At 37.6% G+C, this 71,663-nt stretch overlaps 6 protein-coding genes across 8 annotated transcripts; 4 read left to right on the plus strand and 2 right to left on the minus strand.

Moving 5' to 3' along the window:
• Nucleotides 1-14,488: 14,488 nt before the first annotated feature.
• On the minus strand, nt 14,489-18,457 carry LOC122023542. Its single transcript, XM_042581685.1, has 5 exons — nt 18,285-18,457; nt 17,770-17,810; nt 16,475-16,615; nt 16,115-16,390; nt 14,489-16,027 (listed from the first exon to the last, which is right to left on the minus strand). The coding sequence occupies exons 3-5, from the start codon at nt 16,611-16,613 to the stop codon at nt 14,709-14,711; spliced, it is 1,734 nt and encodes a 577-aa protein (XP_042437619.1). The 5' UTR covers nt 16,614-16,615; nt 17,770-17,810; nt 18,285-18,457; the 3' UTR covers nt 14,489-14,708.
• Nucleotides 18,458-18,548: 91 nt separating this feature from the next.
• LOC122023543 (mRNA-decapping enzyme-like protein) lies at nt 18,549-22,931 on the plus strand. Of its 3 annotated transcripts, none has more exons than XM_042581686.1 (6): nt 18,549-18,915; nt 19,027-19,067; nt 20,267-20,411; nt 21,683-21,736; nt 22,406-22,526; nt 22,683-22,931. In XM_042581686.1, the coding sequence occupies exons 1-6, from the start codon at nt 18,761-18,763 to the stop codon at nt 22,758-22,760; spliced, it is 594 nt and encodes a 197-aa protein (XP_042437620.1). In that variant the 5' UTR covers nt 18,549-18,760; the 3' UTR covers nt 22,761-22,931. The 3 variants fall into 3 exon arrangements, with proteins under 3 accessions (XP_042437620.1, XP_042437623.1, XP_042437622.1); XM_042581689.1 differs by having other exon boundaries at nt 18,746-18,919; XM_042581688.1 differs by having other exon boundaries at nt 18,746-18,915; nt 19,002-19,067.
• A 13,281-nt stretch (nt 22,932-36,212) lies between these two features.
• On the plus strand, nt 36,213-37,393 carry LOC122024709 (protein GL2-INTERACTING REPRESSOR 1-like). Its single transcript, XM_042583381.1, has 2 exons — nt 36,213-36,607; nt 36,694-37,393. Exons 1-2 carry the CDS (start codon nt 36,549-36,551, stop codon nt 37,031-37,033), a joined length of 399 nt encoding a protein of 132 aa, XP_042439315.1. The 5' UTR covers nt 36,213-36,548; the 3' UTR covers nt 37,034-37,393.
• Nucleotides 37,394-38,545: 1,152 nt separating this feature from the next.
• On the minus strand, nt 38,546-44,260 carry LOC122024707 (50S ribosomal protein L15-like). The gene is made up of 5 exons (XM_042583379.1): nt 43,956-44,260; nt 43,179-43,742; nt 40,840-40,923; nt 40,643-40,732; nt 38,546-39,066 (listed from the first exon to the last, which is right to left on the minus strand). Exons 2-5 carry the CDS (start codon nt 43,614-43,616, stop codon nt 38,773-38,775), a joined length of 906 nt encoding a protein of 301 aa, XP_042439313.1. The 5' UTR covers nt 43,617-43,742; nt 43,956-44,260; the 3' UTR covers nt 38,546-38,772.
• LOC122022817 lies at nt 44,009-44,344 on the plus strand. The gene has a single exon (XM_042580932.1). It carries the CDS (start codon nt 44,009-44,011, stop codon nt 44,342-44,344), a length of 336 nt encoding a protein of 111 aa, XP_042436866.1.
• LOC122024708 (myb-related protein 308-like) lies at nt 44,342-47,589 on the plus strand. Its single transcript, XM_042583380.1, has 4 exons — nt 44,342-44,916; nt 46,382-46,706; nt 46,794-46,923; nt 47,011-47,589. Exons 2-4 carry the CDS (start codon nt 46,523-46,525, stop codon nt 47,366-47,368), a joined length of 672 nt encoding a protein of 223 aa, XP_042439314.1. The 5' UTR covers nt 44,342-44,916; nt 46,382-46,522; the 3' UTR covers nt 47,369-47,589.
• Nucleotides 47,590-71,663: the final 24,074 nt, after the last annotated feature.

Consider the following 71,663-nt stretch of genomic DNA (forward strand, 5'->3'; position numbering starts at 1 on the left):
CTCCAGCCAGGAAGAAAGGGAGCGTGTTCAGTCGACCGAACAGGACCGAACAGTAGGATCGATCGACCGAACGTCCAGTACACCTATAAAAGGAGGCTCGAAGTCTGAGGTTGGAAGATGACTGACTACATCTGATTGACTCAAGTGCTCTTCTACAAACTGCTCGTGCTATAAGCCTTCGTCAACTCTGCAAGCTACTTCGTCTGATAGTACCGACCGAGCTTCGACTTTCAACTACTATTGTCGGTATATCTTATTTTGTACTGCACTTAATTCCATGTAAGATAGTAGGAGTGTTACTATTTTACATCTTTGTATTTGTATGATCCACTTCTTTCCGAGGATTTCGGAAAGAAGGGTTATAGTTTTTTGCCCATCGAAGTGGTCAAGGACCGCGTACCTTCGAGTAGGAGTCAAGTTAGGCTCCGAACGAAGTAAACAACTTTGCCCCATTTCTTATTTTCCGCTGCACAATTCTGTTTTAAAAGAAAAAGATAAGTTTTAAAGCAAGCGTTATTCACACCCCCCCTCTATCGCTCGTATCCGATCTATCAATTGGTATCAAAGTCTCGTTAGCTCTGAAAGTTCTTAACTGATTTTCAAAGCACTCTTTAAAACTGTTTTCTTTTCTTGTAGAATAATTCTTTTCTCATCTCTATTTTTCAAGCACTACTAATCCCAAGACGAAAGTCTTGGAAATATTTTCTCTTTTAATTTTTTCTTGCAAGGATGTCGAACACGTATCGAGAAGGTTACAGTACGGTCCGACCTCCACTATTCAAAGGTGAGAATTTCAATTATTGGAAGAATAGAATGGAGTGTTACTTGAAGTACGACATCGAGCTCTGATTCACAATCTTGAAAGGCTACACTCTCCCAACGAAAGACGTAACAACATTAGAACCAGAAGAATAGACTCCCCAAATGATCAAGAAGGCACAACTGAACTATAAGGCGATCAACACCATTCAGTGCGAGCTCACAATGGAGGAATTGAACCGAGTCGGCCCCTACAACAACGCCAAAGAACTGTGGGACTCGCTAGTCAAACTACACGAAGGGACCAATGAGTCCAAGGTAAACAAACGAGATTTACTTTTAAACAATTTATTCAATATAAAAATGTTTCCTGGAGAGACGGCCTCGCAACTACACGCTCGACTGAAGGACATCCTAAACGGCCTCCACCTGATTGGGCATAATCTTGAAAACCGCGACACGATAAGGTACGCTTTGAATGCTTTTCCGAGGAATGCTTTGTGGGCATCAATTGTAGATGCGTACAAAGTTTCTAAGGACCTTTCAATACTTAAGTTAGATGAATTATTTTGCGAGTTGGAATTACATGAACAATCTAACATAAGCCATGTCGAGAAAGGAGTTGCTTTGTATGCAGATCCAAGCAAGGAAGCAAAGTCAAAAATGAAGATCGAGTCAGAAAGTGAGTCTGACTCTGACTCAACAAACGAAGAAGAGTTAGTCAATATGGTCCGGAGACTTTTGACGAAAAAGAAGTTAAGAAGAAATGGCAATAAGACACCGTTCAACCAGACCCAGAACAAGTCAGAAGTGATTTATTATGGGTGCAACAAAAAGGGACACTTCAAAATCGATTGCCCAAATCGAAAGGAAGAAAGACCCAAACCGACAAGACGAAAGAAGGCTCTTCAAGTGACGTGGGACAAGACCTCTTCCAATGAATCCGACACGGAGCAAACAAAGCATTCAAGCCATCTTGCATTTATGGCAAGAAACGAAGATTCCGAGTCCGACGAAGAGTACGAGTCCGAGATCGACCTCGATTCTCACAAAAGACGTGGATCGGAAGATCCAAATATGGTAACGATTTATTCTAAGTCTAATTTGCTTAAAGTAGTTAAGTGTTTATTTAAAAAATTAGTAAAATCAGGAAAACAAAATAACTTGTTACTTAAGGAAATAGAACATCTTAAGCAACAAGTTAACTTGAGTAACTCGACTAACCAAGTTCAAGTCGGAACTTCAACTCAAATTGAAAAACTTGAGGAAGAAAATTCCGATTTGAAAGGTCAAGTCGAGCGACTCAAGAAAATCTTGGAAAGGTTTGAATTGGGATCCAAGTGTCTAAATATGGAACTTGGGTTACAACGAGCCGTGTACAACAAATCATGTCTTGGTTACAATCCTAAACAAACAAACAAATCATATATGTAATTAATCAGTCAAAATGTTAGAAGTCAAGTTCAAGCATGGGTCCAAACAAAACATTTAATCAAACCAATTAAACCAAACCTTTACTTGGTCCCTAAGAGTCAAATTCATTACTTAGATAGGCCTTATCTAAGCTATAACTCAGGGGGAGCAAGTAGAAAAATAATACAACCAACTTGATTAACCAAACTCATACACTTAGGATTAAGTTTATTTTTTGCTTAGAATGGTTAGATGAAAAAGGTTTACCAAACCCTACAACATAGCATTGGAATGGATTGGGATGATAGTACGTCAAGGAAACTTTGTCGAAGGTATGTTTAGGCTGAATATGGAATTCTACCTGGTGCACTAGACTTAGTGGATCTGACCGAAGCTACCCAGTCAAACATGGGCTAGTTAGACCAAAATTTAGTATTAAGTTTTTTGGGCGGGAACAGTTTGGAAGTCTTCAGCAAGTGGTCCACTATTGATACACAAGAAGGTCATAAGCCTCGCCACTGAACTAAAAGCTTATCCTTATGAAACCTGCTTGATTAACCAAAAGCTAAGTTTGAATCTAACATGAATTCAATAACCTTTTTCAAACCTAATTAAATATCAAACTTAATTAAATATCAAACCTAATTAAATTCCAAACCTAATTAAATATCAAACCTAATTAAATTTCAAACTTAATTATTTCAAAACTTAATTAAATTATTTTAAAACTTAATTAAATTATTTTAAAACTTAATTAAATTATTTTAAAAATTAATTAAAAATTATTTTAAATTTAATTAAAAATTATTTTAAACTTAATTAAAAATTATTTTAAAACTTAAAATTTAATTAAAAATTATTTTAAAACTTAAAATTTACTTAAAAATTATTTTAAAACTTAATTTAAAATTATTTTAAAACTTAATTAAAAAATTATTTTTTGAAAAAAAACTTAATTTTAAAACTTAAAATTTACTTAAAAATTATTTTAAACTTATTTTTAACTTAATTAAAAATTATTTTAAACTTAATTAAAAATTATTTTAAACTTAATTAAAAATTATTTAAAAACTTAATTTTAAAACTTAAAATTTACTTAAAAATTATTTTAAAACTTAAAATTTACTTAAAAATTATTTTAAACTTAATTAAAAATTGTTTTAAAACTTAATTTTAAAACTGAAAATTTACTTAAAAATTATTTTAAAAATTATTAAAAAATTATTTTAAAACTTAAAATTTACTTAAAAATTATTTTAAACTTAATTAAAATTTATTTTAAAACTTAATTTTAAAACTGAAAATTTACTTAAAAATTATTTTAAACTTAATTAAAAATTGTTTTAAAACTTAATTTTAAAACTTAAAATTTACTTAAAAATTATTTTAAACTTAATTAAAAATTATTTTAAAAATTAATTTTAAAACTGAAAATTTACTTAAAAATTATTTTAAACTTAATTAAAAATTGTTTTAAAACTTAATTTTAAAACTTAAAATTTACTTAAAAATTATTTTAAAACTTAAAATTTACTTAAAAATTATTTTAAAACTTAAAATTTACTTAAAAATTATTTTAAACTTAATTAAAAATTGTTTTAAAACTTAATTTTAAAATTACTTTAAAAACTTAATTTTAAAACTTAAAATTTACTTAAAAATTATTTTAAACCTATTTTTGATGTGTGTCAAAGGGGAGAGATAGTGAATTCAGGGAGAGTTGTTTAACTCAGGGGGAGAGTTAAAAGTTAAAATTTCTTGTTTATTTAATTATTGCATATTTTAACCTAACTTTGAACTTTGATTGCCAAATATCAAAAAGGGGGAGATTGTTGGTGCAAGTTGCACCATAATCAAACCTAAGTTTTGATGTTGTTAAAGGTTCAAGTTAAGTCTTGTTATGATCTAACAAGTTGACTGAGTGTGCAGGATGTTTACTCAACCGGGAAAGACCTAGTTGGAGGCTAGGTAGGAGAAATCTTAGCAGATCGTGGAACCCAGGTGCAAGTCCAAGTATGTCGAGGGGACCCGAAGCTTGGCAATGTGATCAAGAGGTCTAAAAGACCGAAGATCAAGAGAAAAGTCCTGGGGAGCCGATCAAAGCTGAGTGAAAAGTCCAAACTAGATCTGGAGGATCAAAGTTTGGCAGGTAGGTTAAGGTAAACAAACTAGAGGAGCGACAGTGAGGTCGTGTTCTCGAAGGGAACAACCTAAGGTCGCTGATTCAACTGAAGAAACCGGGAAGATTTCAAAATTGAGATCAAGACAGTTCTACTGTCTTTCATATTACTCTTGCATTATAATATTATTGTTCTAACATCTGTTTTGCAGGAGATTTTTGCTTAACACTATTTTGTAGGTACAACCGGATCGGTCAACCGAACCACTTTATCGGTCGGCCAAACAAGGCAAAATCAGTGCAGTATTTAGACCATACCAGAACAGATCAGAGCCCAATCAAACATTGATCGATCGACCGAACAGTATGATCGGTCGACCGGACCATGATGACTCAGCACCAGTTCAAAAGCACCGATCAACAGCAAAGGAAAAGAAGCAGATCGGTCGACCGAACATAGGGATCGGTCGACCGAACCAATCAACATTAATGGTGCATTAACTGTTGATCTCGGCAAATCACGACGAACAGGGAAGGAAGTTGTTCGGTCGACCAAAAAAAGGGTTCGGTTGACCGAACCCTTAAAGAGCATTGATTGCCGGAGATCGAGCCAGCGTCAGACTCTAGCCAGGAAGGAAGGGAGCGTGTTCAGTCGACCGAACATGAGGATCGGTCGACCGAACATCCAGTACACCTATAAAAGGAGGCTCGAAGTCTGAGGTTGGAATATGACTGACTACTTCTGATTGACTCAAGTGCTCTTCTACAAACTGCTCGTGCTACAAGCCTTCGTCAACTCTGCAAGCTACTTCGTCTGATAGTACCAACCGAGCTTCGACTTTCAACTACTATTGTCGGTATATCTTATTTGTACTGCACTTAATTTCATGTAAGATAGCAGGAGTGTTACTATCTTACATCTTTGTATTTGTACGATCCACTTCTTTCCGAGGATTTCGGAAAGAAGGGTTATAGTGTTTTGCCCATCGAAGCGGTCAAGGACCGCGGGCCTTCGAGGAGGAGTCGAGCTAGGCTCCGAACGAAGTAGACAACTTTGTTCTTTTTCTTATTTTCAGCTGCACAATTCTGTTTTAAAAGAAAAAGATAAGTTTTAAAGCAAGCGATATTCACCCCCGCTCTCTATCGCTTGCATCCGATCTATCAGTTGCACATAGAAAAAACAGGACTTCCAGCCTTTATTAGAAGAAGGCATGCCCGTGAAGAACTTACACCCGGGACGAGACTGCATAATGAAAACACCGGGCTCCGATCGTTTGAGGGAATAAAAATGATGGAAAAGTTGAGGAGTTATCATATAGACGACATAAGATTACCATCTCGCACAAAGCACTAAAGGCATTGAGAGCAAATTGCGACAAAGGGATGCAAAAATATTAACTCAACTCTGAAAAGAAAAAAGGGATGGGGAAGCGCAGACCACCAAGAAGCTGGTCATTTAAGAAAGTTACAAAATCGGGAGGAGGATAACAGGGATGATCATCAGGCCTGGGAATGTGAAGATTGTAGGCTTCAGAAATAATCAGACTAAATTGCACCGACTTAAGATCACTCCTATCAAAATCGGAGCGGAAGAAGACATACCAAGGGACTAAAATCTCTCCATCTATAATCAAAAAATGCAGAAGAAGGGGAAAAGGGAAATGAATACTTACGAAGGAAACGCACGGAGGCTAAGGAAAAGAAGCAGAGAGGAAGAAGTCTAGAGAATAATAAGCATCAATGAACAGTCACTCGATGTCTTTAGGGTTTTTAAACTAAAACCACTAACTGGGATAGGGAAGTGAGTCGAGCAATCAAAATAGTGTTGTGAAGGATAGCTGTCGGATCAGAAGAAGAGGGGCACTATCAAGTCTCGTGCAAAAAGCGTAAGTCAGACGTCGTATCAAAGGAAGTTAGTCAGACATGTGTCAACTTCCTATGAAATGACATTTATGATGGAAAAGATAAGAAAATCATGAGGCTGATGTGGGGACACTGATACCATACCTTGAGGACCAACAATTCCATGCGGTTACCTTGGGAATAGGAGTAGAAGGCGGCGGGAAGCGTTGATCATAATTTGGCGCCTCGCCCCAGCCTCAGAACCAGAATAAGATTCAAATATGGCCAATGCCTAATTACAGAGTGGGAGTCATGACCATAGGTTGCTCCAAAGGCCGTAGAAGTTAAGTCCACGGGCGTGTTTCCTTTGATCACCAACGACCTCCCGGTCGGTATTCCAGACTCTCGCCCAGTGCAAGTTATAAGTGAGTATGCTCTTGTGACCAACAACCTCTCAGTCGACATTCCACACTCTCACTCGAGTGCGAGTTACTCTTGCGACCAACGACCTCTCAGTCGGCATTCCAAACTCTCACCTGAGTGTGAGTTATAAGTGAGCATGCTCTCGCGACCAACAACCTGATCGGTTGGCATTCCAGACTCTTGCCCTAGCGCAAGTTATAAGCAAGTATGCTCTCGTGACCAACGACCTCTCAGTCGGTATTCCAGACTTTAGCCCCAGTACGAGTTATAAGCGAGTATGCTCTCATGACTAACGACCTCTTGGTCAATATTCCAGACTCTCGTTCCAGTACGATTTATAAGCGAGCATGCTCTCATGACCAACGATCTCTCGGTCGACTTTCCAGACTCTCGCCCTAGTGCGAGTTATAAGAGAGCATACTCTCGCGACCAACAACCTCTCAGTCGGCATTGCATACTCTCGCCCCAACGCAAGTTATAAGTGAGCATGCTCTCGTGACCAACAACCTCTCGGTTGGCAATCCAGACTCTCGCCCCAGCGTGAGTTATAAGAGAGGATGCTCTCGCGACCAATGAACTCTCGATCGACATTCCAGACTCTTACCCCAGTGCGAGTTATAAGCGAGCATGCTCTTGCGATCAACGACCTCTCGGTCGAGCTGCAGACTCTTGCCCTAGTACGGGGTATAAGCAAGCACGACTCTAGCGACCACTTGTTGACAACATGGGCATTGGTTTTGACATTACGCCAACATCACCGGGCTAATAGCAGCACTCGGACCGTGATGCAAGTCGGATTCAACATTTGTAAAGATAGTCAGCCACATGCCTGTCCCTTATATGTCGGTTGAGTCACGAGCATGCCAGGGTCTAGTCAGTCAGACTTGAGCCTCTTTCGACTAGACTTGTAGGAGAGGCTTGTGATACGGTGCGTAAAGGAGGGGCCCAATAAGACCAGGATGTCAAAAGTCAAGAGGACGTGACAGACAATAGTCAAGAGAAAGTGACAGTCAATAGTCAAGAGAACGTGGCGGTTAATAGTCAAGGAAAGATGAGAGTTAGACCACCTCGCGACATCAGCTGCATAATTCTTGATCGGGTACAGTGAGGGCAGATCTCCAAATTTGAGACATAAGATGAGGTTTGGACTAGTCCCTGGCCTGCCCCCAACCGATCGGATTTTCCCAGCTCGGGCTTTATAGATGGTCTCAGCACTTTTACTAAGACAACTCCCGACCGGCTCTTTAGTGGTCAAATCATGAAAGATGAGTCTCTCACCACAGTCTCAGATAAAATCTGGTCAGTTCACCACTACTCATCCTCTTCATAAAGACTCAATCCTGGTAGTACATCTGAGTAGTCATCCCGAGCTGTCTGTAGCTGAACTTGGGCGGGACGAAAAGCACTAAGAGACAACAATGTCAGAGAATCGTAACCTCCTATCAGAGAATAACTGTCCTATGCCGAGGAATATTCTAGTGGTCTGCCACTCCCTGAGAGTGGAACCTTCCATCTACCAATAGGAGACTGTCGTATATCCTCTCTCACCCGACAGGTCCTGACACTTGACATTTCCTGACAACGTTCAGGCTCTAAAGGTATATAACGTCATATAAAAAGGGAGGTCCTTTTCCTTAGCCAGGTACACACACATCCGCACTCGTCTTCAACAATTCTTTTTTCCTTCCACCGTACACTACTTTTTCAGGGAAAAAGGACTTGACTTGAGCGTCGAATGGCCTGCGCTGGAGACTTTTTCCCTGATTTCTGATTTCTAATGTACCATGTTCTTGTCTGAGTGTGTGCAAAGTCTAAGTACCGCTAGTTCCCATACTACATACCCTTGAGGTTTCACATAGGGGTTCACTTTTTTGACGCGCATACATAGGGTGCGTCAAAGTTGTCTCTCCGTCAATACCAATGTCATCTCCGCCGGCCTTCATCTGACTCAGATTCTGGACAGGATCAATATACATTTAAGAGATACATTTAACCAAATACAAATATTTTAGTTTAATGGTTCACTAAGTTACTCAAAAGGCCTAGGGAAATCTAGGGGAATTAACAATCCTAGACGATGCAAAATAGAACATAAAAGAAAGAACAAGATGGAAGATTGCTGCTCGTTGGGAGATCAAACCCTGAATCCTCTGCTGTTTCTTCTTCCCCTTGCTTTCTCAAATTTCCTCCCCTTGGACCAGACATAAGGCTGTGTGGCACATCGAGAGGTTTGCCGAAGTGCTTAATAGCTTCCCTTGTGTTATTGGGACCCTTCAGGAGAATCTAAACATACAGAACAAGATTGGTTGGAATGCAAAAGATAAATGGAAAGAGAGCAAGTGACAATTAGTAGCAACATTCAGTAAGTTCTAAAATGATCTTTCATAGTCTTTCGGGACCATATGCAATGGTTAAACCCCCAACAGATAACTAAGATATTTAAGATTTGAATCTTAATTGTGGCTATAGGGTCGTGAGCACATGAGAGAGGGGGAGGGGTGAATCATGTGTATTTAAAAATGAATCTTTTTCGACTTTTCAAAATCAAGTGTGCAGTGGTATAAATCTAAATATAAAAGTGAAAATAGAACGCGGTCGATTTACTTGGTTCGGAGCCTTCGACGACTCCAAGACCCAGGTCCTTTTGATCTATCGACAGATAATCCACTAAATTTGAAATGAATATAAAATATAATGAACATGCAACACCCTACACTTCCTTTAAGCAATAATGTAAATGACTTAAAAAATTAAACTTTTACCCAACACAATGATGTCGAAGTGTGGAGCTCAGTTGTTAGCGTTGTTTTGCTGGCAGCGTTCAAATGTAGATGAGTAGTAGAACAACAGCGACATGAGGATGTAGCAGCAGAATAGTCAAGGAGTCATATAGAAGATATTTACCATGAATATTGTCATTGACCTTATTTTAAACAGTGTTGGAGGCGCCTCCAAAGCATTAGGTCACCTCCAATAGAGCTTATTCGATCCGCATAGTTTGATTTTTATCCAGACGAGGGCGTCTCCAATGGCTCCAAGGCGCCTCCAATGCACTCCGAGGCACTTCCAATGTGCTCTAGGGCATCTTCGCTCAGTGAACTTCTATCCCCGAAGTTTATCCGTGCGAGGGCGCCTCCATTAAGCTCCGAGGGTGCCTTCATGGAACAGTGCTTGAGTCAGAGCTACATGGAGGCGCCTCAAGCACTGTTCCTCTAAGGTTGAGATATGCATTTTAGCTTCTGCAAACCTGTTAGTCCAAATAACAAATGTACCATGCAAAATAGAGTTAGTAGAATAAAAATAAAATAATATTATTAAGTAGATTCTGTCTTACCAAGATTAGAATATGGTAAGACAGAATCTAATTATAATCTCATATTAGACTTCTAAATAGGATCTAGGCTAGACTAGCACCTACAGTCTCACTGTAATTTGTCCTCACTGGATCACTCTCCTCCAGTGCTTACCTTACTTACCATTGCAGGTTTACTTAACACTTGACCCATCATGACTTCAAGTCACATGCCCTATCTGAACTTTAGTCAATCGTCTAGTCCTCCGTGACCCGACTGGATTTCCTGCAACTATCTATTCCTCTCTGACTTAGCTGAACTTTCTGCTAATCGTCTAGTTCTCCTTGACTCGACTCGACTTCAACTTGGGGTGAATCACGTGTATTTAAAAATGAGTCATTTTCGACTTTTCAAAATCAAGTGCGCAGTGGAATAAATCTAAATATGAAAGTGAAAAATAGAATGCAGTTAATTTACTTGGTTCGAAGCCTTCGACTCCTCCTACTCCAAGACCTAGGTCCTTTGAACCTATCAACGAGTAATCTACTAAATTCGAAATGAATACAAAATATGATGAACGTGTAACACCCTACACTCCCTTTAAGCAATAAGTAAATGACTTAAAAATTAAACGTTTATCCAACACAATGATGTCAAAGTGTGGAGCTTAGCTGTTGGTGTTGGTTTGCTGGCAGTGTTCAGACGTAGATGAGTAGTAGAACAGTAGTGACGTGAGAACATAGCAGTAGAACAGTTAAGGAGTCGTATAGAAGATGTGTACCATGAGTGTTGTCGCTGACCTTCTTTTAAACAGTATTGGAGGCACCTCCAAAGCTTCAAGTCACCTCCAATAATGCTTATTCGATCTGCAGTGTTCAATTTTTATCCATATGAGGGTGCCTCCAATGGCTCCGAGGTGCCTCCAATGTACTCCGAGGTGCCTCCAATGTACTCCGAGGTACCTCCAATGCGCTTCAGGACGTCTTCGCAACTTCTATCTCCGAAGTTTATCTGTGCGAGGGCGCCTCCGCCATGTCCAGGGCGCCTCCATTGAGCTTCGAGGCGCATTCCAACAGCTCTGAGGTGCCTCAAGCACTGTTCATCCAAGGTTGAGTTATGCATTTTGGCTCTTACAATACTCGTTAGTCCAAATAACAAATGTACTATGCAAAATAGAGTTAGTAGAATAAAAATAAAATAATATTATTAATTAGATTCTATCTTACCAAGACCAGAATCTAATAATGATCTCAGCTTAAACTTCTAAAATGGATCTAAGTTGGATCAGCATCTATAGTCCCACTGGGATTCATCCTTACTAGATCACTCTCCTCCAGTGTTTTCCTTGCTTACCACTACAAACTTACTTAACACTTGACCCACCATGACTTCATGCTAGATGCTCCATCTATACTTCAACAATTGTCTGGTCCTCCCTAACTCGACTGGACTCCCTGGCAACTATCTTGTCATCTCTGACTTAGTTGGACTTTCTGCCAATCGTCTGGTCCTCCCTGGCCCGACTAGACTTCAACCTGATGTCTAGTCCCTATCAAGTGTTTCAGTCATGCACACTTGGTAAAAAGATTAGAATACACAACATTTAACTTTAAACCATTTTTCATTAATCAAAACCTGAGTTTGACCATTCGTGTTAACTGCACCAACAATATATCTTTTTTTGATATAATGACAACCTGAGTTAAAGTTAGAAAAATATGTAGCAAAAATAACATAATGAATATATTTAAGAGAAAAAAAAATAATTTAACATTTTAATCAATCTCTTAACTATTGTTGGGTTATGATTTTAATATTGTTCAGATTTTTCATTTTTTTTTTATCTTAAATCTTTATCCTCCCCTTTCATATTCATCAAAATATAAGTAGCAGAAAAGTAATAAGAGGAAGCCACCAACAAATATCCAAAAGAGTAAACATATATACAAAAAAGAGACAAATAAGTAAGTCAAACATATAGAAGGCACAAGTATATTAAACAAAAGGAACATAAACCAAAGTATTAAGAATATTTAAGGGTCATCAACAGATGAGGGTGGAGGGTGAATCATACAAATATTTTAAAAGAAGATATTTTCAGACAATAATTTTCAAAGTAATTTGAATAACTTTTTAAATATTTTTATTAATTTTCTTTGTTGAATACATGTATTTTTAAAATATTGTAAAAATTAATTTTCAAAAAAAATTGTACACTTTCAAATTGAAATATTTTAGAAGATATTTTTAAAAATATTTAAAATATAATTTTTCAAAGGAATTTTTAAAATATTTTTTAAGATATAATTTTTAAAAATATTTTCTAAAGTAAAATTTTGAAGAATATTTTTAAAAGAATTTTGGGAAGGAAAGAAGTTAAGTTGAAATTATGTTTTTTAACCGAGAATATAAACATTTGCAAACTCTTTTATATATATTTTTGTAAAGGTAATTTATTTTGAATCTCTTTTCAAACTACGTTTTGTAATAGAATCTTCCTCTGACACTCATTAGGATATCCTTATTACCCACAAGATAGACATCCATATAAAGAGTTATTGTTCTAGGGCAAATTCCCCTATAATTTATTTCTTTCTAGAGAATGTGGGATTGCTATGAAGGAGCCACTAAGATGATGATTTCATTTTTTTCTACCAATAAAACATTCAACAATATTAATAAATATTAAAAATAATAGATTAGCTAACCTGTAATAGTAGAGCTTGATGTCGAAATAATCCTACTTTTATGCCAATTGTTAACAAGCTTGTCTAATGTGTGTCGCTTAATTCAGAAATCATTTCCATCCATTAATTTTGCTAGCATGTCATTTGCAACTCAAACATGGGTATTCCGGCCAAATATCATGAAGGGTCAAATCATTAGTCAATAAACTCGCTAACATGCACATATTTTGAAGATCATCGATGAAGAAGATGAAAATACCTAAAACACTCAACGAATTCATGGGGGATAGATCTTTGGGTCACTCTGACAGTTAAGTTAGGGTTTACTTGAGGTGGTACTTTGAAGAACGTAGATATAGAAGAAAGGTACAACTTGGTGGAGTTGAAGTGAATTCAAAATCCTCAATCGTTACCTTCATGTGTGTCTATATCGTTGTCAAAAAGAGTATCTCCATGTAAATCAAAATATCATCATAGTAGGAGCAGATGAGGGAACCAGATTCGACAACCGTTGGTTGTCTCCCCAATCATCTAACGCCATGTATTAGCGGGGAGGGGATCATGTAAGCCAATCTTGAGAGTGAAAAAAGTTGGTGTCAATGTGAAATAGTCTTGAAAATGAACAAGTTAGGACCTGGGACAGAAAAAAGTCTGGGGTACAATGCTGTGAGAGGTGTTGATGACTGGAGTCGAAATAGAAATGATGTCAGCAATTGAGGCCAAGACTGAGAGATGGTACTAGGACCTGAGATTGAGACTGAGAGGATATCGGGGTTCAATGCTGAGAAAAAGTGTCAACGATTAGAGTTGAGACAAAGATGATGTCGACAATTGAAACCGAGACTGAAAGATGATGTCTGAATCCAATACTAAGATAGAGTGTCGATGACTGGAACTAAGACAGGGATGAAGTTGACAATTGAGCCCGAGACTAAGTGATGATGCTAAAACCTAAGGCTAAGTCAAAAATGATGTCAGGATCAGAAATCGAGACTATGAGATGATGTCAGTCGATACTAAGAGATAGTGTTGGGACATGGGACTAAGTCAGGGTAAATGTCGATGTCCGGATTAATTTGATCGGACTTAAGTCTCACCTAGGTTATATCTAATCATACCTAACTCACATTGATTTTGCCCGACAACTTTGCATATATTGACCCACAGGATACATGGGGGCGGAAGGAAACCGTCGTATCAATGGGAAAAGAATGGTTTCAAAGAGCAACTGGGAACCATAAAAAAGCGTCTGCATGCGCCCCACTGCACGTGGCCTGGTTGAGGGCAAATAGCTAGGCCATGCATGACCTCGCTGCAAGGCTGCAGCTGAGGTCGCACTTGGCCTCGTGACCTCACTATGATGTCGTAGCCGAGATTGCGCACAACAACAACTAGGTCAGCCATGACGAGGTCGCGACTAGACTGTCAACACACAAGGGGAAGAGGGGAGGAGAAGCAAACATAAAGAGAGATCGATGTGAGGAGATCACAAGAGTGAGGCGAGGAGATTGCAAGAGGAGCAAGGCGAGGAGATCAGCATGAGATCGCGAGAGGGCTACAGACGATTGGAAAGAAATTGGGAAAGTTTTTGGAAGGAATAAAGTAACTAATTAATTTAACGATGGATTTAAAAATTCTATTGCTAAGTTAACGACGAAAAATAATTCTATCACTAATTAGCTATGAAAAATTAATTTCATCACTAATTTCATACTAATCCATGATGTTCTTGCAGTGAATGGCGAAGAGACAATGTTGTCTACAATGATAATTAGTACAGACTCACATATTGATTACCAAACATTGAAACTTGACCTATATTAAGATAAATGAGTACTTAATTCCAACCATTTAAATTGAGTAAGCAATGTCAAGGAGATGTGCACTCGATTAATGTAAAACGTAAGTAGTTAGTAGTAGTAAACAGATTAGTGATCAAAAGAGGAAAAATATTGCCCTAAAAATTAATATAAATTCATCAACTTCAATCAAAGTGCAAGGAATGCCTTGAGTTCTGGATAAATGAGGCATTGAACTTTTACTTTACACCAATTTATCTACAAAGCACGACCCGACGCTACATCCACCAAAATGAACTATGTACCGAACAGAGAGCTTCGGAAGCTTTGACTCAGTTATGAATAAGGAAACAAAATACCTGACCAAAAGTTTTCATTTCTCAGAAGGCATTTCTCTGAACACCTCTTTTATGACATTGAAGGAGGATAAAAAGCCATCTGTCTTTGTTCCACAGCTATAACTCATATCCCAAGTGTCAAGGTCACAGTGGCCACCTGAAAACTCATCGTAAGTTAATCCAAACGGACCATCTTTCAGGTCATCCTTGTGCAGCAAGAATAAATGGTTGTCGAATGACCCATGTGGCAATGCAAAATTATCAGTAGGATCACAGGAATTAGTCGCGTTGTGTTGGCTTTCAAAGGATGTGCATGAATCATCTTGAATATTGTGGTCTGCAGCACTGGAAACAAGATTCGACTTTGTATGAATAAATTCTTTCATGTCACCTTTATAGCCAGTCAGCTTGTCATAATGGTGATCCTCTGCATCATCAGTCTCCTCGGTTATTTCCATTTCATTAAGTTCATCTTGACCAGAACCGTCATCTACACCTTCAACAAGAGAGTCCACTGCAGAATCAACGTCATCATCATCTGTTGCATATTCGCCACTCTCACTTTCTTGCAATTCGTCGTCATCACTGTCTATGTGCAGCGGGTCCAACCTATTCTGGACAGCTCGTTTTCTGAGCATAAACACGTTGAAGTAGTAGCTTACAAGGTCTTTGCTACTTTTACTAGGAAAATACTGAGGCAGCTTATTCCAGAAATTCTGGCCTAGTGAGACAGGATATGAAGACACAATTTCATGGAACAGTTGCTCCTCCTCTTCAGTCCATTTTTGAGCCACAACCTCACCCATATTGTTGAAACCCAACTCTGAGAATCTTTCCTGCCCCAAATCTTGCTTGACCATTTCTCTTGCTCTTGTGACATGCTGTCTCACGCATCTGATGGAACCATCATCAGAACAACTACAATCCAACACGTGAGGTAAGGCTACAACCTCTGAAGCCAGTAAAGCACAATCAGGCATAGGCATCAAATGTGTCCCAAGCCATTTGTGGCAATCAGTTCCACGATAATTGCATGAAGTTTCAGAATTCCTTAATTGATTATCGAATTCACGAGGTCTCCATTCTGGAATATCAGCGTGATGATTTGCTCCTACAGGAACGCGTTTCCAATTGAATTCACAAAATGTAGGTGAGAAAATCTCGTTATCATGATTACACTCAGATGCTTGACATCTATTTCCAGAAAAATTAGAATGCAATGTTAGCCTGGTAGGTGAGTCCAAATCATTTTCATGACTAGTATTCTGTGCAAACAAATGACTGCTCTTAGCTTCACTAGCAAATTCATCAGCAATAGTGTCAACAGCACTATCCTCCAAGTCCTCAATAGAACCTAAAAATATATACTTATGATCAGACATTCCTGGTTCAACCATGTGTTAGTTAATTAGACCATGAAACAACCAAATACTTGTACTACCTGGAGATGGCGGCTTAGACGCACCGGAGTGAATTTCTTCAGGAGAAATTGACTGCAAATGATGATCTATTTGTTTTAAGCGCTTGCCTACTTGCAGAGAAGACTCATAATCAGAAAGTGACCTTTTTCCATTATCCGACAAAATAACTTCACTGGTATTGCCTGTCATCCATGCCAAAGTAGGATTGTCACTGAGATCACTTCGAAGATTGTCATAAAGATCAGCAGTCACATTTATGAACTCTTTGTGATAGCTAGACGAATCATTCTCCACATCTTCGGAGCATAAGAAAAGTGTAAGGATATCTTGCCTAAGTCCCAGTAACTTGTAGGTAACTTATAAGTGTTAACTAAAGTTACCCGAAAGAAGTGCCTTAGCAGGGACAGATTCATAGAAATTTTCTCCAGCAAATGGTGCAAGTTGATCGCCGCAAACAAGATGTCTTCCATTTACATGGAATTGGTAGGAAAAAGATGTATCATCATAGTTAAACACCATCTCTATCCTACAGAATTAGCAATTAGATGTCATAAGAATGAATAGATATACGAACAGAATTGTTCAATAGAGGTCCTTGTATGATAATATTGATAAGAGCAGCTGGTTGTATGAAATTTTTTTTTCTATAGTTATAGGAGTACATCAAGAGTCAGCTTTAAGTCTTTATTTCTTAACAATAGTAGTAAAGGAACTCACTCCGGGTTCAAGATAAACACTCTAAAGGTATGTTATTTGCAGATGATGTTCTGCTATTTAATAAAAAAAAATTATTGGATAAAATTCAAAGATTGAATTAAGCAGAGAACATTTACAGATTAGAGAGTTTAAGATAAATGGAACAAAAACTAAATATATGAATTTTATTTTCAATGAACATATGATAAAGAAGGGGTGGAAAAAAAAGAGAGGGCCTGCTAGAATCTTGTGCAATCACATGTGCCCTTTAGGCTAAGGAAATTTTACAAGATCCGACTATCATATTTATGGATTTGAATGTTGAGCTGCTAGCAAGCAAATGGCGAAAAAGATAATGTAGTAGTGGTGAAAATGTTAAAATGGTCATGTGGAGTTTCAAGAAAGGATATAATAAAAGATACTAGGTAGCTGCAAAAATAATAAAATGAAAGGAAGTAGATTGAGACAGTGTGAATATGTATAAAGGCTACTAATAAATACTAGAATTAGATCAGTCAAATCAATTAGCGTAGGTGTGATGGAAAGAGAGACCAAAGAAAATCATTTGCCAATGCAATCAAAATTAATTAGATCATATATGAATACTAAAAGTAATACAACTTTGCATAAAGCTCAATGAAGGTATAAGATTTATGTAGTCAACTGCAAATAGTTCGGAGACTATTTGGGAGAAACATGGCTTGATGAATGATGACTCTTTCAAGCCGAATGATCATGAACACTATGATGTTTTTGTTGTGGAGTTTGCATATGATTCCCACAAAACCAAAGTCTAAGCATGACAAACAATAGTTCGTAAAAAGCAATGATAGCCAAACATTTTCTTCTTAAACCAACACAATGGTAAAGCGTACAACTAAACAAAGAATAGTGAACATAGTTATAAATCATGATTCATCAATTCACTTAGCAAATAATTGAAAGCATAAACAAAGGAAGGATTTGTCACTGTATTTACCTTTAAGGAAAAGTCCACAAATAACACAGCGCACCTTGGGCCTGGCATGGTGGTTTACTAACGCAATTAGACCGACAGATGATAAACAATCAATCACAAATTATAAAAAAAGATTTTTGATTGCACATCAGGAGAAAACGCGGAAAATGACTTAATAGCAAAAGAAAAGTTCATATAATCAAATTAAAAGCACTTTGTCAAAGCATTTCGAGTTAAATTCTTCACGTATAAAGTCAATTCGAGCAAGAGATAGTCCCTTGTGACAATTAACCCAATAACTAGGGCCAAATACGGAAGCTCAAAACCCGAAACGGTAGACCGGCCGAGATCTTGCAGCCGTGAGAATGACAATAAATCTCAAGAGGGTAAACTTCGAAAAATCCAAAACAAGGCCGGAGATCCGAGGAAATAGTTTGACAACGTCGCTAATCGATACCTGGAACAAACCCTAACCCTAGATTAGATCTCGACATCGAACCAACATATAGGGGAGATCAATCAACACATGATCCTACCTGAATCGATACTCAAGCCTCTCCACAGTTGCCTTCAAGCTCCGCCTCCGGTCGTGGCTGATCCTCGCCGATTGATTCGAGTCCGCCTTCGAAGACGAGAAAGAGGGCGTCGATCTACAGTAACCAGCCCCTTTCTTAAATAAACTCGATTCAAATAAACCCGGTTCATCCAACCTGACCAATTAAGCCCGGTTGGTGATTAAAATGTCTAATTTGAGAGCTTCAAAAATTTTAGAACCAAACTGAAAATGTCCCAAAATCTCAGAGAGCTCTATTTTCTTTTCGCGCTGTTTTATTATTATTGTTTCGCCATTTTCGTCTCTCCGTTCCATCGCCTCTACCTCTCGATCCGAATTCCTACGCTGAAGATCGATTTCTGTCGTTGTTGTCGTGTATATTCCTCGTTTCGTCTTCTCGACTGACGTCTGCTCGAACTGCTTCTAGGGCGATTTAGGCTTTGGTCGAGGGCTAGGAGGATGACGCAGAGCGGGAAGTTGATGCCAAATCTCGACCAGAACAGCACCAAGCTCCACAATCTTACCGTACTCCAGCGGGTCGATTCCTTCGTGGAGGAGATCCTCATGACCGCTGCCCATGTCACCGTCTACGAGTTCAACATCGAGCTCAACCAGTGGGTACATCTCGACTGGAAAATTTCGTTCTTTTTTGTTCGGATATTTTGGATGGCTTTCGGTTGGTTTGTCTTATTTGATCTAGGTTTCTTTTTGTTTGTTTCCCTCAGAGCCGTAAAGACGTGGAAGGATCCTTATTCGTTGTCAAGAGGTAGCTCGGAATCTTGCTTCTCGGGCATTCCAGGATGTTTAAAAAAAATCACTTTTATGTCCAAATTGGAAGTGTCCGTGAATCGCTTTTGTCTTTTTCTTATTCTTTACATTCTGACACTTCGGCTGATAATAACTGATACATAGGATTTAGTGATATCTAGATTTCCCTTGTTCGCGTTCCTGTCTCTGGAGAATTTGCACGGACCTGTAGGTTGTGATTTGTGCCTTTCAACTGATGACTTTTGAGTGCGATCACTTACATTTGTTGATTATTATTATTATTTTCTTAACAGCTGCTGTAGCTAGTATTTCGTTGGATTATGAATTTTCTTGATTCTCTTATTGCCAATTATTAAGCACAAAACAAATGATTTTATATGTGCAGGAATGCACAGCCCAGATTTCAGTTCATCGTGATGAACAGACGTAATATGGATGAGAAATCAGTCCATGTTAAAGTTGAGAAGTTATAGCATTTTCTGACATTTCTTATTACCAATTATTTAGTTTTCTACACTGCTGTAGTCGCATAAACTAAAAGTAGTGAAAAATTATTTCTCTAGACCTATAATTGGAAACTTTAGTTGGAGGATTTCATGGATATTTTACCTGCCTTGATATTTCTCTAGGTTTAGTAGACCAGTGATCCTATTGTAGTTGTTTCTTAGGCGGAGCGAACAAGGTTTTTAAGGTCTTATGCTAGAGTGGGAATACTATGGAATCATGCATATAAATTATAGCTTGTTGTAGTTTAGGGAAGGAGGAATTCGCCCACTTGTTTCTTCATATCTCTGAAGACCTATTCTTGAAAGAGGCTAAGGAAAGGAGATGGATACAATAACATAGAGACAAGAAGATTGGGTTTTCCTACTATTGAAATGGGTATAATGTCTTAAACAGGATCATAGTAGGTTTCCTTTTATTCTGCTAAGTTCATTTTTACCTCCTCCCTAACCCAAACACTTTAATTATGCCAATAGAAAACTTTTTTTTAGTTCCTTCCTTACCCAAACACTTCTAACCCTAATTTATTTAACTTGCAAAATTATAGGAGCTGGTTATCTTTTATGCTTATGTATATATATTACCTAAAATGTTGTCAATTTATCCTTTTATGATAATGCCAGTATATATCATATTATATATGAACGTCAGTCGGAAGGTTCATCATTCTTATGTTGCTTGTTTGATTAGCAGATAATCTAGTTGAGAATCTTTTGGGAGATTTTGAGTATGAAGTTCAGGTTCCATATCTTTTTTACCGAAATGCTGCTCAAGAAGTCAATGGCATTTGGTTTTATAATTCACTTGATTGTGAAGCAGTGACAAATCTTTTTCTCAGGTACTAATTTGTTATTTTTTCAAGGTGCTGCTAAAGTGATTTCTGATACGACATTTTGCTATGCATCATTTCTGTAAGAATATTCTTGTTTATTCCATTATATCTAAATGCTTAAAGGACTTATAGCTGGTTATTGCCAAAGGACAACCCGGTGCACGAAGCTCCCGCTATGCGGGGTCCCTAGGAAGAATCTATTGTACGCGGTTTTACCATACTTTTTGCCAAAACAAAGAAAAAAAATTCTAATTCATAACTAGCCATTGTGATTCATACGACAAGATTCAGGACAAATCTTGGAGGAATCTAGAATCTTATAATTTCTCTTCTTTATGATTGCATCCCTATCTTTTTTAAAAGAATAAAGATTCAGGACCTCCTCTGCATTTACTTTTTGCGCTTTTTGGCTTGTTGTGCATTTGATGGTGAATGTTTACGCAATGTTATTGGAGTATCATTGTTTTCTTAATTGGTTGGCAAATTCAACCATACACATGTGCGCATATGATTATACAGCAGAGGTCCATCTGGAATATAGCATATACAATTAGTTTCAGTATATGGGATCAAATGAAATATGCACCCGCATATGTAGGCTATGCAGGCATATATGCAGCCAATGTGGCCATATTCATGTTTGAACCAGCTTGGTCTGAAGCAAATCAAATAAACAACCCTAGTTATCACTTTTTTATTCTCTTCTCCAATTAATTTTGAAATTGTGAAATACATTTATAAACTAAATGACGCTTTACGATAATAGTATTTGGTATCATTTGTAAGAATAGGTTATTACCTAGTAAGCAAGTCAGCAAAGACATCATTAAAAGGCATCAAGTTTATTATATGACACTTAATGATAGTACGTCAAATGTTTTGCTGATGGTATTTGTAACAAGTACCTTTAGGAAGCATCTAACTTGTTTTGGGGTGGGGAGGGGGGAAGGTGGAAGGGGGAGGGGGAGGATTGAATGTCTTGCAAAAGGAAGATGCGAAGGATCATTTGTTAAGATGTATAAGCATATGCCATTCCTATTTCATTAGCTATGAATGGGGAAGATGTGAATGATCATTTCTTATGATATACAAGCTTAGGTCTTTCCTCTGCATTGGCTATGCAGGCCCTTCTCTATTAGCTTTAAGTTTTTCTTTTGTACATGATTAATTAGTACTGGATATGCTATTCAGTGTTACTCTTTCTTGATGTCCTTTTATGCGTTGCACTTCTAATTTCATTAATTATGATACATTAAGCTGATACATTTTTTATCCAGGATACTAAATGCTTATTCTAAAGTGCCTCCAAAGCCTAAGGTAACTTCTAAAAGGTATTTCTCATATCATTCTGATCCTGGTATACAAATTTTTAGTTGTCTTATCAGAGTGATACTAGTATTCTTTTGCAATGCATTCATCCCTTGTTTAACATGCAGTTTCTTGTTTTATTTGGCTTCCCTTGAATTCCTAGGAAATGATGAATTATGGTCTTTTGTTTAGGCTCTTTTGAATGATGGACACTACCATGATTAGTATGGTTCTGAATTAGTTAATTACTTATGTTCATTTGAATGAGAATATTCAGTGGATTTTAGGCCTGGTTCTACTTGGTCCAGTGGTAGAAAAAATTCTCTGTGGCTGACCATGGGCCAATTTGTTCCTTTCTCCTGCTGCTTGCTTAGATTGTCATCACTTACGATGTTCAGTTTTAGTGATCCACTGGTGTCTAAATCAACAAATTGAGTCTAAATCAACAAATTTTTTGCGCTTGCAAGTGTGGATTTCGTTTTAAATGAATTATGGGTGTGATTGCTGATGAATTTATTTCATTAGCACTTTTGCTTAAATTTATGTCTTCTCTCCTTCTCACATGTTTGCTCCAATCATGGTAGATGATGATACCCTCCTCCCCTTTGCCATTTGCTTTCATATATGATATACAGTACACGGTGAGAGTATTTTTCTTGGCTGTTTCCATGAGCTTTTTCTTATTGCAACAGTGAATTTGAAGAGCTTGAAGCTGTGCCTACTTCATCAATCATTGAAGGCCCTCTTGAGCCGACATCAGCTGCTACACCAACTCCCGATGTTGCTGATGAGACATTTGTGAAGTTCTTCAGTGTATGTTTTCTGCTGAATAGTTTCTTTCATCATATTTCCTATCAATTGCGACATGTTTTTTTAAATTCTCACTTGGTGTCTTCTGTTAACGTTTTAACTGCTTTTCTGGATTTAAAATTTTATTGACTAACTGTTTCTGACATTTTATTTCTTCAGAATGCTGAAATATCGAAAACGCATCAATTGCAGCAATCAGCGACCAGTCACCTCTTGCTTCTGTACCTGTTCCTGTAGCTACGCAAGCATCAAGCCTCAATCCTCAATCCACCTGTTTTGCCAACTGTTCAGTCAGTATCCGTTCCGTCAGTTCCATCCACTCCCCAATTGCTGATTTTGGATAATCTTGAATCTAGCAATGGAAGCAGCAGCAGCCCTACAAATCTGGTGAAACCTTCATTTTTCTTGCCTGCATTTGCACTGTTAATGCCTTCAGTACCATCCTCTGTTCCAGCAGCTCCTCCCCTCCATCCTCCGGCTACAATGCAGCTTCCTTTTGGAACTCCACTACTACAACCCTTTCCCCCGCCCACTCCATCTGCATCTCTTGCTCACTCAAAGCTTTGGAGCAGTAATCACAAGAGACAAAGTCCGTGATACTGAGGATTTTTCAGGTAAATTTCTTCCCATTACATTTCTCATCACTTATTTTCATTTCATTCTTTGATCACGTTTGGCTTAAAAAAGTGTTTTTCCCTTTAATTTTGTCCTATTTAAGCTGTATCTTTTATTGATGAGGCACCTAAAACCATTTATCCATAACTCAAAATCTTAATCATCTAAAAGTCACGAGACAAAAACTTTTTAAATATTTAATTTTTAATTCATGATGGCAAAAGGTGAGTACGTTCGTTTTCAACGCCTTCAGCATTTTCATCAATTCGTCTCAGGGTCAATACGAAGAAAGTAAATCATGGATGACTACTAATCTTTGGAATAATGATTGACTCATAAAAAAGATATTTACTTTAGCTATATCAAAATTTGAATCTTAGACTTTATGATATACTAATCTTTAGTTCACTGTGGCAAAACATAAACTAATCTTTAGTTCACGTGGCAAAAGGCGAAATCGTTCACCCTCAGCGTCCCCGTCGTACCCGACCCAAGACCATCACGAGGGAGGTAAAATCTTACCTCCAGGATTATATAAAAAAAGTCCGAACTAATATTTTTTAAATTATTTTTTTTTACAGAATAATGATTCCATTGACATTGTATATCGGGAGCTCCTAAATGCACATTATTCGTTACAAACAAGACAGCATTAGGGTTGGTCGATATAGTTGCTAATTGTGCAGGATTTCCTGTCGAGTTATTGCAGCAAAAACAAAAAAAAAAAAATTAATGCCACCCGACCCAGTATCTCCGTCAGCCCGTTCTTGCCAACACGGGACATGGAACTTTTGTTTATATTGTCAGTTGGGCTGTATATGAACGGGAATTATTTCCGCTTTTACTTTTGGTCTGCCATTGATATTTAGCAGGAATCAATATAGAGATCGTGCTCTCATTTCTGCTCCCTGATCTTTCAGCAGCGGCCACTGTAAAATAGATGTAAAAGATTCGCTGTTTGGATGGTGATTCGTTCCGAACAATGACCTGGTTCGGCGGGTCACTGAGAGTACGGCGGCTGTCTGAATCTGAGTAAAAGCAAGGCCTAGGGGCGACAGAGTGGCAGGATCGTGTTATCTTGGGTTGGAGATTTACTTGGCATTTTATAGGCTTTGTGATGTCAAAGAGTACGAATATTTAATAAGTTTTAAAATTAATTTTATTTTTATCCCATTGTATTCGTTCATGCCTAAATCAATTGTTAAAGTATTACAATTGATTTGAATATTGTTCATCAGCATAATAATAATAATAATAATAATAATAATAATAATAATACTAATACAGAGAGTTTATTATCTTCAAATATTATTTTCATAGGTCTTATTAAACATAATAATTTTTAAACACGAATTTTTTAATCCATGGTTAAAATTACGGTGAATATATAATTTGGTAATTTTAAAATTTATATACCTGATTTGAGTATTGGATAACTATGAGTATGGTTAAGTAATTTGTCAATTTTTCTATTTGAGTTGTTAGTCCATGAGGGTGAAAGTTTTCAGTGTCCGTATCGGTCAAATCATGGTAGATATGCGTCATTAACGTAAAGTCAACTTCCAATAGTATCTACTAATTTATGCTCTCTTTATGGAATGAAAGGAAAGAAATACAGGTGGAGTGGAGAAGTAAAAAAAAAAAACCTAGCCGAGAGCTCACAACTATTATTATTACTATTTTATTAATCCAGTATCCAAATTCCTATTAATTTTAAAGGTGAGCGACGTTCCATATTTCGTCCATCGATAAATTTAGATGGTAAAGGTGTTCGGTTGACTTTTAGATATTCAACTTTAATTTTATAATTAAAGGATAATAAACTTCTGAACTGTCGTCCTAAGTGTAAGGACAGAGCTAAGTTAGTAGTTTAGTATAGGTAATTTACAACTATTGCCGATGGATACGTAATAGAGGATGTCTCCCTCGGTCTGATTTTGATGGCAAACCTGACAATATTATAGCAGTTGAAGCTCTCCATTTTACAAGTCGTTTACATAATATGAAGTTAGTAGAGTCAAAATTATATATTATATTATTTCAAAGGCACCACTTTTAAAATGTGAAAATCATACGTACATAGAGTTAACATGACCAAAATCATACATTGAGATCTTGTGGCACATGATTTTAGCAAGAAATCCTGTATAAGGCAACAGGGATACTATTTTCATTGATTAGTTATGACACCCACATAAGGCCAATCTAACTATTGCATTACAATAGTTTAGACTATCGACAACACAATTTAATATTTTTTTTTCATATTCTTCCCTCCTAGAATTTAATAATTTCAGTAAATTTTTTTGATTTATTCATTACTACACTAGGAAAAGAGCTATGATATGACATGTCCCTTGAATTCACTCTGGTCTCAGAACTAGACCCAAAAACTATGGACATGAAGCATGAATAGCGTGAGCTGTGAGCACTCTTCTTCCTCCCCATCCTTGGCATTTTTTCAAACACCTAAAGATTGTATTATTTGTGTATAGTATTTTTAGCTGCCCACACTGGGCCGGACTGGTTCCATCCCAGTGTAAGTGCTTTCTGATTTATTTGGTGGTAGATGAATCGAATCGGTCACTCCAACTTCAACATTATCTAATTTGATTAATTATTTTTTTTTTCATCGATAAATTTAAAAGTGTACAAAATAATTCGTCCAACAACTGACTTTCACAGCTAGGAGTTCACGGTAAAGCCAGTCTTGTCACAATTATGAATTTATGATTCCTAACTAGGTCATGAATTTACTCTCGGCACGAATGATTCGCAAGATGGCCAGCGGCACAATTTACTACCAGCCGAAGCTTGCAACCGTGATTCATGGCTGGACTAGAGCTCGCAGCCACGATTTGTAACCATGCAGGGAGCTCACAGTTGCGAGTTTACCAGGAGTTAGTTTTGTGAGAGAAAAGGGTAAAAATCAGAAGGAGGTCTGTTTTTTTATTTCCAAATCATTAAAAAGTGTTCCATTTTAATTTTTTAATCAAAAGAATGTCTTCTCTATTTGTACAATTACTTAACTATCTGATTCTCATTTTTAGAGAAAATTTATATGCAGTCCCTAATAAAAATAAAATTTTGTATATAGTTCTATTGATAAAAATTTTTATTTTCACTCCTGAGTCAAATATAATGAACATCAATTTTTCAGATATTAACTACTCTGGTTATCAATTTTTATTTTTTTAATTTGTGATATTTTCAGATATAAAAAAACTAAAAATAAGTATAATTTTTCTTAAATTCAGCATATTAAACTATGATTTAGTATATTTTCTATCAAATTGAGCATGATTTTTTTTCCACATTAATTGGATGGAAAATATATAGATTTTCTTTAAATAATACTCAATTGGATGGAAAATATATTAGATTTTTTTAAATGATATTATGTGAAGTAGATTTTTCACATAATTATGTGAAGTAGACTTTTATCTAATTAGGACTTCACATAATCCGATAAAAGGTTGTAAAATAAATTTTTTAGCGAAACTACGAACATAAGTATGAATGTCTTCTGGAATAGTATTCGGTAATCCTGCCAGGCGCACCTCAGATGCTCTTTGTAAAGCTGTAGTCTTATTTTGTTCATTGAATTGGGCTAAAGTTAAGTATTCTGGTCTGATAGGAGTAATGTTGTGTTCTGTTGATGAAGTTTCTGCCAGGCTGTTCTCGGGAGTATGTTGTACAATTTGAGCATAAGTGAAAGTATGTGTATCAAGGCTAGTAGCTTGTATTGGTGTCGTTTGCAAAGTTGTACTAATAAAGAAATGTGGCCCTAGATGGGCTTTGGCTGCTATAAAAGCCTCTTCAAGCGAATAGTGGCCCTTAAAGTATGGATGTTCTAAGTTTTGAATGACTAAGTTGGTTTCTTCCCATGTAGAGTATACCCCTGCCTGAGGTCCTGAAAAGACCACGTAGCAGGAAAAAAAAATTTCCTGCTGATTTTTGGATAATAGTAAGGAAATAGTTGGAAAGAGCGTTAATCATAATAATTTTATGTTCAGAGCTCCCTGGAAGTGTAGGGATATGCCAAATATTGTCAATAAGACAATTTTGGATGTGATCAAGTCTGTCTCTGCCAGCAAATCGAAAATGATCTTCTGGTTGTGTGAATAGTTGTAAATCCTGAGTACCAAAACGCATGATTTTGGTGGAAAAAGTACAAACTTTCCTTGGTATGTCCATCCTGTAAGCTCAAAAAGTAAAAAGTTAATGCAGCAGTCGTGATAATGTATCTGCTAAAGAATTATTAACTCCTTTTATATGTTCCCATTGTATCTTAAGTCCCTTGTTGATTATGGTATCTGTAAATTTTAACCAACGCTTTGTATTGAGGCCTTTCTGACTGTTTTCATTTGTTGACCATATTGAACTATGACTTCACAGTCTGTTCTAATAAGAATTTCTGGTTTGTTACAAATAAATAATTTAAAAGCTTCTAAACAGTAAATAACAGATAAGATTTCATAATTTATGGATGTCAAATGCCCTTTTTCGTGGTATTTTCCATATGCATATCATTATAAGACTTCTGTTGATTTAGGTTCATATTTGGATGTTTTGCGATATAAGATACTGCCCAGCCATTCTCACAGCTATCTGTTTCAATAATTAAATAATCTGAGTCAAGGGGTAAAGTTAATTTAGGAATAGTTTTAACCAATTGTTTAATTTGCTGGACTAAAGCAATATCTTGTTGGTTGAAATGTTTTTTGTTTAGCCAAAGATGTCTTATTGTATAAAGGTCCACTAATTTTTCCTATATCTTTTAGGTAGGGTCTTGCATTATTGTAGAAGACCTAGAAATGCTCTTAATGTCTTAGTATCTTCCATTTTGTCTGGAAAGACTAGAATTTTAGTTGAAATATGAGGTTGTAAGGTGATTTGTCCTTGGCCTATCTCGGCTCCTAAGAATTCAATATGTGTAACTGTTAGTTTCATTTTCTTTCATGAAATAATCAAACCATGTTTTTCAAAGAGATTAAAGATTGTATGTAAATGGACATAGTGTTCTTGTTTAGTTTTGGAAAATACTAAAATATCATCTATGTAAACACAAGTGAAGTGAGAAATATTCCTAAAAATATCATCCATTTTTCAGTGAAAGATTGAGGAGCTACTTTAAGACCAAAAGGTATAACAAGTCATTCAAAGTGGTCTTCTGGGCAGGAAAAAGTCGTCCATTCTATAGAGTCTGAGTGCATCCTTACTTGCCAAAAATTTGATTTCATGTCAAACTTTGAATACTATTTCGAATGTTGTATCTTATTCAAAAGTTGATCTTTATCGGGTATTTTGTAACCATCCTCCTGGCAGTTATCATTTAGCCTTTTGTAGTTAAATGTCATTCAGGATTGACCTCTTTTTTGTTCAACTCCTTTATTTACTATAAAAGCTGGTCTCCTATGTCGGGAGGTAGATCTCTGAATGACTCCTAAGTATAGTAATTGTTGGATATGTGTTTTGCACTCTTCAATTTCTCAGTTTGTGTATCTTAAATCTTGAGCCTTAATAGTTAGATCAGGATTAATAATTGCTAATTTACAATAGATTTTATCTCGCTCCCAGTATTTGGTTGGGTTGTCACCAATAATTTCTAGTTTTTCTAGGTGGGAGATGAAAGAGTCTATATCTGGTTGATGAGTGTTGATAGTCTGAAGCAATTGTTTGGGGAAGAGTAGATCATTAGGAATATCCCAAAAATAAAGATCATTTAGTGGGCTTGTCCAGCCAAATAAGTCTAGTTTTCCTGATATTCAAAAAAAACAAGTTCACAAGATGACAGGAGAGGGGTTTGTTTCCATTTTCCTTTGACCGTACACTGGCAAGGAGTGTCAGTAGATTGGGTTCTGGTTTCTACTGAAGCTGTTAGAGGCTAAACTACCGATGGGTAGTATGAAACAATAGGTGCTACGACTGGGGTGGAGAAAAATAGAACGTAATCTTTAGTAAGCAAAAAGGCTCTGTCTGGTGCTATAAGAAAATTGAGTCCTAGAATAAGGTGGATATTCTAATGTAATAAGGGTTTAACCCATAATTTGGAGAGAGTTTGGGGAGCGTTATAGGTACCACAGTTATTATAAAATATTATATGTATATTTGTGACAAATTGGGTACTAGTAAGTTGTTGTCCATCAAATTGTGTACTAATTAAGGGTTGCGATGAGGTTTTGATAAAAGTCTTAGGTAAAATGGACTGAAGTGTAGCCTTATCTATAGTAGAATTAGTAACTCCACTATCTAAGAAAGCTTGTAATGTAAATTCATGGCCATGTACATTCACTAGGCATTTTACCTTAACATCCAGGGTTCTATTAGTATTACAAATACTAAGGGGTTTTATGAAAACCATATCAATGTTTGATGAATCTGTCAGTTGTGAATTTTTACCTTTGTCAAGTGGTGGAGAATTTTGTGAGACCAAGTTCTTCTATTTGGTTTATTATCATATCCATATGAGTTTCTAGTTGATTTATTCTAATTTCTAATGTTGATACTCTTGTTTCTAAAAGGATATTTCTAGTATTGGTTTTAGTGGACTGTGTTATAGGGATTAGAACATTAAAATAGTTATGGAGACAAAGATTACAGGCCTACTTTTTACAATTGATACAGGTACCTCTTTTATCAACAGCTCGATAATAACTATATAAATAGCAAGGTATATTATCTGTTCCCGTTTTTAATTTCTAATCATGTGTACAATTGGATTCACTTAAAATTGTATTTAGTTGTGTGAACATTAAATTATATATATATATATATATATATATTGATCCGGTGGTAAGCGTAGGGAGGGGCTCACATGGGCGACGGTCAACGACGCGTGGAGGTCATGACCAACCTAAAGATTTCGCCGAGCGGAGAGGTATAAAGTCCGATCGGCCAGATCTAAAGTCCGATCGGCCAGGAGTCGTCGGAGCCAGCGTGAATATAGCTCGACCATGGGTCGGGCTTCTGACGCTCAATCTGCCCACCAAGGAATTGCTGCGCCGAGCGGCTCGTCCGCTCGGCTGAGTTATGGACCAACTAAAGAACATATACTCGTCTGAGCTACTAGGGGGTCTCCCCGTTCGGTTCGCCACGCCTATGCGTCCGACCACCTAGGCGCCTGGGCGGACCCGGGAATAGACAAGACGCAAAAAAGGATAAAGGAGACAGATAGCAGGGTTAGCGGCTGGACTAGACAGAGAATCGTACGGTGGAAGTTTCTACTGTCACGTCAGAGATATGCTCGGACGGTTGCGGTATGGCGTTAGGCGCACTTTTCTGACACGACTATTTCTAGGTATGCTTTGAGGAGCGTGCACGCTTCGAAGAGCGTGCACGTGCCCCCGGGGAGCCCTATATAAGGGTCCTCCAACCTTCGACAGAGGTATGCATTCTCATCTACTGTAGCTCTTGGCCTCGTTGTGCTGTTTCGATTTCCCCTCGCCTGACTTGAGCGTTGGAGGACCGTCGCCGGGATCCCCTTCCCGGCTCGATTTTGTTGCAGGTTCACCGGAGACCACGTCATCCCGGAGTCTACGCGGAGTAAGCAGAAAGCGCCACGTCCCGAGTGTCCATCGACTCAACTCTCGGACAGGATCATATATATATATATATATATATATAAGATTTTAAAATTTTAGAATGATTTATAATGGATTTAAGCTAATATTTTTTTTTTTTATATGATTCAAGCTTTCTTCTTGAGTTATAGTATTCAATATAAATAATTTTAGGTACTCACGAGATATAATATATATTAAGGATGTTTTAAGGAATTTTTTATTTTTAAAAAGTTTTTAAAAAATTTTAAAAAAAATAAAGTCAGGGCGTCGGAATTTAATCCAGACGCCTCGACCAAAATTAAAAAAAAATCTAAGTGCTAGATTAATTCTAGACGCCCGATAAATTTGTCGCACATGGAATAGTCTGCAACTTTTATATATATATATATATATACTTAAATTTAGATCAATTTTAAAAATATTAATTTAAAATTTAAAATTATTTTAATTTTATTTATTTTTGATTTTTTCAATTGTATATCTTTTTTTTAAAAAATTCAATTGATTCTTTCTTTTCTAAGTTGATCTTTAAAAAAACATGCACCCTAATAATTATCAATAATTTCTTAATTTTTTATTTTTTCATTAGTATTTTCGTTTTTTTTTCTCTCTCACTCGATGATCTCGTATCTTTTTTCTCTCTTGTCAATAATATTTTCAAAGGACGTCATTTTCCTTGATTCTTTTTTTCTAAGTTGATCTCTAAAAAACATACACCCTAATAATTATCAGTAATCTCTTAATTTTTTATTTTTTCATTAGTATTCTCTTTTTTTTTTCTCTCTCACTCGATGATGTCTTTTTCCTCTTGTTAATAATACTTTCAAAGGACGTCATTTTTCTTTCTCATTCTTTCTTCTCCTTTCGGATAAGAACAAAAATAAAGGATTTTTATTCATTCGATTTGATACAAAATAATATATTATTTTTTTAAACATTAAATTTATTCCGGATATTAAAAACACATTATTCAATAGAAAATATGAACTATATAGATTTATTATTAATATTAAAAATAAAATCTCAAAAGAATCAATTAAAAATTTAAATGAAAAATCACTTAAATTTTTCTTAGAAGATAATATATTTTAGGAAAAAAAATATAAATAATAAATTCAAATTAAAATCAATACTGGAGATATTAAAAATATTTTTTATACATGGATAACTTATAATACTACTAATAATATTTATTAATATAAAGTCATGAGAAAAAAGTTTTCAAAATTAAAAATAATAAAATTTTATTTATGTTCAATAATATCGCATAAAAATAAATAATTTAATAATTTTATCCACGGAAAAATTATTATCAAGCTTATATATAAATTTTTAATTATTTTTTTCATCTCAAAAAAATAAATTTTATATAAAATAAATTAATATTATTTTTTGAAAAAAAAAATTACCTAGGGCTTTCGAACCATTTGAGATTTCCCTGGCTAGTTATTGCTCGCCTCTATAAACCGTGGTCACCATGCCACACTCTCTTGACGGTCTTTTGATTGCCCACTCTTTCGTAGCACAATGACAACTTTAGCAACTTCCGCGCGCGCAGAGAGAGAGAGTCTGTCGACAACTAAACTTTCTCGTACCAACTCAGGTGCACTCAACCAGCTCCTTGGTCCACCTTAGTCGAAGTGCATCCACCTTAGGCGGCAAGCTCAACCACCTCTCGATCTATCTCGACTAAGTACATCTACCTCATACCAAAACAAGCTCACTAGGACACTACTACTCATCATCCTAAGTTTCGAGTATAGGTTCGAGCCAAGTTAATATAACTGGTACATGTGTTTGCAAATACCCATATGCTCATGCACACAATTTCTTTCACACCAACAAATTAACCAAGATGAGATGAAGCAAAACTCTAGATCAAAAAGCATTTTCTGATCCACTGCCTTTATTATTTATCATATGGTAAAAGACGATTCGTTCATCTCTAGTACCTCAGTTAACTCATCTTTAAGTTAATACGAAAGAGATAAATCATAGATGACTACTAACCATTAATGCAAATGGTAAAGCATGAGAAAATGTATGCTCGGGCACACCGAATTTTGATCCAAGACCTCGTGTGACAATACCTTATATCTTAACCATTGCTACGAAGAGATGCTTTCATTGTCTATCATGGTGGCAAAAGGTGAATACGCTCGCCCATAGCGCCCTCGCCAATCCGTCCCAGGGTCAACACGGAGGAGGTAAATCACGGACGGCTACTAACCTTTGGAACAGTGACTAGCACATAAAGGAGGCATTTACCTCGACTTTGCCAAGATTCGAACCCCAGACCTCATGATGACAACGTCTCATGCGCTAACCACTAGACCCGTCCGAGGGACCTCTTCATTATCTATCATGATAATAAAAAAATAAATACGCTCATCCTCAGCGCCCCATCTTTCATTGTCTATCATGCTCCTATCACATTGGATCATATTTTTCTTTTATTAAATCTTTATGAACTGTCCTCAAGATCCCCCTTCGCTTCCAATTAAAAGCCATGGTTAATGCCCACCAGTGGCACATTCTCCTCTTTTTCAGCAGACACAAGCTTGAATGCACTTAAACCAAGCTGCTGCGACCTCACCCGCACTTAACTCAGCTGTTCACAATTAACCCTCCTCTCTGCCTTCACCCTCTCATGTCAATTTCATGAGTTCATCACTAGCTCTTCCTCTCACTGGCATTTCAGCAAGCAACATAACTCCTTCCTCATTAAGACACCATCCCGAGTCAAAGAGACTGCACCATGTCCTCTATGTTGCTATTTCTCCTCCCCTCCAGATGCTGCTCGTGCTTCCTCCTACGAGAGCCATGAGCTTCTGAATTGCACAATCTGTGGAGGCAGGCAAGTGACAGTGGCCGCCTTTACTGGGACTCAATAGTGAGCAGCCATAGTAGTTGATTCTCCCTGCTCTGTGGGAAAAAGATAAGAGAGGAGCATTTAAGCATGAGTGATCACAGCTCACAACCTCATATCATGCAGCTATTTAATGTTCTTGAATGAGGAGGTTTAATATCTGTGGCAAGTAGCGTATTCCAATTAAGTTGCCTAGAGTATCAAAGTTGGTTGACGTCCCCTTGAATGGCCTATCAATGCAAACTTCAGATAACAAACACCTTTCTACCTCTCTTCTTTCACTTAAATCAACTAACTCAGACTAGATTTGCTAACACTCTTACAGCCGGTGTTTTTGAAACTAGGCTCGGATAGTTGTGGTCCTTCTCCTTGGCTAAGTGTCAATTCGTAAAGAAAAAAAATACATCCATTAACTTCTCGACCATCCTCTGTTAAAATGTTATGTGGCATCCATATCTTATCATGCCACTGTAGATTAAAATTTAGTTTACCTGATTGTGATACCTGGTAAAACCAACATAGGCCAAGACTTTGCTAGTTAATCAATTAACCCTTTTGAAGGCATTGTCTGTATTAAGGTCCTTTGGAATCTTTCACAAGCTCGCTCTTTAACTTTCACTAATTGTAATATCTAGAGGAATCTCTAAATCTTGTCAGCAAACACTATAAATCCAAGTGACAAAAAACATTGTGGCCTTTGACTTTGATTTGGTTTCAACCTTCACAAGAGCTTAACTTTTGCAGGGTGAAAGAGAACTGCAACTTTTTGTGAAAGCTGGAGAGTAATGAAGCCCACAAGCCTTCCAGCTTTGAATCAATCAATGCCTTCTTAATTTCTGATGTCCACATGCATGAACAAACACCAAACTGCTTATAAATACTGACTTAACTTACTAATACAGTAATGCGATGTGATCAAGTCAGAACCATTTGCATTGAGTATGAACCTTCAATGCTCTCTATTAATTTTTTCCAGCTGTTGCTTAGCAGCTCAAATAAACAATAAAGTAAGCGCATTGTTTAAGGAAGTTGGGACTCTGTATTTGATCCATTGAAGTAAGTAGCTATTTTGGATATCAAAGAACAGTTCGAGGGATTTGAAAGAGATGCTAGTTAGTTAAAATATTGCATGAATCGAGAACATAGTAGATGAGTTGCTGACACCTGACATGGAACACTAGTTTTGAGAAGTCAGGTAAATTACAGGTTGGGTGTATCTCATTTTGGCCAAGAATTTTGAGTGGCGGGGTTTTAACGGTCGTGTTAGTATCTAGAGCTAGTCCTCAAGTTGAATACTCATTCGCACAAGAAAGGGCCGACTCAATTGTCCTCATATCTAACTAGGAGAATATTTCTCAGTTTCAAGGGGATTCCTATTTGTGCCATTCGGAAGGAATTAGTAACTGGGAGAGCCCATGAATTGAGCACTCATGGCTAACTTATCCTCAGATCTAACTAGGAGAACCTCCCTCGGTCTCAAAGAATTCCTCCTATTCGCACCATGACACCTCATCCACACCCGATAGGCCAAAGTGCCCATTCTGATCACACCAGAGGTCATTACTGTGACGTGCATCAGATCGTAACAAATGCTCGAGGCCTACTCTTAGGGCAAACAAATAGTCGAACACTATCAGACGTGCACAGTTTCTGACGTGCACGGAACCTCACATCAAGGGATGACACTGTTATGCATGCTCCAATTTGATTCTCACCTGTTCTAGAACTAGTGCTAACTGCATTAACATCATATGAATTGTGTACCTAGTGCCTTTTCAATTTGTAAGTTTTTCAATCATTTCCATTAGGTCGAATTGACTAACCACCACTCTAAGGTGATGGTGAAGGTGGGCATCCATTTAGTGGAAGAACTAGATGAATAATAGCTGATAAAATATGTTCAAAGTTGAAATGATCTCAAAATTAGATGCCAAATACAAGAAGAATTTTATGATGATCTTCACGTATATAAGAACAGAACGAATAGCTATACCTTTGACCTTCATCTCATCTTTTGCCTTTCAATTCCTCATTTCTTGTTTCATCCTCTAAATTTATAGTTCTCCTTTATAAAAGCCTAAACCATTATACAACAAACAAAACTCACAATAATAACCATAAAATTAAACTGAAGATGAGGGAAATGTATTATATATCCAACTCATGCCTTGCCTAATCTTTAATTCATCTACAGTTTGATATAATTATCTTTTACATATTTTTGAAGAAATGGAATACTTCTTTCAGAATTGGCACATTACATAAATGTCATTAATAGAGATTGGATGTATGAGCCAGACCAGACTGGCTGTAACTTTCATTAATTGGAAATAAATACCATTTATTCAAAAGTAGCAGCCATTTAATAGCTCAGTTACTAATATACATGCATAAACAGTGCCCATTTATTCCCATTTACTCTATCAACCACGAAATATTCCATTTACTTGACTTCCTTACGAACTGCACTACCCATGCATACAATTAAACTCCTTTCAAATAAAAGCTGAAACATCTGATTCAAATATTGAAAGAAAACTTGTCATTTAAACAATCAAAGAACAAAGCCTGCGAACCTTAAATGCCAATTTATTATACACACTTGTGAATTAGTTTTACTGAATCCATCACAAGTCTGTTTGCTTTAACCCTTTAACAACCCCCTTAATCCCCTTTAAGGTGCTAAGTGCAAAGTGGAATTCTCACTAGTTCCTCAAGAACTGTACTTTAAAGACAGTTTATTTCAACAATGAATACATACCCAGGCCTTTCATTAAAGCGTCCGCTGCACCTCTTATTTCTTCTCCCTTCTACATTAAGAGCAGATGAACATAACTAAGGAGATGAAAAACAATAACTAAACAAGAGAGAGTGAGTAAGAAGGCAAGCAATTAACAGCCGCAATAAAGAAGTTTCTGCTGTTGTATTAATGGAATCCCATCGCCCTTCCATTAATTCCCCCCTCTTCTTTATATAATGAAGCAGCAAGCCGCTTCTGTTGTCCCGCGCTGTGCTGAAGAACCAAGCGTCTCAAGGTTTGCCATTGCCCAGATCTCTTTCCTTGATCCTTGGCTTAGCTGGTGTTTGTTTATTGCTAATTCGTTGTTTTGGTGGCGATTAGGCGTTCATTGACCATGAGCCTGAACCGCGGCAAGAACCCGAAGCTGGAGGTGAAGGTGAACGTGGCCGGGAGGCAGCGGCGGGCGCGAGGGGGGCCCTCGACGCGTGCGGAGGACGATGAGGAAGCATCGGTGTCGCCGCCGAGCTCGTGTGTGTCTTCGGAGGAGGGCGAAAGCAAGTCGCCGGAGGCGACAGCGTCGTCCCCGCCGATGATGCTCGCCGGCTGCCCACACTGCCTCATGTACGTCATGCTATCCGAGAAGGACCCCAAGTGCCCTAAGTGCAAGAGCACGGTGCTCGTCGACTTCCACTGCACCGGCAAGTCGTCCCGGGGCAGCTAGTGGCTGGCCGGCCGACAAGCGAGCGGGAATTCTATGGAAGGCTTCGATCTGTATGAAAGATGGATCGTGACGAATAAAAATGAAGTAGAGAGAGTGGACGGTCAAGATTCATCCTTCTTAGAAATCTTTAAAGCAGAGCCTTCTAGTGAATTTTTGTTCTGGTTATAAATTTTGTGATACCAAAACGTTTTCTTCTCCTCTAATCTCATATTTTAATCTTCTTTGGAGAAATTGATCCCTCTTAATTAGCTACGTAATCTAGTTTAATTAAGTTTCGCAGTCACCTTCGTCTTTGTAATCTGTATCTCCCTTAATCTAGTTTAATTAAGTATCATGGATGCTAACTATAAAAATAGAAAATAAGTTGAGATTCATTTCATCTCACGTATAATTTTTCTTAAGAACTAAGGATTTTCAACTTGATTTTTATAACCATAATTGCATAACAAACTTGTATTTGAGATTTTTTTTTCTCGTTTTATCATGATAATGTGAAAGTCACTGCGTTTATGTGTTGGTTTCTCTATGTTCAACATTGATGATTAATCTTTAACTGACAATAACTTGTGTAGGTTTAGTAGAGAAGGCTAAAAAGACGTATGGATCTCTCTACTTCCTCCATCCCACAATTCTTGTCTGTGAATTCTTTGTTGTTACTTGTGTGTTCCAACCAATCTGTCGGCCTAATCAGCCAGTTTGGTCTCACTGATCTGACTTGCCCTTCTAGACCCACCATCTCAAATCGCTGAGCCCACTCATACTCCCTTCCTCCCGAATTGATCAATTGACCCGCTCGACCTATCCACCCTATGTGATTTTGTAGCCCAATCACCTAGTCTAACTAGCCACTTGAATCGCTCAAATTGATTGAACTGACCAACTAAATTGAACCACTCACATACCGAGACGGATCCAACTGCTGATAACTGATTGGGTTCAATGGCCAAGCCTAATCGACTGGATCATAATTGGGTTGGTAGACCTGATACATTGGGGAATTTTGATGACAAGGAATATTGTTATCATATTTGAGATGAGAGGATGCACATAGTAGATATGACATATTTTGAAGACTTGATAAAGGATTTAAATACTTTCTATAACTTAAGCATTAGCTAAACTAACTTGTCCGGAGATATCAGATTGTTATTCTTTTCCCATTCATCAAAAACAAAATTCAAAAAAGAGCTAAAATACTGACCTGAAAAGATGAAGCTAGAGCTTTTCTACGTGGTGATGCCCCTGTCAAACCACGTGAAAACATGCAGCTATTAGTAATAAAATATATACATACATGCATGTATCTTTATACTTCTAGACGTTTGACAATGAAATAACTTTGTTGTCACCTGATTGTGACGTGACGCTGCTCATAAATATTTCTCAGATGAGGACAGAAACATTTTTTACCAGATGGATTCAGTAATCTGTATGAAGTTTTAAAAGAAAAGTATCTTGACTGGTGGAACTAATCTGATATGAGAAGATAGGATAAAATAAAAGTACCCCATGTAACTGGAAATGAACACAATCTCTAGGATGTATGAATGCAATAAGTCACAATCGTTGAACAGCACGACAGGAGATTTGCAAAATGCAATTGGTACAAAATTACCATTACTGTATTATTGAGCGAGATCCAAAGTGACATGGCAAGGAACTGCCACTTGTAATCGGACTCAAAATCTTCTGAAAGCATATTGATTGGGAAAAAAAAGTAACATTCAGAAATTTGTACTTTAGGAAGACACTTTAGCTTTTGCTGCGGCTGCTGCTGCTGCTGCAGCAGCAGCTTCTTTCTCTTCGGTGGTAAAAGGTATTGGCTTGGTAGGTGCAGGCAAACGACCAACACTATCGACCTTATCTCGCTGCTTTGGTGGCGGCCTAGCTGCTTTGGGTAGTAGTCGCCCTTTCTTCTCAAACCATTCAGGCTTCAGCAGTGCCCTTAGTCCCAATTTGTTGTAGTGCACCTTCCTCACAGAGCCACCTGTAGCTTCCACTGCTGCTTTTGCACGGACAGTGACTCTTGATACCTGCAAAGTCCGGATGGAGGATAACAGATATGAATTCTGATCCGAAAAGGAAACAGCATAAAGTCACTAAGTGTGATATGGAAGAGCGGTCCTATAAGATCATGGTGATCCTATAGTGATCCAAAGGCATAATTTCTCTATTTTCACGGAAAGAATAACTAGTTATGGATTGAGTTAATTTCTTGCTCTAAACTTTGCCTTTTAAAATCTATACAACCTTGTAACAAATATAATCTAATTTAAACCTATGATTAGGTTAAAAGTTAGTTGCTGAAACTGGTAGTCTGATGGTACAATGTGACAGTTATGCTGTGTTTAAAAGAAAGGAAGGAAATTAAAGGAAAAGAGGAGGAATTCAATTCCTTTTGTGAGGGTCATAGTCTATGTTCGGTTAAAAGTTTACGGCATTACCACAGATTTGGAAATTATGCTCTTCCGGTGATTGAAAATCCTTCTGCTTAACTAAGTACAAAACATAAATTTTTACAAGTATGCATGCCATGTCAGTAAATTAACAACAAAAATATGATTCGTCCAATCAGTGATGTCTATGACATGACATCTCTCCGAAAGATGCCAAACAGTTGTGCTTAGAAGACTGGAAAGGTTGAAGAGCAAAAGCAAATTTCTCAATGGACACCCTTGATTTTCAGTTTTCCACAGAGCCTCGCACTTTATATTTAGACAAAGAGTGCACTTTGTCTCACCTCCTTTATTTTTCTTCCTTAAAATGCGCCTATTAAGTAGTGTATTTCTTTAAATTTTGTTTTTGACGAACCAAATAAACTCCAAATGAAAAAAATAAGACCATTTCCTGTTTTTGGAAGCAGATGAATTCAAATATGATCTTATTTTTCGAATTCAAAACATTTTTAGTCCATTTAGTAATTCTGATCAGAATGGCTAATGCATCTAGCAAAATAACAACATTTTGAATTAGGAAATAAGACCACTGACAAAATAGTACATTATAGACTAGATCTGTTAGAATCTCTAAAGATTTTTAGCAATGATTATATATTTTTGAAACAAAAATAGATGTGTTTCTATGGCAAAAAGATGATGTGAAAACAAAATGCATTTGCCAACTCAAACCACTGGTATCAGACCATCACACCACGACAGCATGTCAGGTATGACTAGGTGAGCATTAGAAAGCAAGAGCAAATAACTGAATCTTAAGATAATGTACTAATAAAAACGTGTCACAATAGCAATTACTCATTTTCAGAAACAGAAGTACTGCATCCGATCAATCCCAATTTAGACAGATCAAGTATTTGAACTACAACATGGAGAAAATCATATGAGATTAGGATTGTTATTCTAATCTAGTATGGCCCTCCTCAATTTAGAGCGCAATCAATTGTTTGAACAAGAAGATGCACAAAATCACAGAGTCAGGATTGTTATTCAAATTTTATATGGTTTTGTAATAGTTCCTGATATGATATCATTAATCACCAATAACGGACAAACAGGGTGTCTTGATATGATTCAGCAATCAAGGTGGAGATTATATATTACAAATAATTGTTTTTCATTTTTTTCTTTGAATGCAAGAAGTTGAACTGACCTCTAGGTGAATTGGCCATTTGATATGTTCAGAACCGCGAGCCATTAATCTAACACCATCCTCTATTTGCTTGCCTATAGCACCTGTTTCCTATGACCAAAAAAAAAAGAAAAAATTAAAGGGAATATGCTTTAAGGAAAATTCTTGGTTAATTTCAGTAATTCAAATGGTGATAATTTGAAGATAAAACTGAGTACCTTAAGAGTTTTCATTGTAATAAGTTCCGAAGAATCGATCTTCCCTGCGTTTATAAGTTTTGCAATCTTTCCAAGTCCGACAGGCTTTTATAGTAACAAATACATACAAGTAAAATCAGTTAATATTTTTCCCAATTAAATGTGATGATGATTACAAGAAGATTGCAAGAGGTCCCTCATGATTTATCAGTAGCTATAATAACAAAAGTAAAAACTGGAAATCAAGATAAAAATGGATAAAAAATCCATAAAGCTAGCACACAAACAAAAGTTTCTCATTTCTCTAAGAATAATCAAGTATAAGACTAATCAAGTATTATAACCCTGGCTTTGGTATGAAACATCAAAAATGCCATTGAATATTGGATCATAAAAATAAAAAGAAACAACAATAGAACTACTTTATTGTTATAAATGTGAATGGGGCATCGTCTGTTTCTAATGGGCACCAAGTAATATAGTCATTTAGCATTGATGACTTTAATGCCTACGACCATGAAACGGTAGCTACATATGAATAAATTTATAATTGTGTTAATTGTCATATATTTTTAGATTTTAATTTCTTTAACGAACTCGAAACTTTTATATTTTGTGATTGTATTTAAAAGTGATATCTTTGCAGACTAACAAGGTGAATTTTTTTACCTTTCTGTAAGAAGAAACTTACAAAAAGGTAAAAAAAATCTAAGAAAAATGAAGGTTATAAAAGTAAGAAGTAATATAATTTCCACTTTGTTAGTCTGCAAAGATATCACTTGATGCAGCAGAGATTTCATAATGAACTCAGAGTTAATTATCCCATAAATCTTAGCAAATTTATGCATGTAATGGGAATTGAATACTTCTTAAGAAAATTTGCAAGCAATACATAATCATTATGATCGTTCCATTTTCATTCATATCATTTATATTAGTGTTTTCTTTTTTCAACATTTTATTTCCTTTTCCAAGGAGACAAAAAATTGGAAAACATGTTGGCCTTCGGAAAGTATTGGATGTCTCAGCTCTCATAGTGCACTCTCCTTTGGCATATCTTACCTTTTTCTCTCTATTAGTTAAACTATGTAAGATGAAGCTTTGGTATTCTACTTGATCTCAATTGTGTGTCATCAGCACAACGATTAGTGTATATATGAAGTATTATTTTTGATATGGACTACAAATCATATCTGCCATATAATTTCAATAAACAGTATACACTAACCTCTTGCTCCACAAATGACAATTAAGAACTAAGGCACAAAGAGCATCAACTTAGCTACTTTTTGAGTAGATTATGTTATGTTTATGAAATGGTACCACCAATCATTGAACTTCACAGAGAGAAGCGTTCATGTTAGGCATTCCCTGTGGGAGTTTGTTAGTTGGTGCTTGTGTATAACTGTGCAAAACTTTACTGCAAAAAATATGTAAGTTCAAAAAACTAAGTCAAGACATCTAATAATTAGTGAAAAAGTACAATGTGTTCCAACTCAATACTATGCAACTACTTAGACCATTCACAAAAGGTAAAATGTTAATGGCACTCTGAAACTACTTACATCTCAAAGCACAAAACACCCAAACTAAGAACATCTTTTCAGAAAAACAAAAAAATACATATTATGATCCTAATCAAAGCAGGGCAGACATGACAGTATTCAGGTGAGATAACATTCTATCACAAAAAATCCTTGTACACTACAAACAGTTTAGCTTATGAGTATGTGTATGCACAATTGACTAGTTATGAACAAGTTTTGATGTAACAAGAGTTAGCAATATTAGACACGACTTGACCAGACACAAAACACGATTTACAGAGAAAAAACCTGAAAGTGGCACAACATGACTTGATTATATAAATAAGTTCCCACGAACTAACCAGTTTATGGAAATATTTTTTTTGAAAAAAAAAACATTAAAAAAAAATAGGTAACCAAATATTATGGCTTTTTATTTATCCAAATAACATGCCCTCCTATTTATGATAAAATTAACATGAAGTGACACAAATTTCCACTAGAATATCCTTATCCTGATCACCCTTTATCTGGATGGGCACAGTTAGTGTTTAAGTTCAGAAAACTACTGAGTTTTAAAAGGTACCATGCATGCGATATCTAATAGATAATAGTATCATACTCGCTATCTAGCATTGGGGATGCACGTAGTGACTCTTTACACTTCCTAAGCGTAAAACAAATAATTATTATCTATCTAAACAACCTAATTGAAGCACCTTGCCATCCCAAAAGATTAGTTTCTTTACCATCTCGTCAAACAAACAAGAAGAGAACAAACTTATGAAATCAAAAGAAAACAAACGAAATGATCAAACTAAAACAAATAATCACCTGGAAAGTAAGGCTGAAGCGATTCTTGAAACCTCGCTTGGGTAGAAGTCTGCGGAGCGGAGTCTGGCCACCCTCAAATCCAAACTTCATAGTCCCACGAGCCTTCTGCCCCTTATGACCTCTCCCAGCCGTTTTCCCCTTCCCAGAGCCAATCCCCCTACCTTTCCGTTTTTTTTTCTTCGTCGCCCCCTTGTTGTCCCTCAGATCGTTCAGCCTCAACAGGCTCACCGTCGCCGATGATGATCCCATCGCCATTCCACTGTACGATGACCTAAAGATCCCATTTGGACCCAAAATCACTGCCGAAGCAGCGGAAGGAGGAGGAGTAACAGTTCTCGAGAGAGGAACGATGGAGGCGGAAAGGGTACGAGAGGCTACCGCCGGGCCTAGGGCAGCGTGAGCGAGGCCAGAGAGGAGGTAGCGGCGGCATCGCCACATGACTGGTCTTGAGCCGGCGGACGCTGGTGTCTGCTGCTGTTTTCTGAGTGAATGCGGGGAGAAGGAAAATCTCAACCGTCAAATTGATCAGTCAGGAGATCTTAAATAGGGAGGATGATCAGATTTCTGCACGAATCGTGAGTAAGAAAATGATTTTAATGTTTTTTTTTTAAAACGTCCTTTTAATTTTTGCCTTTTTTTAATACTGTAACGGGTCGGATCCGTTTTCACCTTAACAACCGAAACCGGTTTTAAAAAAAAAGGCAACGATTACACCGGAGTTTTCTAGAACGAAGGTTCGCCGATCAAGTATCTGACTACACTTCCCGAGCTCTTTACCTCGCTGATCCAAACTCCGATCGATCGATCGATCGAAATCGAATCCTCGGAGGATGTTTTTCTTCTTCGTCGGCGGCATCGAGCAGCAGGCAGGGCGGGTGCTGAAGGAGGCGGCGGGACGGTGCGTCCGCTGCAGCTCCACCGCCGACCTAGTCGAAACCGAGCATGTCCTGAAGCTCTGCTTCGTCCCCGTCAAGCGCTGGCCCGGAAAAGTCCCCTCCTTCTACTGCCGCGATTGCTCCTTCCTCTCACCCCACTCTCTCCCCCTGGCCGACGACGACCGCGGCCCAGGCGGGCGCGGAATCTTCGAACCGCTCCGGTGCGGATCCTGCAGTCGCACCGTTGACCCTCACTTCCGATTCTGCCCCTTCTGTGGCTACCAACTGTGAGATGTTTTGATTTGGGGTATTTTTGGAATGATGCTGTTCGGCTGCAACTCCAGGTTTAGGGTTCTTTAACTTTCTTGTTCAAGCTACCTTTTGTTTGCTCCTGCATGTAAACTGAAGTCAATAATTCATATCTACTATGTGAATTGACAATTAGATGGTAATGGTAATAAAAATTAGTACTTTTTTTTTTTTTTGGTTCTACGCTTTGTTTTCTCTGGGAGATGGTAAATTGAAGGATTGAATATATATATATAAAAAGATGGAAAGGTGATGAGGGAGGGATGATGAGAAAGCTATCTTCTAGTCTAGATGAGGAGAAGGGACCATTTTTTTTAACTAACAATTGTTAATTTATGTTTCGTTTAATTTTGGATTAATTCATCCTTAAGAATTATCTTTTGCTTCGAATTTTTCCTGGACTTATCTCTTCAAGGAGTCAAAGAAGACAGTAACTGACGATATCATATCAAGCTACTTGCGCGACCATGATTTGGACAGGCCACCAAACTTTCTGAATTTAGGAGTGCTGCCTGCTGACGAGCAACTCAAATTCCCAACATGAAATTAACCAGGTATCGCATCAAATATGCTAACTGCTGTGTGAGAATACTTTTGTTTTGTATCTATACGTAACATCTACACCTGTTTCCATGGAGAGAGAGTAGACTTGTTTGCTTGGAGTGATGATGCATTAAAAAGATAGATATATAGATAAGATGAGAAAAAATGGAAGGTAGAGATGAAAAGAAAGCTATCTTTAAGTTGTGTTGTTCAACAAATGAATATAAAGAGGACGACTGACTTTTCTTCATTGGTGTTATTTAAATTTTTGTCTGATTTTGAATAGATGAGTTATGAACAAAGTATTTGCAGTTTCATCTTGTTAGATAACCATCTTTCTTCGATTATAGAAACAAGAAAATGAGAATTCATTCACAGAGTTATCCTTCGTTTATAATTTCCCTAGTTATTAAAAGTCAAGTCAAAAAAATACGTATGATAAGTTGATATTTTTATGATTGCTATCCTGTCACTGTTAGTTTCACAAACTCAAGCCATAAAGAAAAAATCCTGAAGTTGGATAGTGATACCTATATATATCCTGAAAATGTTGTAATGGGACAGTATTGCAGTAAGTAAACAAATAGTTCCTCCCTTAACCTTCTGTAGCAAAGCAAACAGGGGTAGCACTTCTAATTGCACAATCACCAAAGTCATCAATTAAAGTGCTAGTTTTTTTCTTGACCAAGAGGTATGTGTTTGGAGGATCATGGAGCACTTTGAAGCTTTGATGAGAAGGCAATCATTTCTCCTTTTTTCCATCCTTGAATATAGTACTTTCACTATCTTTCTTCTTTATTCATTCCAATGTAAGAACATTTTATGATCATAATGTTACCTGACCTACCATTCAATCAGCATACCTGCACTAATGAGACATCTCAATCACATTAAATGCATAGGGCCAATGCCAGATCTTGCTCATAATAGAACTTCTTTTTACTATTACCCTATTGCTGTTCACTCAAACTCACATATTTATCAAATTCAACCCCAAACCCAAACTTAAGCATTAGAGTCACACCCTTTCTCTCGGCGTAGTCTTTGATCATTGTCGTTTCAAGCGCAAGAAATCAACCTGACTTTCCGAATTCAACTCCAACTCTGAATACGAACCATATTCAGCACCTGTCAAAGTCAGAACTCATCAATAGCCACGGCAACTAAGCAGCTAGTAGTAGTCTAGTCTTTCGAAGCAAACCTTTATCCTCCACTGAATCAGGACTTCCCTGATCAACAGGGCATTAGCATTACTTGTGTGCTTCAAGTAGGAACATTTTTCTACTATAAAGTAAACCAAACATTCAATGAATGTTGGTGGATCACCAAGTGGCAAATAACTCTCGATGTCTCCGAGCTCAATAAGTTCCTTTTGAAATCGACTGGCAAAGGAATTGGTGACCTCTCCTTGGTTTGAGACTTTTCAGGTCAATTGAAGTTTATCTACTAAATTAATAGAACCGACTTGATCTCCAGGTCTCAATTGATCCAGTTGAACCGGCCTATTCAATCTAGTTTTAAAAAACTGATCCCCAGAAATCCCTTCAACTAATTGATTAAGGAGTTGACCCGTCAATAGGAATCAACAGAGGCCAAAAAAGGTAAGAGATTACTCTCATGCTCGCTCAATATAAAGGAAGGAGGAGTTCCTCTATGTGCCCATCAACCATGGGTAGGTCACCTTGCTGCGAGAAGGCACACACCAACAGAGGAGCATGGACTAAGGAGGAGGACCAATTGCTGATTGCCTACATCAAAGCTCATGGTGAAGGCTGCTGGAGGTCTCTTCCTAAAGCAGCAGGTCGTCCATGCATGACCGACAATAAATTTTCTTCCTTGTTCTGGTGGTGTTTAATTACTGATTTCTCAGTTTCTACTTAAACTGCAGGCCTTCAAAGGTGTGGCAAGAGTTGCCGGCTACGATGGATCAACTACCTCCGACCCGACCTCAAGCGCGGCAACTTCACTGGGGAAGAAGACGAGCTCATCATCAAGCTCCACCGCATGATTGGCAACAAGTATGCACTATCTTTGGCTCTACAATTTCAAAACCTCAAACTTTTGTAGTCAGTTTGCGATTACAGTTTGCTGTTTTGTGGTCACAGATGGTCGGTCATCGCCGGGCGATTACCTGGGAGAACCGACAATGAGATCAAGAACTATTGGAACACACACATCAAGCGCAAGCTCATCGCCCGAGGGATCGATCCCAAGACTCACCTACCGATTGATGGCTGTTCAGATCACTCTGCCCTTTCTTCTGACCGGCAAACTGTGTCAGTGGCTGCAGCACCACAATCAGAGGAGACCTTGCAGCCCTCAGTGGAGAACAGACTACAGACGATTTGCTTCTGTTACCGCCTTGGTTTCCAAGGGAGCGAGGCATGCAGCTGCCATAAAAGTTATACCAAAAGCTTTGTTAGCTTCCAGTATCCGCCATTAGAAGAAGGGCAGCAAGCTTAGCCACATGATCAGTTAACTCTGTAGATGGAATAGTGCATAATTGGCTACAAGGCGATAAGGATCGGTTGGCAAGCAAGAAAATATGATTCTTTAATTAAATCAATGATAATTTGTAATTGTACCGATCCAGTTGCATGGAGATGTTCTCGGAAGTTTAGTAGCTGTTGGTGTTTAAAACAGTATTTCGTACCAATCAGAAACCCATTGGCCGCATTATCACACATATTATTGGTAGTTAATTGCTACACCTTATTTAATTTTCAAGCAATATTAGCTTAGATTAAAGTTGCTATCAGCAAACATAGTGCCTTCAAGGATGAAATGTAGAAGTTCTAGTTTATTGTAGCCCTGTTTTGACTTGACTGTAAATTGTAAATTATAAGACTTCCATGGGCCTTTTGCTTCTTGCAAGAAATGATGTGTCCATTAACTTGAATCATATTCCTTGTCACATCTCTTAAGAATCAATTTAATCAAATCTCTTGAGGCCGACTATTTATGTACGAGAGTTTCAATCTGTGTGAGTTTTTTTAATAGTGCTAATAGGATAAACATTCGTTCAGTCGTCTTGTTTAATAACTTGAATAGAGAGATAGATCTGCCTAGTTTTTTATCCAAAATAATTGAAACAGATTAAATTAAAAATCCTTAATTTGGATGGAATGCCTATCCTTGGTCGAGCATGCAACATGAGGTGTGCTTAATAATTTTCTAACAAGCTATGGATTTGTTGCATCCTTTCTATGAGAATGACATGTCCCTAGTTGTTAAATAGAACCAAAGCATGTTGTCCCTGTGCTGCTGGAATCAGCACCAAAAAAATAAAAAGGTACATCATACAAATTAATATGGATGAAAAATTGTGCCTGGCTGATTGCTTATTATCTTCTCCCACCTACCAGCTTTGTCCTTTACAACTGTTGGTGTCCACTTTACATCTAATGGTATCCAGTGTTGTGCAGTGCAGTAGAACGAAGAAAAGGACTATTGTTGTGATGGCTCGAAGATATGTATCCCGGGTAATAGTCAGTCCATTTTTCAATTTATCCGGCTCGTGAAAACTTTAGTGAAAAAAAAAATAAATCACATTAATATTTCCATACGATATCTAAATGAAAAGTTAAGTTGCCTGATGCTACGTTTTAGCTAAAAGATTTGGAGCTCTGGGTTATTCTTATTCTTATCCCCTCACGATCAATAAAAGGAGAGCAGGAATTAAGGGTAAAAACGATGAGAGTGAGTGCTGTATGTTTTTTTTTTTTAAATAATAATAATAATGATAAAACTAAAAGAAACTCCATGGTATTTCTTATACTAAAAAAACTTTTATTTTTATACTATTATAATAATTAAATTATTTTTATTATTTACTTTAACTACAAAATAATCCTGTTTTATAATTGATACGGTCTAAAAGAGGTGGAGGGGGTTAAATGGGAATGTGGCTCTACGGTGGATTAAACGGACATTCCTCGTTGTCCTGTATAAGATAAAGAGTATTAGTACCGGATCAAGGAAAGAGTATCCGGTGTTTATCTTCTGACACTCAAGTCGGTGATTGATTTTTCAGGAGGAAAAGTGAAAGAAATTGTAGCAGCGAGCGTGTAAAATTATAGAATATTACATACCTCTGTCTATAGATGAATACTCCTTTTTATAGTGTCACTATTATCTATGCACATATCTCCAAGCATTTGCACACTTTCCAAAACACTCATAAAAAAGGATAAGTCATAAAGTGGTTCTGATACCTTTCCTTAAATAAGTCCGCAAATCTTTGTGATTTGATAGCTTGGAAGCTTTGAAAGCGCAATTTGTCTATAGCATATTCTTTGTCCTTCATGACACAAACTTTTAAAAAAGAGTACGTAAGTCCATGGGGCTTGCTTTAAGTCAACCGACCACTACCCAGGAGGATCGCCAATGCAACTCGCCGAATGTAGTTAGTGACCCGGTGCGCATTCAATCATTCCATCTGATTCGAAGGTTGTTTATCCGATCGACCTGTCTGATCGACCTACAACCCCGATTGACTAAGGCAATCGATCAATTCACTTAATACATAGTAATGAGGTTTGTCTGCTTGCCTCAGGCTAAAGCATGATATTCGACCGATCAAAAGGCTCGGTCGACCACTCGCACCCAACTGGTCGTTCGAGGCTCGCTCTACCATGTAGCTGATTTGGGTACACCCTCTCTCTTGTTGGTGACTTTGACCATTTCTTGACTTTGACTGTCTCGTCAATCGATCTCTCCGGCCTTGACCCACCTTTTAGGGGATCCACCTTTATCATTGTATTAATAGTTATTCTGATTATGTCGATATAATTTAATTAAGATAAGTTACCAAACAACGTAAACAAATTTTTTGAATATTTAAATTATAAATTTAAGTTTCAAAATTATCATATCTCATACCCATTTTGCCCCTCCATATTTTACCACAATTGATTACTATAGTGTAGTAATAAATTTGAGATATTGTTCATCAACATGGTACTACTGTCTCAAATCAATTGCTACACTCGAGCAATCAATTTAAAAAATCTAATTTATATTTTAAAAATTCTCAATATAGTTTGTCAAATTGATGTTTGAAAGTATAGATATAATTAAGAGAACTAGACGAACACATAGAATCTGATTTCATGTCATTCTGAGCTATTTAGGTTCATCAATCAGTTTCAGTAAAAATTGACTTATGTACATAGAGAACTCAAAATGATATGGAACTAGGTCATATGTGTTGTTCTTCTAATTATATATATGCTCTCAAACATCAATTTTACACACTATATGTTGGGACACTTCGAAACTAGGAGAGAGAGGGCGGGACGAATAGCTCATCGCGCTTGTTCACTTACTTCGGTATTGTTGATTTACAGTGTAATAGACTCGAAGCAAACTCTCCAATGCTAACATGTAGATTTACTTGGTATCTACCTCAAAAAGAAGTGACTAATCTAAGGATCCACACATGACACACTCTCCACTATGAAAACAACTCCTTTGAAATAATCCGGAGGTGGAGAAACCTCGTACAAACTCACACATGCATATAACTCGAAACAAGAAGTAAATACACAAGAATACAAATGAAAAACCTTCTTGCTTGCTTCCTTGTTGCTTATAGATGTCTCTTGAACCTTAGAAGTGCAACTGTTGGTTGCTACTGGGAATATCGTATTGGTTCCCCTGTACAAAAAATTTATACAAGTCCTGAACCATTCCTAACAACCTATTGTGTTCTTTAGAAATTAAATTTGTAATCGCAAATAGAACTTACATTATTAATTCCAAATTCAACTTATCTGTTCTTAGTGGTTTAGACTTGGATCGCAAACGATGCTTAACATTATTGATCCAAATCCACCTATGTTACAAATTCAATTAAATATTAATTTCATATATCGACTTATAGGTTAAACATAGCGAGGCATTAGGCCTTCTTGGGTATGGGAGCATCCACCACTTCCTAGACAAAGCCTTTCAACGAAATTTAATATTTAATTTCCTTATAGTAACCCTAGATTTAACCAAAAAGAACAATCGAATCACAAGTTCGAAAAACAAAAGAAACACAAAATCGAAAACATAAATTCGATTACCTAGATTCATTAGCTCTTGTGTTTGGTATTTCAAGATCTAAATAAAAGGATAAACTAGTTATGATGCGGAAACTAATAACTAATTATACCTTTTATAGCTTATATACCTCACGATCTTATGTCGTATTCCTTTTTTTATCTCGGACGTCATGTGGGCGACGATCTACCGAGACGAGAATCCACCCAAGCTTCCTTCTTCTCCAAGCAAGTTTCGGCCACCACAAGAACTCCAAGAGAAGATGAGGTTCGGCCACCACCACCAAACTCCAAGGGATGCTAGAAACAAAGTCTCCTTTCTCTCCTTCTTCTCCAAGCAAGATCCACCCACCACAAAAACTCCAAGAGAAGATGAGGTTCGGCCACAAGAAGAAGAGAAGGGAAGGAAGAGGGTCGGCCACACCAAGGAAGAAAAGAGAGAGGAATAGATGATAGGTTATTTTTCTTATTATCAGATGAGACACCTCTACCCTCTCTTTTATATTCCTTGGTCTAGGCAAATAAGGAAGGTTTTAATAAAAACTTCCTTATTTTCCTTGTCATTGAAAAGGAAAATTTAACTACTTAAAAATCCTTTTCTCTATTAACATGGGCGGCCATATCTAATCCTCCAAGGAAAAAAAGTTTTAAACACAAAATTAAAATTTCCTAATTTGTTTCTGAAAATTTTTAAATAAAAATTTCTCTTTTAAAAATTCCCTTCATGGTTGGTCATAGAAGAAAACTTTAATAAATTAAAATCTCTCTATTAAAACATGTGGATGATTTACAAAAAGGAAAGTTTTCTCTAAAATTAAAATCTTCCTTTCAATCTACAAATAAGGAAAGATATCAAATCTTTTCTTAATCTTTTGTAGAAACTATAAAAGGAAAGATTTAAACTTTAAAACTCTCTTTTAAATCATGAGAATGGTTACAAAAAATAAAAGTTTTATCAAAAATTAAAATATTCCTTTTAACTACAAATAAGGAAAAATATCAAACCTTTCTCTTAATCTTTTGTAGAAAATTATAAAAAAAAAATTAAATTTTAAACTCTCTTTTAAAACCATGACTTCCACATAAGAAAGATTTTAAAAAATAAAATCCTTTTAATTTATTGTGGTCGGCCACACCAAGCTTGGGTTCAAGCTAGGGTCAACCACCTCTTTAAACTATCTCACCTTAGTTTGACCGACCCTAGCTTGGGCTCCAAGCTAGACTTGGTCGGTCACCTTAAGGTGGGTAAGAAGGTGGGTATGAGTGGGTATAACACTTTATAAATAAGAGGCTACGACAGGGACCGAGAGGAGGAATCGGTTTTAGTCTCCCGATGAACTTGAGCTTTCCGTGTTCGCCCCAAACACCCAACTCGAGTTCATCAATAATAATATCTCATTCCACTAAAGAGTTATTATTGAACTACCGCACCAATCCCATATTACTATATGAGCTTCATTTTATCATGAGTGTGTTAATATCCCTGTGTTTAAGATGTAAAATGAAACACCCCTAGATTTTTTTTTTTTTACTCTCTCATTAACTACTATTTGAATGATCATATTGCAGTACTATCAAGAAACTATCATAACCAATAGACATGACTGTATCAACAAATCTTTATCGATAAAAACAATATCTCCTCAACATTCCCCACCTGAATGATAAAGAAACGAAAATCCCTCGTGGTAAAAACTGTAGGACCGTTGGGCCGGCTAGAAGGATTGGTAAATAACCTGTCAAAAAACCAGACAACCCTTCCTCGAACGATTAAGCTAATACTTGTAAAATGAATTAAGCAGATAAATAAAAGCATAAAAGAAAAGACGAGGCACCAGATGTTTACTTGGTTACAACCGATGTGGTTGTTAATCCAAGGAAGATTAAGCTCACTAAAAACTCCTTCAGGCGGAGAAGCCTCTTACAGCGTTTAGGCACAGAAAACAGAAGCTTAACTACAACTAAAGCATACAAGTGTTTGGAAATAGAATGATCGTAATTGTTGAAAAGCTTCTGGACCAAGGCTATATTTATAGCCTTGGCTGGCGCCTGAAGGGTTCCGGGCGCTGGGGATAAAATTTATCTCCCATTGGATCGAGTCAAAGCTCGATCCCGTGAAAAAGTCACTCCGGGCGCCCGGACCGGGACAGCTCCGGGCGCCCGGAGCTAAAAGTCAACCCAGTTGACTTTGGTCCGTGCTCTCTTCTCCGGCTCACCTCGTCCGGGTCTTCCGCTCCGGCCCGCTTGCTTGGGTGATCTCGGCATCCGAAAGGGCTCACCCGAACTCATCTTCCGGTCTTCTCGAGCGTGCTTCCTCCCGGCTTCGTCCCTGAATCGCGTGTCCCATCTCGCCCACCAACAGACTCATCCGCAGACTTCCCCTGGCCGCACCCGTGTCAACCTTCGCTAGCGCCTCTGCTCCCCAGAATCTTCCGCCCGGCCAGACCTGAACCACCGCACGCACTTCCTTCTCGTCTGTACTCTTCCAAAGACTCGTCCCTGACGCACAAGCAGTGTCCTTCTCGCTAGCTGCGTCTTCCGCTAGAGTACATGTGTTCCTAAGCTCCTGCACACTTAGACACAAGGTTAAATACACACAGGACCTAACTTAACTTGTTGATCACACCAAAACAACCTTGAGATTCCAACAATCTCCCCCTTTTTAGTGTGATCAACCTAAGTTAAGTTAGGAAAAAAAATAGACATAAAACATAAACTAACTTATATTGCAATTAAGTGCAATAAGATAGAAAAAATTAAATTCCAACAGAAAATTTTAATTTTCAATTTTCTCTACCTCCCCCTAGACTTATACTTCTTCTTCTCCTCCTTTGATCACAATAAAATGGGGTTTAAAATTCTAAGGGTTTAAAGACTTAGAAAATTTTGAAAAGTTATCTATTAAAATATTTCTAAGTCAACAATAGCTTTTTGAAAAGTTTCTAAAAAAAAACTTTCTAAGCAAAAAAAAAAATTTTATGCAAGAAAATTTAAACATTTAAAAATATCTATGCATTTATTTATTTATTTAGTTTTTAATTCTATTCATCAGAAAGTTTTAAATTTCCATTTTAACTTATCATAGCTTGAATCCAAGCTTGGTGTGGCCGACCACATTAAATTAAAAAGGATTTTATTTTTTAAATCTTTCTTATGTGGATACCATGGTTTTAAAAGAGAGTTTAAATTTTAAATCTTTCCTTTTATAGCTTTCTACAAAAGATTAAGTGAAAGGTTTGATATCTTTCCTTATTTGTAGTTAAAAGGAAGATTTTAATTTTTGATAAAACTTTCCTTTTATGAAACCATCCTCATGATTTTAAAAGAGAGTTTTAAAATTAAATATTTTCTTTTATAGTTTCTACAAAAGATTAAGAAAAGATTTGATATCTTTCCTTATTTGTAGTTAAAAGGAAGATTTTAATTTTTTATAAAACTTTCCTTTTTTGTAACTATCCTCATGATTTAAAAGAGAGTTTTAAAGTTTAAATCTTTCCTTTTATAGTTTCTATAAAAGATTAAGAAAAGATTTGATATCTTTCCTTATTTGTAGATTGAAAGGAATATTTTAATTTTAGAAAAAACTTTCCTTTTTGTAAATCATCCATATGTTTTAATAGAGATATGTTAATTTATAAAAGTTTCCTTTTATGACCAACTATGAAGAAAATTTTTAAAAGAAAAATTTTTATTTAAAAATTTCTGGAAACAAATTAGGAAATTTTAATTTTGTGTTAAAACTTTCTTTGCTTGGAGCAATGAGGTGGTCGGCCATGATATTTAGGAAAAGGAAATTGATTTTAATTAATTAAAAATTTTCTTTTCATGGCAAAGAAAATAAGGAAGGTTTTATTTAATTTTTCCTTATTTGCCAAGACCAAGGAATATAAAAGAGGGGGTAGGGGTGCCTTCATGAGACACATCTCTATTCTATTTTCCTCCCTCTTTTCCTTGGTGGTGGCCGGCCCTAGACCTTGCTCTTCTCCTCTTCTCTTCTTCTTTAGTGGCCGGTTTCATCCCTCTCTTGGAGCTTTTGTTGGTGGCCGGTTCTAGCTAGGAGAAGAAGGAGAGAAAGGAGGTTTTGTTTCTAGCATCCTTTGGAGCTTGGTGGTAGTGGTCGAAACTCTTCATCCCAAAGAGAAATGCTTGGCCAAAACTTGCAAGAAGGAAGAAGAAGGGCTTGGGTGGTTCTCATCTCGGTAGATCATTGCCCACACAACGTCCGAGATAAGAAGAGGAATACGGTAGAAGATCAAGAGGTCGTTGCATATAAAGAAAGGTATAACTAGTAATTCTTTTTCGCATTATACTAGTTTTTCTTTGTATGAATTCCAAACACAAGAGGCTAGAGATTCTATATTTTCGGATTAGATATTCGAAGTTGTGTTTCTTTTGTTTTATTTTTCGAATTTGTGATTTGATTGTTCCTTTTGGTTAAACCTAGAGTTATATAAGGAAATTAAATAATAGATTTCTTTAAAAGGCTTTGTCTAGGCGGTGGTGGATGATCTCATACCCAAGAAGGACTAGTACCTCGCCATGCAATCCTGGAAGCCAATTTTAGGAATTAATATTTAATTGAATTTATAACATAGGTGGATTTGGATCAGTAATGTTAAAGCATCGTTTGCGATCCAAGTCTAAACTACTAAGAACAGATAAGTTAAATTTGGAATCAATAATGTTAAGTTTCGTTTGCGATTCCGAATTTAATTTCTAAAAAACACAATAGGTTGTTAGGAAAGATTCAACACTTGTACAAAATTTTTGTACAACGAAATCGGTACGATATTCCTAGGATCAACCAACATCTACACCATTCGAATCTGTTCAATACTGTTACTACGGTAAATCAAAAGCATCCTCAATCAAAGCTTGAGACCTCTTCCACAACCGACTGAAAACTTCATAAGCCAGAAAGGAACGACACATATTAAACTCTACTTATCTGTCCCAAAGATTCAAGAAATGATAGAAAGAACAAGAACAGCAGCAATCAATCCTAGCTACCAAATGGAGAAAACCAAACCAAAGCTTTCATCCGGAAGAGAACAGAGAAAACAATACCATCCACAAATCCCGTTCCGAAGCCCAATTCAACAAGAAGAAACCAGGCAATTTTGCACAAGGGCTCTGAGTTAAAGTACATCTCGGTCAAGTATTTAAACAAACACATGATATGCGAAGAACTCAAAGCATCGGCAAAACGGAAAAACAATCTGACTCAGCCTTCACCCACCGAGCACCACCAATCTATAATAAGAACCCTCCGAATGTAATCGAGCCCAAATAAACAATATACATTTACAAGACCAACCGTGAAACCTCAGATCGATTCAAAAGACTGCCAAGAAGAAACCAACCGAGGAAAACCCGCAAAGAACCTCACGGTTTGAAGTTTAGCATGCTGGAAACCGGATCCTAACTCAGCCAAAGCGTCCAGAAGAGCATATTGTGGAATTCAAACTCCATCGAACTGAAATCACTGCCAAACTTCGGAATCAAATGTGAATCCAAGCAAAACCTTCAGCCGAAAACCTCCAACAAATCACATCTCTACAGAGGAGAAGCCAAACCAAAACCATCAGCACAACATATCACGGTAATACGCTTAGACACCGAAACCCAAATCCCCATCCAATCCCTATCCCCAAATCCATTGCAGAAACTCGAATAAACCACAGAACGAAGCAATTATCATCACAGAACATGGAATCCAGGCAAAAATCTAACAAATCTCATCATTAAGCATTTCAAACCTCCTATGCTACTCCCCCTTACCTCATGGATTTCACAAAATCACAAGGATATGAACTTGCCTGTCCTTTGCTCCCTCGCTGGAAACCTCGCCCCCTGTTGCTGCGCCGAGGATGTCCTTCGCCTGATCGGGACGCCCTCCACAGAACCAGTTGCTGGCGACGCTCGGCCTGAGCTCAACCACAGTGAGTGCGCCTTCGACTTTGGCGGCGTAACTTCGGCGAGCAGAGAGCGAGGAGAAGAGGTCGGGAACAGTGACCTAGGAGCTTTTATACTTAGGTTTTATGGGATTAACTTAGGTTAATTAAAGTTAATCAACTCCTAACCTAAGTTAGGTATCCTTCATATGGTTCCTTCCAACTTTATTCCTCTATCCCCTTAAATCATGTTGATCAAGTTTATTTAAATTCCAAGAAAAATATTCTCAAAATTTCTAGAAGATTTCATAATTAAGTTTTTAATTAACGCTCGTGCGGCCCTAACAAATTTTGTAAATAAATTCTTTATTTACGTTTATGAGACCTTACATAAAATGTCCACTAATTAAATGAGTTATTGACAACTCACTTAATTAATATCTAGTTCCAAGAGTAGTACCACTCAACCTCATCATCATGTCGGACTAAGTCCACCTGTAGGGTTTACATGACAATCCTTATGAGCTCCTCTTGGGGACATCATCAACATAGATTACTAGGACATAGTTTCATTCTATAATCAACAATACACCATATAAATAATATCATTTCCCAACTTATTGGGCCTATTGATTTATCGAACTAAATTACACCCTTTGATAAATTAAAGAAATGAATATTGAGTATATGTGTTTGTTATTATATCATGATTAAGAGCACACACTTCCATAATAACAAAGGTCTTGTTCTTTTATACAGTCAGTATAAAAAGAACTTACCTTAAATGGTTCTGCTCAATACACTTAGAGTGTACTAGTGTAATTTTATAGTTAAAATAAATTAATACCAAAATACACTACGACTATTCCAATGGTTTGTTCTTTCCATCTTAGTCATGAGCTACTGTTTATAATTTATAAGGAATTAATAACATGATCTTCTGTATGTGACATCGCACATCATGTTATCTACAATATAAATTAATTGAACAACTACACTTAGCATATAAATGTAGACATTTGACCAATGTGATTCTTTATTTTAAAATAAATGTTTATAAAAAGCTAGGTTTTTAGTATACACTCTAACAGCAGCAACACTCATCCCCAAGAGCTTCCAAGAATCTGGCGGTGAGTGTCGGAGAAATTGTGAGCACTCAGAGAAGAATTGCTGAGAACAATGCACGCGAAACCTTTTATCGGGTGCACAACAACTAGTTTTCCAGGCTTAATCGACTACCCCAGTCGATTAAGCCTTGCTGAATCGATTAGCCAGATCGATTCAGCAACATTCTGTTCGATCACGAGAAATAATTTAAGCGATCAGCCTGATCGCTTAAGCTTCGAACAGAACCATTCTGTTCGAAGCAAAGTCACCGTAAGTGATTACTATAATCGCTTACGGTGTCTTAATCGATTACACCAATTGATTCAAAATCTTTCTCGCAATTCCAAGCTTAAGCGATTACCTTAGTCGCTTAAGCTATGGTAATCGACAACCTTAGTCGATTACCAAATCCTAACTTTCAACCCAAAGTCTCCGTGACCTGTTAGGACTTCTCCTTGCCTGACATCTGGTCAATCTTGACATGTTAGGACTTCTTCACCAAATGTCTGGTCAATCCTTTGACCCACTTGGACTTTTCTCCTTGTGTCAAGTGTCCGGTTAACCTTGACCCACTTGGATTTCCCAACACCAGGTTTTCGGCCAACCTTGACCTACCTAGATCTCCACATGCCTAGCTTCACTCACCAAGACTTTCCTTCTGTCTAGCTTCAAACACCAGGGCTTTCACTTGGCTTCACTCACCAGGATTTTTTCTACCTAGCTTCACTCACTAGAACTTTCACCTAGCTTCACTCACTAGGGCTTTCATCTAGCTTCACCCACTAGGATTTTCCTTCTGCCTAGCTTCACTCACTAGGGCTTTCACCTAGCTGCACTCACCAGTATTTCCCTTCTGCCTAGCTTCACTCACTAGGGCTTTCACTTGGCTTCACTCACCAGGATTTTTCATTTGCTCAGCTTCACTCACTAGGACTTTCAACATCAAGTGTCTGATCAACAGTGACTCACTTGAATTTTTTTTCTTATGCTAACCTTCCTGTTGGACTTGCCCTTGCCTAACCTCCAGTTAGGACTTTCTAGTCAAGTATCCGGTCACCGTTTACCTACTTGACTTTTCTTTACACAAAACTAGTCAAACATTGACCAATGAGGAATTCCACCAACAATTTCCCCATACGAACAATTACAACTACAATCTCCATATATTGTCAAACATCAAGACTCAAACTTGAGTCAACTCAAGCTTGGTCAAACTGGTCAACCTTGACCTAGGAAAATTACACTAACAATCTTTCCCTTTTTGATATTTGAATGAGGGTTTCCTTCATTTACTAAGAGGACAAACTTCCCCTTTGGGTTAAGAAGGCCTAACTTAAACTCTATATTCTCCCCCTTTGGCACACATCAAAAACTCTCCCTCTGAAGAGAGATGCATACGTTGTTTACAACCTCACTTGTTATTCACAACATTACAATGAAGATCTCATACCCTTCTTTGTGCCTAAATGTTCACCCTTGAGCATTAATCATTCAATGTTCATCCTAGAACATCCACCCATTACAATGAAGATATCTAATCTTTCATTGTTTTCAAATACTCAACCTTGAGCATTTACAATAATGAAGGTTTACAACCTTCCATGGTTTTGTAAATGAATAAAAGTTCATGTTTTTAATGAGTAGCTCCCCCTCAAAGCATACTCCAAACTTCTATCATTGCACCAACAATGATTTGGATTCTTAAACCTTTAGGAAACCTAAAATATGAAAGTTTTGAGGTTCAAATATCAATATTTAATGCAAACCTCATTCTAAACTTTAACTTAGTCTTCCTTAACCATTCCAATCTTGTTTTCATCAAGAAAACTACTCTTAAATAATCATAAATGAATTTTTTTTAGGTTTAGGATGGTTAACATGACTAAATATGGCTTATTTAACTCAAATAACCTTATTTAAGCTTAAAACAGGCTCTTAAGCACTTAAAGAAGACTCTTAATCGCTTAAGACCAATCGTAATCGACTAAATTTGGGATTCAATCAATTCCTAGAGGTTAATCGATTGTTGCAATCAATTAAGACCTTTAATCGATTGTTATAATCGATTCCGTGAGCTACTGTGCTCACGGGAATTTGCCTAATAGATCAACCTGATCGATTAAGATATGGTAATCGAATAACCTAGTCGATTACCATTTCTGATTTCTGAAATCGATTTCAGCCAAATTTAGAAATTTCTTTAAAATTCTACAAAATTCCAAAAATCATGAAAATTCTTGTAGATATTATTTAAGACATATACTTTCATGGGAAAATAGCTTTCTAAAAAAATATATCTTATTTTCAAAGATTGACACAAAATTGAAAACTCTTAAAAACTTTAATGTTTCTTCCAAGTTTGTGTCTAATTTTTCAATGGTGATTACTATCAACAAATAATCTTCACCAAGGTTTTCCAAAAGTATTTTGAAATGATTTTCAAAATCAATTTCCAACCATATTCTTTGGGCTAAATGCACATCACTTGTACATTAGCTTTCCCAATAATTGGATAACACATAACTATATGTTTTAATAAAATTAAAACTCAAAAAGATGCATTAAAACAACATCTTGAACTTTGTTTATTATCCTAACATCTCACTTATATCTAATATGTACTAAAACACATACAGGTCAACTTATAGTCTTTGTGAGATGTAGATTTTGATTTTTCCCTAAACTAGGGATTATGCATATCTATCTAGGCATACTAAATTGATCATCCACCTAAGATGTCACTTGTTGATAAATTTATTTGCCACCTCTTGTTAATAAATGTCATTGTCCTTAATTACAAGGAATTTAAAATAATGCATGATGATTTATGATATACATCAAAATGAATATTTTTTAAAAGAAAAATACTTTTATCTACATGATATATGTATGACATGACATGATATGTTTGTGCATTTTCATAATAAAAATAAATGTAAAATATGATGTTATGGAATATGATGGACAAACAATTATGACAATTTAGCATAAATAAATATACCTAGATTATCTATCTAAGTATCCCTAATTATTTGCTAAATTAAAAATTACTCCTACATTGCCCTATATTCAAAGACCTAAGTACATTCCTTCGTCTCTCATCCTCCGTTAGCGACAACGTTGTCGTCGCTCATCGCGTGGGTATCTGCTATTTCCACCGCCGCCATCACCTCCCTAGCCACCGGAGAGCATCGAAGATATCCACATTTGTGTTCTATATAGGATCGAAAGAGTGCAATAGAGGGGGGGGATATCGCTCGTTTAAAAACTCTTTTATTTTTCAACGTTTAAATCAAAGTAGTGCAGCGAAAAGTAAAGAACAATTTCAGTTACTTGGTTCGGAGCCTACATCAACTCCTACTCCAAGACCTGCTATCCTTGATCACACTGTTAGGCAATTCACTATAACTCTTCTTTCTGAAATCCTCGGAAAAAAATAGTGCATACAAATAGATGAGTAAGATAGTAATAGCCTACTATCTTATAAGTAAATAAGTACAATGCAAGCTAATAAAAATATACCGATAGAAGATTAGAGATGCAGCTTGTCGGCACTTCTTGGAACAGTAGCTTGCTTATGAAGACGAGTAGTTGTAGTACGAACAGTAGCTTGCACAAAGATCAACTTCGAACATATTCGTTGTTAAGCCTCAGACCTTGAGCTTCACTTTTATAAGAATGGTCAACGTTCAGTCGACCGATCCTTGGGTTCGGTTGACCGAACTTGCTCCTTGCCTTTTTTGTTGAGATTCAATCCTCAAGCATTAATGATGTTTAATGGTTTGGTCGACCGAACGGTGAGCTTTCCTCATTCGTCGAGATTCTTTATTAATACGCCATTAATGTCTTTATTGTTCGGTCGATCGATCCTCTGGTTCGGTCGACTGATCAGGCAATCTTCCTTCTTTGCTTCGGCTTGATCTGAGCTATGCTGAGTCATCAAGGTTCGGTCAACCGATCAGCTGGTTTGGTAGACCGAACAAGCTTAGATCAGAAGTTGTGTTCTGTTCTGTTCTGATCTGGTCTGAGTCAACTTGGTTCTGTCGATCGATCCTTGCATTCGGTCGACCGATCAGGTCATATCTATAAAATAGTGTCAGACGATATAATACTGCAAAACAAAGGTTCGCACAGTAATATTATATTTGATGCATGAGTAGTATTAGACAGTAGAACTGTCATGATCTCAACTTAGAAATCTTCTCGATTTCTTTAGTTGGATCAGCGACCTTAGGTTGTTCCTTTTAGGAACACGACCTCACTGTCGCTCCTCCAGCTGCATACCTCAACTTACTTATCAAACATTGGTCCTCCAAATCTATTCGGACTTTACCTGCTTAGTGTCTGATCACTTGATCCATTAAGACTTTTCTTGCAATACTACATTAGCCAACAGCAATAACAGTAATACAGAATACTATGGTAAACCTACACTTAGATTTTCTCCTTGCTTGGAATTCACTTCTCCAAGGCTTCTCATTACCTAAGGTTATCCTCCCCTAGGATTTTCTCTGTCTGGCTTCACTAATCAGGACCTAAGGTTACCACCCCTAGGGTTTTCTCCACCTGGCTTCACTCACCAAGAATCAGTATTCGACTAACCAGAGATCAGGTCCTCCAGACCTATCGAATCCACCAAGCTTCCACGATCTACTGAGATTTCTCCACCTAATGTTACCACCCCCTAGGATTTTTTTCACCAGGCTTCACTCACCAAGACTCAGTATTCGACTACCCAGGAATCAGGTTCTCCATGTTAGGGTCAATTTGTAGCTAGAGGGGGGTGAATAGTTGATCGCACTTCGTTGGCTTGCTTCGTGATGATGATATGCAGCGGATAGAACTCGAAGCAACACTAACACAAAGGATTTACTTGGTATCCACTTCTAGAAGAGGTGATTAATCTAAGGATACATACATGACACGCTCTCCACTATGAAAAATACTCCTTCTTGGTAACTACCGAAGGCGGAGAAGCCTTGTACAACCTCTCAATGCAACAAAAAGAAAAAAAAAGAAGCGAATACAAAGAAAATCTTGCAAGATTTACACAAATGAAAACCTAGCTAGCTTCTTCTTCTTGTGTGGAACGCCCCTTGACCTTGAAAGTGCAGCAATACTTTGCTCCAAGAAACTTCAAGAACTGATGAGATCACCTGACAGAATCGTGAGAAGAGGAACTAGAGAATAGCTAAGGAAGAAAGGTTCACTATGGCTTATTACCGTGCACTTCCTTCGCAACGGTCATATCTCAATCGATTGGTCAATCGATTGGGGAGGCTTGAATCGATTGGTTGATCGATTCAGAATGCCTCTATGCTCTGCTGGAAAAGGCCTAAATCGATTGTCCGATTGATTCAGCCTTTCTCGTATCGCGCAAGATTTTCAGCTCCAATCGATCGCCCAATCGATTGGTGGAGCCCAATCGATCGCCCGATCGATTGGTGGAGCCCAATCGATCGCCCGATCGATTGGGGATGCTTCTGTGCTCACAATTCAGGCTCCCAATCGATCGGCCTATCGATTAGGCTGCTGTTTATCACAGCACTCTCCCAATCAATTGGGCTTCGGTTCAATCGATCAACTGATCGATTGACCTCCCTTAACTTGCTCAACTCAAGCTCAAGGGTTCCCAGTTCCAACATCCGGTCAACCATGACCTGTTGAAACTCCTCATGCCTAGCATCTGGTCAACCTTGAACTGCTGAGACTTCTTCACCAAGTGTCCGGTCAATCATTTGACCCACTTGGACTTTTCTCCTCGTAACAAGTGACCCGTCAACCTTTACCCACTTGGACTTACCGTCTCATGCCAAGTGTCAAGTCCTCTATGACTCACTTGGACTTCCTTCCACCAGATGTCCGATCACCCTTGACCTATATGGATTTCCTTGTGCCAAGTATCTGGTCACTCTTTTAACCTACTTGGACTTCCCAACACCAAGTGTCTGATCAACCTTAACCCACCTGGATTTTCACATTCCTGGCTTCACTCACTGGGTCTTTCCATCTGCCTATTTTCACTCACCAAGACTTTCACCTAGCTTCACTCACTAGGATTTTCACCTGACTTCACTCAACAGGATTTTCCCACTGTCCGACTTCACTTATCGGGACTTTCTTCTGCCTTGCTTCACTCACTAGGACTTTCACTTAGCTTCACTTACTAGGATTTCACCTGGCTTCACTCACTAGGATTTTCCGACTGTCTGACTTCACTCATCGGGACTTTCATCACCAAGTGTCTGGTCAACACTTACCCACTTGGATTTTCCTTTCTGCCAATCTTCCTATTGGACTTGCCTTTGTCTAACCTCTTATTAGGACTTTCTCAGTCAATTAACTGGTCAGTCTTGACCTACTTGACTCTTCTTCACATCAAACTGGTCAAACCTTTACCAGAAGAGAATTGCACCACAATCTCCTCAATCGGACGATTGCATCTACAATTTTCATATATTGTCAAACATCAAAATTCACACATTAAGACTCAAGCTTGATCCAACTCAAGCTTAGTCAACTTGGTCAACCCTGACCGAGGAATATTGCACCAACACTTCGAACCTATCGAATCCACCTGGCTTACATGATCTACTGAGATTTCCCTTACCTAGTGTGCAACTAGGACTTTCCTTGCCTAACCACAGTTAGGACTAGTCACTCGGTTGACTTCTCACCCTTGCCTAGCCACGACTAGGATTTCACATGATCAAGCTCCATTAAACATACTTAAACATATTTGTCGGACATTAAAACCTTGGAGGTCGATTGCACCAACATTCTACGGCCCTAGCCGCGAGCAAATAACACAAGCGGCAAGTACTCTGGTGGTCTTCGCTTTCCTCGCTACACGCATTTGTCGGCCTTCCTCCTTCCCGCGTACGTGACTTGAGCAAGCCTGGTCCACTGTTCGATCGTTGCTCCTTCTTTCGTTGAGGTGGCACCACTAGCTTTGCTTTGGCCTCAACCGACACCATCGTCCAGATACCCAACTACCGGCTGACGCCTGTCCTCCCCTCCATTGTGGGTCGCCGAATACTGCTCGATTTCCATTGCAAGCAAGACAGCCGACACTGCCCTCCTTTCCCCACCTAATGAGGTTACCTACGCCACCACCTCCTTAGCCATTGCTATTGTCTCCAGCCGTCGTGCCTTCCCTGGTATGAGTCGCCACCGGAGATCCATTGTGGTTAGGGATTCAGACTCCATTTGACCTTCGAACTTGAATACTCTACATTTGAGATGAGTAGATCCTGCTTATCTTCTTAATAGCTTTGATTATAGTGCATGATTTTTTACTACCATGTTTGATGAGATTACAGTTACTCGCCTACCTTAAATGTGTTCTATATTACTCTTGAGTTGATATCTTATTGGTTGTCCTTATATGTTGATTTATTGTTGATAGTTATGCAGATATGTTTAATAATCATGATTGTGTTTATGGATATGCATGATCTTACCATACCGTAGTGTAGGATATTAGATATTCTGCTAGACCCTTTAGTAGATGATTTGAATATGTGTTTATTATTAGGATGATCATACCGTAGTATCAGATATCAAGCATCTTACTAAACCTTTGTTTATTATTTCATACTGTAGTGTAAGATATTGAGTATCCTAATAGACCCTTGTTATTATTTAAGTCTATAGTTTATGTTCATGAATTTGTATTATAATATAGTTATATACTTAGGCTCGTGCTTGTAGGGTGATCCTGTCTGAAATCTGCGAAGATGTACGCTAGTTCCAATGAACGTCAATCCCTGACGAAGAGAACCTCTTGTAGATCTAGAAGAAGCCCTCCACGATCCTACGCACCGTGAAATAAATCAACAAAGTGTTAGTGACCTAAGACCGGGGTGGGGATCCCTGGTTAGGCCCTCCGACGTTCAAGTCAGTTTTTCTCTCAAAAAGGTGGAAGAAAGGAAGAAGAACAGTAACTGAAGTGAAACATAGTTTGGATGCTAGAACTTGCGTACCTTGCCAACAGAGAGGATCCCCCTTTTTATACTACCTCACATGACCTCCGTAGTCATGAAGTGGTCCCCGATTCATTAGGGTCTGTTAAGAGATGAAGTCATCTTCTATACTTCATGCAATAATCCTTTAAGGAATCTTTTCTGTACCCCAGATGTACCCTTTTTGTTGTTTATGACTTGTATTTATAATGGGGACATGTCACTATGACTGAAGAAACTTCTAGAAGATATTTCCCACCAAATATCCTGTTGGGCATGTCTTGGTCGATCATTCAAGTTGGCTGCATATGCTGTTAAGAATACCCTCTGTTGAATATGTCTCGGCCGGTCATGTATTAGGAATACATTCTGTTGAATATGTCTCGGTTGGTCGTTCAAACCGGTCATATATTAGGAATACCTTCTACTGAATATGTCTTTATGCTCGGGCGGGCTCTTCCTGGCCGAGCATATATGGGCACGTGAGCGCTCGCTCGGTCTGCAGTCGACCGGTGATATGCTGTGAATCATATATAAGACTAAATGTCTTTATACTCGGGCGAGCTTTGGCTAGCGGAGCGTATATGAGCACGTGGGCACTCGCTCGACCTACGATCGGCCGGTAACATGTTGAGAATCATTTATAAGGATAAACGCCTTTATGCTCGGGCAAGCTTTGCCTAGCAGAGCGTATATGAGCACGTGAGCGCTTGCTCGACCTACAGTCGACCAGTAACATGTTGAGAATCATTTATAAGGCTAAAAACCATTATGCTCAGGCGGGCTTTTGCCCGGCCGAGTGTATATGAGCATGTGGGTGCTCGCTCGGCCTTCGATTGGTCGATAATATGTTGAGAATTATTTATAAGGTTAAACTCCCTTATGCTCGAGCGGGCTTTGCTCGACCAAGTGTATATGAGCATGTGGGTGCTCACTCGGCCTTCGATCGGTTGATAACATGTTGAGAATCATTTATAAGGCTAAACGCCATTATGCTTGGGCAGGCTTTACTCGGTCGAGCGTATCTGAGCACGTGAGCGCTCTCTTGGCCTGCGGTCGGCCGGTAATATGCTAAAAGTCATATATAAGGCTAAATGCCTTTATGCTCGGGCGGGCTTTGCCTAACCGAGTGTATATGAGCACGTGGGCGCTCGCTCGGCCTGCGGTTTGCCCGACCGAGCATGTATAAGCATGTGGGTGCTCATTCGGCCTTCGGTCGACCGGTAATATACTAGAAGTCATACATAAGGCTAAATGTCTTTATGCTTGGGCGGACTTTGCCAAGCCAAGCATATATAAGTATGTGGGTGCTCGCTAGAACTTTGGTCGGCCAGTAATATGCTAGAAGTCATACATAAGGCCGAATGCTTTTATGCTCGGGCGAACTTTGCCTGGCCAAGCGTATATGAGCGCGTGGACGCTCGTTCGGCCTGCGGTCAACCGATAATATGCTAGAAGTCATACATCAGGCTAAATGCATTTATGCTCCTGCGGGCTTTGCCCGACCGAGCATATATAAGTATGTGGGTGCTCATTCAGCCTTCGGTCGGCCGGTAATATGCTAGAAGTCATACATAAGGCAAAATGTCTTTATGCTCAGGCCGGCTTTGCTCGGTCGAGCATATATAAGCATATGGGTGCTCGCTCGATCTTTGGTCATCCGGTAATATGCTAAAAGTCATACATCAGGCTAAATATTTTTATGCTCAGGCGAGCTTTGCCCGGTCGAGCGTATATGAGCGCGTGGGCACTCGCTCAACCTACGGTTGATCGGTTATATACCTTTCCTACCTTTCTCAACCTAGACGCCTCCTTCACTCGACAGGTCGATCCATCATAACCCATATCATAGGGCATTGATATTATATGTAGTATAGTTGTATATTTGTAAGGGTATATATATTAGTGAGATGGTGCTAACCTATACTTGGTGGGAATCACTCCCTAGCAAGGGGGTAGCGTATTCCACTAGGCTTTTCCTTTCGGATCCAAATTTAGAATTACTTGATCTTGACCTTGTTGTTTATTATATATGTGATGATACCATGGAATTAGTTGAGATATTAATACAAAATGATTAGTATTCTTTTGATGAGATTGGTTGACTAGTATGTTGAGGACCTGATTATCTATTTTCTACCTATATATTAGTAGGATTATATCTTATTATAGGATACTAAGTATCCAAGTAGACCCTTACTTGTTATATAGGCTCATGCCTATACATTAGTAAGATAATACCACGGTGTAGTATTTCGAGTATCCTACTAGACCCTTGGTTAGTATATCCTACCGGCTCAGAGGTCCTAGTTGCCAGTCCCGTTCGAATTGGATTTATTTTGAGTTGCTTCATTTTATTATTTCCGTTGCTTATAGTTATAGTTCTCTCTGTTCTGGATTTTTGAGTGTTTTACATGTACATGCATACATACACGCATTATCATTTGTGACTTGGTATTGTTATACTTCATCAGTATTTTTATGTGGGCTTGAATTGGTTCAATATCGTATTTCCTATATTATCACTGGGGGTACCGTCCGATTTGGCGGACAAGTATATCCTCGGGGCATGATAATTTTATTGGTATCAGAGCATGGTTCGAGTTCAACTGCTAGGTTTTGTGTTTTTGAAATTTTGATCTCGTTTCAATATATGATTTTTCGAGTTTAGGACAAAGCAAGCCAAAGGACATCTCTAAGATATAGGAAGTAAGGTATACCTCTAATAATTATCTTATCTTTTGTGTTCACTTGTTGGTGTAAGTTATTGTTAGATAAGTTAAATGTCATAGAAACTGAGGTATGGTTGGTTCGACTCTCTTCCATTTAGTTGGATTGTGTAACTATTTTTATACCTTCTATTGGGTATTCACTTATTTAGTTTAACCTGATGACACTTAGCGAATCAGCGCTATTTGTAATCGTGGTCGGGGTCGACCATAGGCACGATCAATTAACACTTAGGACTCGAACTTGATGCCGAAGATGTAGATTCTTCTGCGGCACCAACTAAAGCCAAGTTGAAAGGCATGGCTCATGTCCATCAATAATCTAATGGAGATCAAAGAGTACCGTCTTGAGAAATATCAACAACAAATATAGATGTCTCTGCCATTACAAATTGGATAATAGACAAGGCACGCATTCCAATATTGGTCTAGTTAATCGAGGATGAATGTTCTCTACGGAAGATTTTCAGCGTAGGTAATGATATCCAACCAAGGTTACATTTGGACATTGGTTGTCGTACCTTGACTACTCAGTGATAAGTTTTGGAAAAATGATGGAATTTAACATCATTATTCTGGCATGGATTGCTATTTCTAACGGGATCTGTTGTACCTTGTGCTCTCAAGGTGATATATTTTCATTGTGCATATGGTAAATGCTCCCATTTCTTCTGCAATTAGGTTGTCTAGTTAACCTTTGATTCTTGTTTTGTATCACGAGAAAGTTTTGATATGGTAGCTAGGTTTAGGTTCGCTGCAGCTTGTAGCTAAAATGCTTTTCTAAATGAGAGGAATCATTATTGAGTTCTTGGATCATAAATGTTTGATATAGGGACTTGTGATCTAAGACCACGATGTTTATGCAAGACAAGGAAATTGACAGTAAATGTAATATTTTGTGGAGTAAAGAAAATAGAGCATTTAGACGCTCAGATATGGTAGAGAAGGGTTGGTAAACCCTTAGTTGCGTTCATAAACATAGTTGAGGTCCCTTAGTTGATGACAAGAAGTAGCAAACGAGTGTCCATTTTCTTTTTTATGAATGTGTTTCCGAGAGAATGCGTTGTCATACAAGTAGTGATTGCAAACTTCACATCGGCCTGCCACCTGATCTATGCTTTGGAATTCTTCTTAGTAATACTGAGAAGCTTGTTGAAATTATTGTGATGGTTATGTACCATCCTTACATTGAAGTAATTAGAATGACATGTTGAAAATTAACATTTATTGACTTATGATTAACCAATATGCATGGTTATCATTATGTTGCCTTGCCATAACTGAAAGAGAGTTAATCACATTGTAAACTTAAGAGGTGCCATCATACAAATCTCAAGCATGTGTTCAGGTCTTCTAGTAAGAATAGAAATAAAATGAAATGTTTCTCACAAGATTGAATTCAAAGACCTTTAGTTGTTCATCAATTTATGCCTTGAACCTCTGGTGCACGCTTGGCCCAGGAACCACACTTGAATCACTAGCACACTGAGCATAAATTTTCCCATTTAGCTTCTTAGATGTAATTATTCTGGTATTGAGGGGAATCTGATTTGTTTTAAATTAAATTAAAATACTCAACTCTGTGACATTATAATAGGTTGAACATGCTCTAACAAGTAAGCAAATCAAACTGATCACCATCCGTTTGTCATCTGGTATCTTGACATTGGTGTATCAACCAGTGAAGACAGAACATCAAAGTGAAATAGCGGAAGCATAGCAAACCCATAACCCACAGGAAAAATCAGAAATACTTTAGAAGATTCAGATACCGGAATGGGAATGAGAACATATTACGATGGACTTTGTTGTGGGGTTACCTAGAATATGTTTGGGAATGATTCGATTTGGGTGATCGTTGATCGATTAACCAAATTCGTCCGTCTTCCCACTGACTCACTAGACTAACTCTTTAGACCACTAGGCTGAGTTTCCAATGAGTCAATGTGTACAAAACTTCATTTTGTACAGAATTTTAGGCAGATATAAATAAAAAAAGTACGTCATTTAGACACTAGAAAACTTGCTTACAGCATGAGGGATGGACTTTGACAACAATGGTAAAGATCGGCTATGTCTAGTGGATTCGCCAACAGTAATGGATCGTATTAGTAGCATAACGGAAGTATAATGGATTCATAACCCACAGAACACTAATTATCTACTTTAGAGGTAGATCTTGTTGTGTATAAGGGATTCCAAATTGTTATTGATTCTTTGAAATATTAGAATGACCTTGTATATGGGTATGCTATTTAGGGGTTACCCTTAAATGAGAATCCCTTAGTTTGAGCAATAAATTTGGAGACCAATTTTTTATTAGTGAAAGAGAATGTAATATACTAAAAATATAGCTAAGGATTTAAAAATAATTAAAATTTGACATAATTAAATTATTTGAATGAAAATAAATATATTTTAGTGGATAATTTATCAGGAAATAAGGTTATATGAATTTTTAGAATTTATTAGAATTTTTTATAGATTTTATATGAGTCATTTTACATTTTATGGGATAAACGGGTAGAATATAAAACCCCCATTTAAGTGGGGAGTTAATAATATCAATTAACCTAAGTTTATATTCAAAAACATAAGTGCATTCCCTCGTCTCTCACCCTCCGTTCACGACAACACTACCACCGCTCATCGCGTGGGTATTTGCTATTTTCCATTGCCGTCGTCGCCTCCCTAACCACCGAAGAACATCGAAGACATCCACATTTGTGTTCCGAGGCCCTAGCCGCGAGCAAATGACACAAGTGACAAGTACTTTGGTGGTCGTCACTTTCCTCGCCGCGAGCATTCGTCGGCCTTCCTCCTTCCCGCGTACATGACTTGAGCAAGCCAGGTCCACTATTCGATCATTGCTCCTTCTTTTGTTGAGTCGGCACCACTAGCTTTGCTCTGGCCTCAACCGACACCATCAGCCTGGTACCCAACTACCGGTCAACGCCTGTCCTCCCCTCCATCGTGGGTCACTGAAGACCGCTCAGTTTCCGTTGCAAGCAAGACAG

Source organism: Zingiber officinale, chromosome 9B (genome assembly GCF_018446385.1).
Source record: "Zingiber officinale cultivar Zhangliang chromosome 9B, Zo_v1.1, whole genome shotgun sequence".
Lineage (NCBI taxonomy): Eukaryota > Viridiplantae > Streptophyta > Magnoliopsida > Zingiberales > Zingiberaceae > Zingiber > Zingiber officinale.

Coding starts and splice junctions, on each gene's coding strand:
- LOC122023542 (XM_042581685.1), bottom strand. CDS start 16,613: ATGGTGTTTAACTATGATGATACATCTTTTTCCTACCAATTCCATGTA. Junction 16,391..16,474: donor TGCTAAGGCACTTCTTTCGG/GTAACTTTAGTT, acceptor TATGCTCCGAAG/ATGTGGAGAATGATTCGTCT. Junction 16,028..16,114: donor GTCTAAGCCGCCATCTCCAG/GTAGTACAAGTA, acceptor ATATATTTTTAG/GTTCTATTGAGGACTTGGAG.
- LOC122023543 (XM_042581686.1), top strand. CDS start 18,761: ATGACGCAGAGCGGGAAGTTGATGCCAAATCTCGACCAGAACAGCACC. Junction 20,412..21,682: donor GTGACAAATCTTTTTCTCAG/GTACTAATTTGT, acceptor TTTTTTATCCAG/GATACTAAATGCTTATTCTA. Junction 21,737..22,405: donor CCTAAGGTAACTTCTAAAAG/GTATTTCTCATA, acceptor TTATTGCAACAG/TGAATTTGAAGAGCTTGAAG.
- LOC122024709 (XM_042583381.1), top strand. CDS start 36,549: ATGAAGCAGCAAGCCGCTTCTGTTGTCCCGCGCTGTGCTGAAGAACCA. Junction 36,608..36,693: donor GAAGAACCAAGCGTCTCAAG/GTTTGCCATTGC, acceptor GGTGGCGATTAG/GCGTTCATTGACCATGAGCC.
- LOC122024707 (XM_042583379.1), bottom strand. CDS start 43,616: ATGTGGCGATGCCGCCGCTACCTCCTCTCTGGCCTCGCTCACGCTGCC. Junction 40,924..43,178: donor GCTTCAGCCTTACTTTCCAG/GTGATTATTTGT, acceptor TTACTATAAAAG/CCTGTCGGACTTGGAAAGAT. Junction 40,733..40,839: donor TTACAATGAAAACTCTTAAG/GTACTCAGTTTT, acceptor TTTTGGTCATAG/GAAACAGGTGCTATAGGCAA.
- LOC122022817 (XM_042580932.1), top strand. CDS start 44,009: ATGTTTTTCTTCTTCGTCGGCGGCATCGAGCAGCAGGCAGGGCGGGTG.
- LOC122024708 (XM_042583380.1), top strand. CDS start 46,523: ATGCTCGCTCAATATAAAGGAAGGAGGAGTTCCTCTATGTGCCCATCA. Junction 46,707..46,793: donor GTCTCTTCCTAAAGCAGCAG/GTCGTCCATGCA, acceptor CTTAAACTGCAG/GCCTTCAAAGGTGTGGCAAG. Junction 46,924..47,010: donor CACCGCATGATTGGCAACAA/GTATGCACTATC, acceptor TTGTGGTCACAG/ATGGTCGGTCATCGCCGGGC.